The sequence below is a fragment of the Plutella xylostella genome, chromosome 11, assembly GCF_932276165.1.
Source record: "Plutella xylostella chromosome 11, ilPluXylo3.1, whole genome shotgun sequence".
Classification (NCBI taxonomy): domain Eukaryota; kingdom Metazoa; phylum Arthropoda; class Insecta; order Lepidoptera; family Plutellidae; genus Plutella; species Plutella xylostella.
Window position 1 is genome coordinate 5,122,606 of NC_063991.1, and position 63,830 is coordinate 5,186,435.

A 63,830-nucleotide genomic window follows, 5' to 3' on the forward strand; every position below is an offset into this window, starting at 1 on the left:
AAGATAATTACATAATAGATAAAAACCAAAGAATTCGCAAGGTGTCGAATGGAGATCACGAAATGTCTAAAACATCGTGACAAAAAGCTGCGGTCGCCATCATTTGTAATCACATTTATAAGGCGCAAGGAATGTCAGATTACGGGTTAAAACTAGGTAAAATGCCGATGTAGATAGGTACATCACTATAGTGAATGAGGTAAAGAAAATATTATTATACTGTCGCAAAAGCAATGATTTGATGATTTCAAAGGAAGGATAGGCTTGTTAAAATATTTCGCCTAAAGAAAATGTCAATCGCGCGATGGCCCCTACCTACCCTATTCAAATTATGACAGATATGAGATTTTGGGGCCAACGCGAAGGTGCCATTTTCTCGAGTGGGCCTGTCCTTACGCTAGTAATAAGCGTAAGTCAAAGGCCAAAAGCGGCGAGAACCTTTATAGTAATTTGCTCATTTACAAAAGTTGTAGACCAAACTAAACAGGGGTGCAACAATGCACCATTGCCTACCTTGCAAGACATGAGTGAGAGGTAAAACGCATAACTTTAGGTAGGTACTAAAATCCCGTTACTAAGTAGGTATCTCATGATAGGTCGTTGTCTTGTGCCCGTCTAAGTAGGACAAAGTATCTTATTTGGCAACTGTAATGTTACTTGTTGATGTGATGTGAATATGTTATGTTTAAATACTGTTATTTAAAAGCCGTTTAACGGTTCCAAAACGGATACTGAAGTATAAGGCCAAAGTGGTGGTAATTACCTAATTATACAGGATGCTCCAAAAGAGTAAGGTATTGTAAGTCGAAAAAGGATAGAAAATCCTAGGGGAAGTTATAGTGTCTGTCAATAAAGAAATGATAAGAAAATGACGGTCAAACACATACTATCTCGATCTAATCTCAATAACCCCCTTTCTATTATGGGCCTTACCACAAAAATATAGATACTGTAATACCACAAAAAACTTTAAACACTGTTTAACAAGTGTTTAAAACAAAATTTGTCATATTTTGTAGGCGTTTGACAGCGCTAAACACCTTTCAAATACTGTCTAAGTTTTTGTGGTAAGGCCCATAGTATTTAAATGACAATGGGCAGATTGGGACCACCCTCCAATAGCATTAAGACTAACATCGTTGGATAGGTCTTGTCAATAGGAATAACTTTTTCTTTAACAGCTTTGTTGTCACAGTTGTCCGTTCAGAGATATATGACATATAAGTTCCGATAGGATAAAATGTAGTTTTATAATTAATGGCGGAGGAGTGTTGTGTTTGTGGTCATCGTATATGGTGAGTAAAGCTGTCAAAGCAAAAGTTATTCCTATTGACAAGACCTATCCAACGACATTAGTCTTACTGCTATGGGAGGGTGGTCCAGCCTCCAATAGCAGTAAGATGAACTGACGAGTATCGTAACTTATAAGTCAAATATCTCTGAACGGACAACTGTGACAACAAAGCTGTCAAAGCAAAAGTTATTCCTATTGACAAGACCTATCCAACGATGTTAGTCTTATTGCTATTGGAGGGTGGTCCCAGCTCCCATATATTTTTGCCCATCCTCTTTTAACAGATGTTTAGCGCTGTAAAACGCCAAATCAACCTGTCGAATTTCGTGTTAAACACTTGTTAAACAATGTTTAACGATTTTTGTGGTAATACAGTAAACTACCAATTTAAAGAGTTTTTGATACAGTAAGACACAAATAAGTAGGTATAGGGATAAATACATAGAGCAAATTATGCGTTTAAATGCAATTTTATTAAAATATCATCACTAAATCTACATTACAATCTAATCACTGTTTCCATATAATTAACTAACTCCTATAGCCGACATAGTAGTTTTATAGTAATACCTACATAGGTAATGGAAGCAAATTTCTTTCTTTTTACAATTATGCAATGACTTATCATATTGCAATAGCCTCAAAACCTATAGTTTTTCTAACAAGCTATATTATTATAATGTTTTAAGAGTGTATTAATAAATACATACCTATTTTTAATGAAATAAATGTACTTATAGGAATTTATTAAAATTGTCAAGCATTATCACATTTTGACAAATCGTATTACTACAGCTTAATTAATTATATATCTATCAGATTTCGACCAATTTATTTATCCGTCTGACCAACAAGGCAAAAGTGACTCGCACCAATATCATTATTCAATCCAAATACTTATCTTTACACAGGCTATTTAAAATTATAGCTTCCTTAAGATCCGAAACGTCTATTCACATATTCACATTCACAATATACAACACTAAACTAATAGAAGTCCACAAATCCACAATCACAAACACAACACTCGTCTTATCCAATCAAAATCGTCGGCACCAGCCTCTATTCTGCGCGTACGAGCGTCACGAACCGCGATTGGCCGACGTGGCGGGCCGAGCTCGCTGATTGGTCGGTCTGGCGCCCGTGGCTGTATACCTGGATAGATAGATATAACGTTAATTTTTTCCACTTTCTTATACAGGTTGTTGCAAAATTCGTATACTAAGCCGAAACCTACATGTGCAGCATGGTATATCTAAGCGCGAATCTGAAATCAGAATTTGGAAATTCGCGAAAAAAAAAATTATTTTCCCATAGTAAAAAGTCACGTGACCAACAAAGTTTCTATGGAAAATGAATTTTTTTTTTCGCCCTTTTGCAACACCCTGTATACACAACAAAACCCTATTACAGAAGATATACTTATAACTAGGTAGTAACACATAACAATTACATAACGCCTTCAAAAGTTTTCCCGTAGGAATTCCGAGATAAAAAGTAGCCTATAAAGATAAAATACACTTTATTGCACACAAAACGAAATAGTATCACAAACATAGAAAAGAAAAATGGTACAATTGGCGGCCTTATTACTAAAAGTAATCTCTTCCAGACAACCACATTGAAAGGAAATATAAAGTATAAAGAAAGGGGTAACGTGTGACAAGACAAGAGAAAATACAACATAATTACTATGAACAATGTGTAAATACCTACATACAATAATACTTAAATATATTATGAACATATATAAATACTTTAAACCTACATAGCTATTAATAATTATATACCTAGACCTTATATGTAATAATACAATACATACATAAATAAATATCTATATATATATATATATATATATTATGCTGGTTTATTCTAATCTGGATAAGCTAAATTTAAGTAGTGCTGTCTGAGCTTGTTTTTGAAGGATGGTAGAGAGGGTGCGAGTCTGATTTCCATGGGCAGATCGTTCCATAATTTAACAGCCTGAAAAGTGAAGGAACCCTCATAAAACACCGTGGTGCAAGAGGGAACATGAAGGCGAAAGGCCTATGTTCTTTCTCAGGGACTAGACCATCTAATACAGATTCTGTATACCAAATTTGACAAATTTCATTCAAATCTGTTTAGTAGTTTTGGCGTGAAAGATTAAGGCAGAGTTACTTTCGCGTTATAATATTAATATTATACAGGGTGTTGCAAAAAGATTTTCTTTTCGCGATTTTCCAAAACTCGTAGAACAAAAGTTGTTCAGAATGACCCCATGACTCACCCCCTTTCGGCTTAGTATACCCTTTTTGTAACACCCTGCCCCTGTAGCACGCGGCGCTATTAAGACGTGACAAAAGTTCTCCGTCGCTCTCGCTCTTGATGCTGCGCGATTTGAGTGAGCGCTATGCAAAACTTTTGTCATCCCTTAAATGCGCCCTGTGCTAGCCCTTCTGTATATAATATTTAGCTCTCTCCAGTCGTGTCGGTCAATCCGTCCCATTGGGCTATGGGAGTGATGGAACAGAGAGTGCTCCTGTGTACTGCGCACACACTTGGGCACTATAATCTACTCCTGCGTAGATGGCTGATCTCAATAGAGATTGAGGACATTAAAAAAATATAATAATAAGTATATTCACCTCGACCCGGACGGGCGGCGGGTCTCACGGCGCGGGGCGCGCGCTCCAGCCGGCGTCGCCGTTGTCTGTGAGCGTGTACTCGCGGTTGTCTTCGACTACGACTTGTTCCGACATGTCCTCTTTTATGTTTTCCTGGGGGGAGACAAAGGGATCGTTAAGAAATGTGTGATAAGATTATTCTTTATTTGTACGTAAAACACTGACACAATTACAAAAAACTTAATCTAAAGCATATGTACAAACGGCGGTCTTATCGCTAAAGCGATTTCTTCAAGACAACCATTGGGAGGAAGGATATTTCTATGAAACGGGTTAAGTGTAAGAAAAGCTTCTGATTTCGGTTAAAACATATTTTAGAGGTAGAGATTTAACCAGCAAACTGCTTTGATTCTTTGTTTAGGATGAAAAAAATGCGTCAACATAAAATAGGAACAAAATGCATGTCATGTAATTTTGAAATTATTTTCACTGTTTAGTAAACCAGTATACCTAGCACGGGCCGCAAGACGCGCAAAACCATAAGTGACAAAAGTTTTTCTCGCGCTCTTTCGTTATTCCTAGTTCTGTGAGAGAGCGCAACACAAATCTTTTATCACGTCTTGTCGTGCGTGTCTTGCGCCCCGTGCTAGGCCTGCTGTACGTACCTCCTCCACGTACTCCACCTCCTCGGCCTCGTACTGCAGCAGCTCCGCGCCCTCCTCCACTATCACCTGACAAATACAATAAGCAAAATTAATGGATTTGTAAATGTAATCACATAAGAACATTGACTGTTATATTACTAGGGTAAGGACGAAGGACACGGCCAACCGCTCAAGAAAATGCCACCGTCGCGCTGGCCCCAAAATTTTATAATGACAGTGACATTTTCTTTATTAAAAATGATCTGACGGGCGCATGCATCCATTTGAAATCATTGCTTACTATAGCAAGCCCTTTTTAGCACCCTGTATGATATCGTTTATCTATTTAATATGTATCTATCAATGTATTTTGTAGCTATATCAGCTGTCCGACACCCATATCACAGGTTCTGCCTAGTTTGGGGTCGGATTGCCGTGTGTGAGATGTCCCCACTTATTTATTAATATTACTAAAGGTCGTCGAATGGCGTAGTGGTTAGTGACCCTGACTACTGAGCCGATGGTCCCGGGTTCGATTCCCGGCTGGGGCAGATATTTGTTTAAACACAGATATTTGTTCTCGGGTCTTGGATGTGCCCGTGAAATGGCAATAGGCCCGCCCCCTATTACATTGGGACTAACATACACTCTGGCGAAAAGTGGGCGCAGCAATGCACCTCTGCCTACCCCGCAAGGGAGTACATTAGTACAAGGCGTGAGTGCGTGTTTTTTTTTAGTTTTTTTTTTTTTTTTACTAAAGGTCGTCGTGCGTACCTGCTGCGCCTGCCTCAGCTCCTCCTCGTCATCAGCGGACCCCGCCTCCACCAGCAGCTGCTGAGAGTTGATCATGCCGATCAGCTCCTGGTACTTCGTTCTAGAGTAGAGAAGAGAATGTTGCAGTATGCGTTGCCAATGGTGAGCAGATCTTTACAGCCGGACAGGGTAATGTTAAGATTCAATTGGAAAAAGTAAAGACTATCAGCGATGTTCTGTATGTACCTAAACTGACAGCCAACTTGTTATCTGTCAGTGCTATAACTAAAAAGGGTTATAGGGTTATTTTTGATGATAAAAGTTGTAAAATATATGATGATGGTGAGGTTATTGCCACAGCCAGTCATGTAAATGGTATGTATCAGTTGAATGATGGAACATCAGGTAGGGAGCAGGGCAACTGTTTTGTTTGTCCACAGATTGAATCAGATTTAAGCAGTGAGTCTGCTGTTCCTGAGGAGAAGGAGTTATCCATGGCGGCTAAATCTGGTAACAAAACTACCCAGGATACTTGGCATCGCCGGTTGGGTCATCTGAATTCCAGAAGCATGCATCTTCTGAAAAATGGTATGTGTGATGGTGTTGATTATGACGTAGGTAAATTTGAAGCATGTGTTGCTTGTGTCAAAGGTAAACAGAGTCATTTGCCATTTCCGAAGGCATCAAAGAGCAGAGCCACAGATGTGTTAGGGCTTGTACATACGGATCTGTGTGGTCCGATGCCTGTGCAATCTTTCAGTGGTGCTAAGTATGTATTGACGTTTATCGATGATTACAGTAGAAAGACGTTTGTTTATTTTCTAAGAAATAAAAGTGAAGTTTTCGAAAACTTCAAATATTTCAAGGCAATGGTGGAGAATCAAACAAACAAGAAAATCAAGGAGCTTCGTAGCGACAATGGAGGTGAGTATGTTAGTTCTCAGTTCCGGGAATTCCTCAAGAAGCATGGCATCCGACATCAAACTACTATCCCGCATTCGCCGCAGCAAAATGGAGTGGCAGAGCGGGCAAACCGCACGATCGTCGAGAAGGCCAGATGTATGCTACAGGACGCTGGACTAGACCAGAGGGTATGGGCAGAGGCTGTTAATACGGCTGTATATTTAAAAAACAGAAGCCCAAGCCGTGCTGTGCCTGGAGCTACCCCTGAACAGAGATGGACCAATCAAAAGGTAAATCTAAGCCATTTACGTACTTTTGGTTGTGTAGTGTATGCTCTTACCGAGAATCGAACAAAACTAGATTCCAAATGCAAAGAGTACATATTCGTCGGTTACTGTGAGGACAGTAAGGGCTACAGACTGCTAGATCCTTGTAATCCAAGTAAGTGTATAAAAGCTAGAAATGTCACATTCTTCGAAAATAAGTTTTTCAAGAAAGTTAGTAATGACGGTGACATGTTCTACATGGTGGAGTTGGACTGTTCGGCAAATAGCAGCGAGGAAAGGATGCCATCTGATGGTTCCGCTGCTAGTGCAGGTCCTTCTCCAAGTCAGCAGGTTGTCCCTACAGAGAGGCGAAGCGTGGTGTCAAGGGCATCAAGTTCTGAGTTGTCATTGTCAGACGATGAAACGTCAGGTTCTGATCCCACCTATGTACCAGGAGACTCTACGCTGGATTCCGTGGACTCCAACTTTTGCGTGAGTACTCAGGATGAACCGCTCGAGTCAGCCCATACGGTGATGCTGAGCCATGGTTGCGACGAGCCGATGACGGTGTCTGAAGCACTGAACGGGCCAGAAGCCAAACACTGGCTTACAGCGATGCAAGATGAGTATCAGTCCTTTTTAGATAATAAATGCTGGAATCTTGCTGAACCTATTGAAGGTCAGAAGCCTGTGCGCTGTAAATGGGTCTTTAAGAAGAAGTATGGATTAGATGGGAAACTATTAAGATATAAAGCTCGCCTTGTTGCGAAAGGCTACACACAAAAATATGGCCTTGATTATGATGAAACATTTTCACCTGTAATCAGGCATTCCACTCTGAGATCACTATTTGCTGTAGCAGCTGAATTTGAAATGGACATTAACCATCTAGACGTTAAAACTGCATTTCTAAATGGAGATCTCAAAGAAAATGTGTATATGGAACAGCCTGAAGGATTCCAGGTGAAGGGCAGTGAAGGTAAGGTTTACAAGCTCAATAAGGCCATATACGGTTTGAAACAAGCCTCAAGGTCGTGGTATGAAAAAATCACAGATGTATTACTGAACAAACTGAAGTTCTGCAGACTATCATCCGAACCTTGTGTCTTTTTTCAAAAGAATGATGATGAATTGATGATTTTAGCTCTGTATGTCGATGATATACTGTTATTTACTGTGCCAAATTCGAAACAGAAAATAAAAATCAAGCAGCAGCTAATGAACGAATTCGAAATGAAGGATTTGGGTGAAGTTCATCAATTTCTTGGTATGAGAGTTGCTAAAAATAGTGAAGGTATATTTTTAGATCAAACAATGTACATAGAGAAGATCCTTGAGCGATTTGGCATGCAAGACTGCAAGCCAGCGGTAACACCTATGGAGACCAAACATAAGCTTGAAAAAGCTACGATTTCTGATGCTAATTTAGAGTATAGAAATTTGGTAGGGTGTTTGATGTATCTCTCAGTTTGTACGAGGCCTGATATAACGCATGCCGTCAGTGTCTTGAGCCAATTCAACGACTGTTACAATTTGTCTCACTGGAAAGCGGCAAAGCGTGTGCTACGATATCTTAAAGGTACGTTAAACTATAAACTAAAGTTCACAAAGAGCGGCCTAGATGTAAAAGGTTACGTTGATGCAGATTGGGCCAGCTGCGAGATTGACCGTAGGTCATATACAGGGTACGTATTTAAATTAGGTAACTCTGTTATTTCATGGGAGAGCCGTAAACAACGAACAGTTGCCCTCTCCAGTACCGAAGCTGAATATATGGCAATATCAGATTCATGCAAAGAGGCGTTATTTATCCGTACTTTGCTATATGAATTGTTAGGAAAATTTTCTAAGATATTGATCCATAATGACAGTCAATCAGCTCAAAAGTTATGTAAAAACATGATGTTTCATGCTAGGACCAAACATATCGATGTAAGGCATCACTTTATCAGAGATGTAATAGCTAGAAATATTATAAACTTGTGTTTTTTGCCAACGAATGATATGCCAGCTGATTTCATGACAAAGCCAGTAACTAGAGAGAAACATAATTACTTTGTTCAAATATTAGGTTTGATCTAAGTAGGTATCATAGTTATTATGTAAGTACTTTGATTTATAAGTTGATAGGTACTTATGTGTTTTATAGGGTAAATGCTCCTGTTGTTGTACCTACTTATATTTTTATAGGGTAAAAGCCCCTATTGTTGTGTTACTGTTTTGTTGTTATTTGAATGTTTTATTAAGGGCCACTATTTTATGGAGACTGATTTTATTTTGAAATGATTTTGGTTTCTGTTATAAGTACTTTTGTTTTTGTAACTTAAGTTTGTGAATTAGTTTCAAGTTTAAGGAGTAAGGTCACAGTACATATTATTATACTAGTTTAAGGGCCACTGTTAGAATAATGATATAAACTAGTACAACCTTATTGTGTGATTGTATTCTATTTAAGAAAAGCAATGTGCTCTATGTACAACTGACATCTTCCTCTTTATCGTCTTACCTGTCTAACCGTGTACATCCAAATAAAAATCCAAATTACAAAAAGCAATCTAGCTGTTTTCACTTACGCCTACCCAATAGAGAATGTTTATTTACTTGGTTATTTTTTGCACAAATATTGCATACATCTTGCTTTTGCAGAACGAGAGTGTTTACTTGATTATTTACTGCAGGAATGTTACATACGTCTTCAGAACGAAGGTAAGTCACGTAAAAAAACAACATCACTATTGGTTTCTAACTTGTTTCTACGTTTTTTCTACATATTTATGTGATTCATTCAGCGCTTAGCATCATTTATTTATTTTATTTTATTTGATACTTTGCACTTTGCAGTGCACAAATATTGACGCAATACGTCGTCTACTACCAAATAGCGCCTTTAAAAAATGCTTTCACCTATCAGCATTGTACCTACGTATCAGACCAAATGAATTCTCATAAATTTATGGAGAAACAGCTTCGGAAAAGCCGATGAAGTGGACGCAAATGTGTGAATATACAAAGAATACTGAATCCGATGAGTCCGTTGCGTACGATGCCGAGAATTGTACACTTACTTTTACGGTACAAATCTAGAACCTAGAATCTAGATATAACATCAACAAAATACTCACTTCTGATCCTCAGTCATATTCGCCTCATTATGGTGCTTCAAATGATAATTCAAATGGCTGCTCTGCTTAAATCTCTTCTCGCAGATAACACACTGGAACGGCGACACATTCGTATGAGTCCTCATGTGTTGCTTCAAGTGCACGGACTGTATAAATGTTTTCCCGCAGATAACACACCGGTATGGCTTCACTTTGGTGTGTGTTCGTAAGTGTTGGTCGAGGCCTGACTTTTGTGTGAAGGACTTCTGGCAATAGGAGCAGGGGAAGGGGCGGTCGCCTGAAAAAAACAGATTAAATGTTAATTATAATAATAACAATATAATAATAAACACTCACACCTTGTACTAATGTACTCCCTTGCGGGTTAGACAGAGGTGCATTGCTGCACCCACTTTTCGCCAGAGTGTTATGTTAGTCCCAATGTAATAGGGGGCGGGCCTGTTGCCATTTAACGGGCACATCCAAGACCCGAGAACAAATATCTGCACCAGCCGGGAATCGAACCCGGGACCTTCGGCTCAGTAGTCAGCGTTGCTAACCGCTGCGCCATCCGTTCGTCTTCTCTTCATAATTACAGAGTTGTAATTGGTGGAACGAGTTTATCGACGTCAATAACGGAAAAGCAAAAAAAATACGTGATCAACGTGAATCCTATATTACACATAACACACTCGTCTTCAAACTAATCCGAGTGCATGCGATCAAGTGTCAAAAATCAAAATTTCTATACAAATGTCGGCACGATGGTTTTTATAGAAATTAGTGCATTTGTGGCACCTATAGGTACTCTGTCCATTATATTATTGGTTTTTTGACATTCGAAATCCCATACGTATTTGACGACTGCAAAGGAAAACCAACATTTAATTACCAGACATAAGGAAACGTCAAAAATACAATAACATAGTGGAAGCCCTATAGTCATGTTTGTCTATGCTCGCGACACGATTTGCTCCGTAAATCCATTATTACACATAACGCACTCGTCTTCAAACTAACCCGTGTGCATGCGCATGTGCTGCAGCACGCCGCCCTGCTGCGTGAATCTCTTGTGGCAGATAGCGCACTCGAACGGCTTCAGTTTGACGTGCACTGTGTTCATGTGGGTGGTTAGGTCGGCGTTGTTCTGGAATCCTGAGCCGCACACCTGGCAAAGTCAAAAATCTAGTTGTATTTATTTTAAGATTTATGTCGATTGTAAAGTGAGGAATTTCAGATTTTGATAGTGTAAATTTTGTTTTGGTGCCTTCAGAATGGCTTACATTGTTACCAAAGGGGTAAAACCTGCTTATGAGGGTGATGATTTAGCTGCAGAAACATAGTATGCTACACGTATGTGTCGCTCAGAATCTGGAAAGAGTTATGGTCTGTCTTTTTATCATCAACCATTAACCAACTTCTTTGCATATGGCTCTCCCAACTACCTATAGGTAATCTGTCCTCGACAATCTGAGGCCGTCGGTCGAGCGGACTGAGGGCGTCCCACGCTTGCCTGTCTGTGGTCCTCACCCCTTTTATCATATTAATGGTCTTTACCTCAATTTTATAAGCTCATAAAAAACTAATTAAAATATTGAACTCACGTGGCACGGATAAGGCGAAGTCGCCTCTTCGCCGATGGATGAAGCCAGCACTTTCTCGCAAACCTGAAACAGACACCAACAATTAAAATATCGATCAAGTCTTATTATGTATTGTACAAATCTTTTACATAAAGTACAGAGTGTTACTAAAGTGGTATATAAATCCGAAAGCGTTTGTTCCATGACATTTGAAAATTCGTGAAAAACTGTAGGGTGAAACCTCACGTGACCAAAGTTTCTACGGAAAGCAAATTTGGAGACCAGAAGTTGTAGACCTTCTATGGAGATTGAACCCATAAACCCGTGGACATAGCCCTCACCTGGCACTTCACGGCCTTGCGTCTCCTCGTATGTTCATCTCTAAAGTGTATGGAGTAGTCGCAGCACGAGAAGAAGATCTGGTGGCACGCGCCGTCGGGGCCCACCGTGGAGGGCTGGAGGCACTGAGGCACATAGCGCTCTTACCACATTCCTACCTACATACTGAGAGATGGGATCAATGGAGTTCGGACCCATACAAATGGAAACTGTGGAGGCAGGACCCGTATGATGATATTACTCGACTAATGGAAATTGAACCCATGGAGATAGGACCAACCAAGTAAGACACCTATCCATGGAAATCAAACTTATGGAGATAGGACCCGTAGCTGCAAGACACTACTCATGGAGATAGGACCAGCAGAGATAGGACCGATCTAATGGAGATAGGACCTATGGATATTGACCCTGTGGAGATAGGACTTATCTAATGGAGATAGGACATCTGGTCATAGGACCAATCCAATGGAGATAGGCCCCATGGAGATAGGACCCATGGAGATAGGACCCATAGCATTAAAACCCAAAAACAGTAGACCCTTCTTTTGGAGCCTCAATGGCGATATACCCTATAGACACTTATGGAGATAGCCCTCACCTGGCATTTCACAGCCTTGCATCGCCACGTGTGTTCATCTCTGAAGTGTATGGAGTAGTCGCAGCACGAGAAGAAGATCTGGTGGCACACGCCGTCGGGGCCCACCGTGGAGGGCTGGAGACACTGAGGCACATAGCGCTCTTACCACACACCTACCTACATACTGAGAGATAAGATCAATGGAGTTGGACCCATGGAATTCGACCTTGTGGAGATACGAACCATGGAGATAGGACCCGTATGGATAAGACACTACTCACAGAGATAGGACCTTTGGAGATAGGACCCGTGGATATAGGACTCATAAGGTAGCCGTAGAACCTATGGAAAATGGAGATAGGACCCGTGCATTCAGTACCCATACCCATGGAGATAGGACCTATGGAGATAGGATATATGAAATAGTACCTATCCAATGGAGATAGGACCTATGGAGATAGGACCCATAGCATTACAACATTTACAACCCAAAAACAGTAGACCCATCTTTTGGAGACAGGCTCAATGGCGATAGGCCCTATAGACACTTAGGTATGGAGATAGCCCTCACCTGGCATTTCACAGCCTTGCGTCTCCTCGTATGTTCATCTCTGAAGTGTATGGAGTAGTCGCAGCACGAGAAGAAGATCTGGTGGCACGCGCCGTCGGGGCCGACTGTGGAGGGCTGGAGACACTCGAAGGGACCGCTGGAATAAAACCAATTAAGTATTTATATATGTAAGTCTTTATTGCATAAGTATAAGAAATAAATGTACAAAAGTTGGGCTTAATAAAAAGCATTTTCTACTCGGCAACCTGCATGAGGTGCAAGAAAACTAGGAAAAAGGAGTGCAAAAAAGAAAAAAAGTATGAAAGACAGAACTCAAAATGTGGTTATCTACAAGGTGTTGCAAAAAGGGCATAGCTGAGAAGGGGTGACGCAAGGGGTCATTCTGAATTCTGAACAACATTTGTTCAACAAGTTTTGGAAACTCGCAAAAAAAGTATCTTTTTCCATAGTAAAAAAGTCACGTGACCCGCAAAGTTGGAGGGTTGGAGACTCTCGTAGGGACCGCTGGGAGTGGATAAATAGATGGGCTTGATATAGGAGAAACGTACTATTAGTGTAGGCGCACACTAAAGCCTGTTTTTTTTACTCAGATACTAAATTGATAGTTGTTTTTTTTACTCAGATACTAAATTGATAATAGTCGATTGTCCCGCGATTAAGTGACGTATCATTCTATTGGAGGAACAATCGACCGTTGATCAACCGTTCAGAATCTGTCAATTTAGTATCTGAGATAAAAAAACAGACTTTAGTGTGTCGGTGGTGGTACGGCAGCAATTCTACTCACGATATCGGCACCACCTCTCGCTCCCTCTCCCTCTTGTTCTTCCTCCTCGGGCTGTCTTCATCCTCCGAGCTTCTCTTCTGTCTTCTGTTCTTGTTGGTCTCTTCTAGGTTCAGTTTACCGTCCTCGGCCTGGTGAGTGTGATTTGTGGTGGTTAGGATTTAGTAAAATGTATACAAGTACCACAGGTTGCAAAAATGGTATGTTACGCTAGCTAGAGGGGTGACTGGGGTGGTTATTCAGAAAAACTTTTGTTTTTAAAGTTATAAAAATTCAAGAAGAAAAAAACGTTGGTCTTGTTTTTCAACTTTTATGCCCGAATTCCTTTCAACAGGAATACCTTTTATGACTAAGCAAGGCTAGCGGACAACAGCTAGTGTTTAATAAAATATCTATCAGAAAAAGATTGTCTGCTAGAGATTGCTTTAAGAAATAATAGCGTCTTTTTATACTATTTTATTTACAAGTCGTTATTTTGCACAAAATCATTTCATGGTCCAAAATAAAGAGTAAGTTCATTTGTCCACCGCCGCCGTCACCGTTACGTCACGAGAATGAGGATAATTTCAGGCTGAGTTTATTATACTCGGCGCCGTCATCTCGTTCTCGTGTCGTGACGGCGTGCGGTGGACAAATTGCTTTAAGGATTGTATTCTATTATAATAGGTACCTGACGACCGAATGGCGTAGTGGTTAGTGACCCTGACTACTGAGCCGATGGTCCCGGGTTCGATTCCCGGCTGGGGCAGATAATTGTTTAAACACAGATATTTGTTCTCAGGTCTTGGATGTGCCCGTAAAATGGCAATAGGCCCGCCCCCTATTACATTGGGACTAACATACACTCTGGCGAAAAGTGGGTGCAGCAATGCACCTCTGCCTACCCCGAAAGGGAGTACATTAGTACAAGGCGTGAGTGCGTGTGTTTTTTTATAATAGGTACCTTTATAATGATATAGCTGACGTCCTGGCTGGCCAGACTCATGATGTCAGTCGGCTGCATGGACTGCACGAGAGCGGCGGTGCGGCGCGCGATGACCCGGCGCCCCGCTTCCGACTTCAGCTCGGCTTTGAGCTTCTTCTGGGGTGGTGTGGTCTGTGGGTGGGGAGAGGTAAGGTATTAGTTTAGATTATAATTATATGAAGATGAAATGTCAGAAGATCAAACGTCTCGATAAATAACACACTACTACTACCACCTGTTGAATGTTGATGATTCTATTGTATTCTGTGTGGGGGTGTAAGTAACTGCACCTGGCTCTCTCGAATGGAACTTTTGTGCATATCCCATAAGTCTAAACTGATTAACTAAGCTTGGACCATTTCCACCACGGTTAATGGTCCATGTGGATTCTCAATATGCTAAATCTAGATATGCAATTTCCTCACTATGATATCCTTCACCATACAAACTCATTGGTACAGCTCAGCGCCGGAATTTGAACCTGTATCTCTGGCATGACAAGTGGGCGCCAACTGAGCTACCACCACACTTAACTGATTGATATTAATATCTACACTCACCGGAACAGTCCCGGGCTTCTTCATCATAGCATCAGTAACCCAGGTGTCAAGATCCACCTCCTCGCCCGAGTGCTCCATGCGCAGGTGGTTGCGCACCGCCACCTCGTTGGCAAACGCCTTGGAGCAGAGACGGCACTCTATGTTGAGGTCCTCTTCGTCTGGTGGCTCCACCTGTGACGGAAGTAAAGAATTGTGAGCACAAATGTATACTACATTCATTCTACTTTGCACAAAAGGTAAACCATCATTGTGTGTCTTTTCCGACGACCGAATGGCGTAGTGGTTGGTGACCCTGACTACTGAGCCGAAGGTCCCGGGTTCGATTCCCGGCTGGGGCAGATATTTGTTTAAACACAGATATTGTACTCGGGTCTTGGGTGTTGATATTTATATTTAGTATCTATCTATCTATGTATTTGTGTAGATATATCAGCTGTCCGACACCCATAACACAGGTTCTGCCTAGCTTGGGGTCGGATGGCCGTGAGTGAGATGTCCCCACATATATATATATTTTTTTTTTATTTAACTCGACAAAGTGTACAGTGAAAAGGGGTGGCTTGCTTGTGAGTCATCTCTGAGTACTCTGGGGTTATATTCGGGAGCATGTGTCTTTGGGAAAACATCAATTCTCTCCTTAAGGTTATTCTTAAAGCCCACTTCATATTCTCTATGAGAGGTTTAGTCTTGGGTCTCGACAAAATACTGGTAGCTGCTACTGCTACTACTGCTAGGCCCTCTAGTATTTGCTGCATCTTGTAAAATAAAATAAAATAAAATTGTGTAGTTTTGTTAAGAGCCTGGACTTAAGTTTGGACTATTTCCCACCACGCTGGTCCTCTGGGGGTTGGTGGCTTAACATTTATCTAGATTTAATGATGGGTCAGAAGTTTCTTGCCGCCATTGTTCATCATTTGAGAACAAAGGGCGCTTTCTAAAGTTAAGTTGGTAAATTATTAATGTTCATCATAAAATATTCTTATTTTTGTTTATTTATAGTGATAAATTTAACATACGATTTTGACGAAAACCTTACCTTGACTTTTACAGGTGACTTCAGAACCTTTATGAACCTGATTTGCTTCGGAAGAGACATGATTCCTGCAAAGGAAAGCACAAAAACTTCATTAGTGGCTTTCAAAACATGGCACAGACGCGAACTTTTGCGGATAAGCTAGAGTTAAAATAACTACGGTATCTTTGGCAGCATTACACTTTACTACACTATAGGGCTATAAATAGGTCGTGGTGAGCAACATTCAATAGCTAACTACGCTATTTAAAATTGTGAAAATTTAAATTACAGTAATTTTTGTTTGATATCGCGGGCTTTAGGCTAGTAAACATTGTCAAAATATTAACTTTTTAAAAATTCTTGTAAAAAAAGTAAGAGACAGAGCAATGGTTGAATGGATGAGATGCGTAAGATATTTTTAACCAAACCTTTGGGACGTCTGATGATTTCAGTAATTTCCACAAGTAATTATTACCTTTTACAAAAACGTAAAACAAATAATAATTCAAAGTTTTCCTTGAATATTTTTGAAGTTTTGTCCAAATTCGAAACAGAATGACGATTGTTTTTTTTTTAATTAAAAAAAAGAAATCGAAAAGAATAAAATGTTTTTAAAAAAATAAGCCTTTTAAAAAAAAGAAAGTGTCAAAACACGGCTGGTACCTTTTTGGTCAAATTTGATCCAAAATTAAACAAAAAGCTCTTTTATTTCACAGAAATACTCCGAATTCACAAAGGCGTGGTTTCTAGAACGCCAAGAAAGCAAGCGACGCCATTTTATGACTTCGTTTCGTAAAATTCCGATGATGAATTGATGACGCATACCTAGTGGTGTTCCAGTTGTTTGTGATGCCAAAATTTATCTAAATAAGTTGTCTATTGACAAAAATCTAAATTTATTTATAATGTTTCATTTAAATAATAAAGTTACTTTATTTCGACTAATTTCTATCATATTTAGTATTTTGTAAGTAGCCATTACTATTCCGAGGTTATTTGTGTCTTGGCAAGTGGTTCAAAACTTGGCATTTAATTTAGTGGAACACAAACAAGATGAGATAGATCTCAGAATAATAACGGCGCGGGAAAGATAATAATAATAATATATTATTGTAGGGTATTTAGTGTGTACTCAGGGTTCCGCTCATCTGGCATAATCTTTATTGAACAAAACTCATTTCGCATAATTCGTATGGTCTAAACTTTTTTAGACGATGATGGAAACCTGATATCGGACAGAGATACTATCATGACCTGCTGGCGCGACTATTTCCAGCAACTGCTCAACTGCCAACCACTCGAGGAACAAGTACCCCGCTCTATGGAACACAATAGCGAAATCGTGGAACCCCCGACCTTTGATGAAGTCCGTGAAGCCATAATGAGACTCAAAAACCACAAAGCACCGGGCATTGACGATCTACCCTCCGAATTGTGGAAATACGGCGGGGGTCGAGTACAGTCGGAACTATTCCAGTTACTGTGCAAGACCTGGGAAGAGGAAAAGCAGCCAAAGGAATGGAACCTAGGAGTGATCTGCCCCGTACACAAAAAAGGGTCCAAAAAGAAGTGTACCAACTATCGTGGCATTGCGTTGCTCCCGACAGCGTATAAGGTCCTGTCCTACGTGTTGCTCAAGCGATTGGAGCCATACACGGAAAAAATCCTTGGTGATTATCAGTGTGGCTTTAGACGCAACCGTAGTACAGTCGATCAGATCTTCCTCCCAGTGGCGGATTTACCTATAGGCCAAAAAGGCCAGTGCCTAGGGCGGCAGATTTAGAGGGGCGGCAAATTTAGCAAATTTTTTATTTTACAGATTTTTTTAATATAAATTTACGTGTACACAATCTACATATAAATAAACGCACTGTCATATAATCAATATGTACCTATATTCTTTGAATTTAGTGGCAACTGTGGCTGCTGAATCAGGCTCGGGCTAGTACGGGGCGCATTTAAGTCGTGTCGTGACAAAAGCTCTACGTCTTCGCGCTCGCTCTTGAGGCTGCGCGATGTGAGTGAGCGCGATGCATAACTTATGTCACGTCTTAGGCCCGGGTATCCAATTACGCGCCGTAGATCGCGTCCAGCGTCACGCCGTAGGCCCCGTCACGATGCTCACTACGTCTACGCGCCAACGTCGGCGTGTGAGGGAGACCGCATCAGTACATTTCTATAGTGAGCATCGTGACGCGGCCTACGGAGCGACGCTTGACGCGACCTACAGCGATAATAGGAGACCCAGGCCTTAAACTAGCCAAGATTGACGCTTTTTCATGCTGCTTCACGAATTTTTTTTTGTAAACTCGACAAAACGCTGGCTTAAATAAATGAGTGAAATCGGGAAAGGCAAAACCCGGAATAGAGTGAATTTGAGACGATGGTTAGCCAGAAAAGAAGCATGTAATAGTTAAAGAGATTCTTGGCATGCATATTCTTTGAAATCAATCAAATATGATATTACTAAAAAGCCTGTAACGCGACAAGAAGCGGCGGGAATACTTTCGAATTTGGAGAAACTGGAAACGGCTGTAATGGTAGTTATATGTGGATAATGTGGAATTTTGTCATATGTATTAAGTACATCAGTGATATTTTTGGACCAAACAGTCACTTGAGTCTACCAAGAATTCGCAGTTTCAAGCTTAATATTTCGCAAACCAGTCACTGAATAAAAAAATGGTTTGAGAAGACCTTTGATATTTTTGAAAGACCTGTACAATACCTTACACCAACGAAAAAAATCATCCCCATTTTACATGTATGGAAATGTACATTTTTGTTAACATTTTTTTTTTTCATTAATTTATTTTACCAGTTTGTCGATGCCGTACATGTGTACAAGGTGGATCAAAAGAAGTCATCCTATCTTGATTGGCTCAAATTTTTTTCTAAATGAAAAACTTCGATTGTGTTTTTTTTAACTATGTTTATTTGAACATTTAAAATTTTATTGGTAAAGTCTAGAAGATGATATTGGCCAAATGGGCGTCGTCACAATTGATTGCCCTATGGGCTCCTTTTATGGAATTTCTTATCAATTCAGCGAGACCTTCGGGCGAGAGATTCTCGCACTCGTGTCGAATGTTGTCCTTAAGGGCTTCCAGAGACACGGGCTTATTCATATTAACACGGGTTCTGAAAAAACACCCACAAAAACTGTCTGAGACGGTTAAATCGGGCGATATTGCGGGGAAAAATTACATATAAAACGAAAAAAAGGCGACCCGAAAACTGAATATACAAAATTATTTGGCGTTCTTGGGAAGTGTGGCTTCCATGGCTTGCCAACTTGTATTCTGCATTTGTCTAGTCCACCAATATCAAAACAAATTTGAAATTGGCGGCCATTTGTACAAATGAGAGCAATTTCCAATAGGGTGATTACTTTTGGCCCACCTTGTATATCTTTACGAAATGTCAGCTTTGATATTTTTACCCGTTTCTGAGAAAAAGACAGCCGGACAACAAAGTGATCCTATAAGGGTTCCTTTTTTCCTTTTGAGGTACGGAACCTTAAATAAGATTTGATGAAACATTTGAAGTTGGTGACAGATAGACATAGAAATATCCACATTATTTAGTTCACAATCATACTAATAACGGGATTAAACTAACAAATTGAATTTCAGAAGTCAGTAGGGGCGGCAAAAATTGAATGGCCTACGGGCGGCAAATTTGTAAATCCGCCACTGCTTCCTCCTGAAGCAGCTTATGGAGAAGAAATGGGAATACGCGCAGAGCATCCATTCACTTTTCGTGGACTTTACTAAGGCGTACGACAGCATTGATCGAGAAGCGCTGTTCACTATCCTACGCAACTTTAAAATACCGGCAAAAATAGTGAGCATGGTTGAGGTTGCCACAAAGGAGAGTAGGATGAAGGTTCGTGTTGGAGGAGAACTGACGGATGAGTTCGCGGTGGTCACCGGTCTAAAGCAGGGGGATGCCCTATCGCCTATGCTTTTCAACCTAGCCCTGGAGCATGTTCTCAGAGGAGTTTTAGAACTTGACTTCGGGCTACAACTCACGGTGCTGGGCAAAACAGCTGAAGAGGTTCGGAAAGCTGCGAAACTCCTTGATACAGAAGCCGGAAAAATTGGTTTAAGAATAAACCGCGGAAAATCCGAATATCTCCACATGAAGCGCTACAAGGACAAGTCCGTTCGCAGACAAGACCTGCATGTTGGAGATGTGACGTACAAAGGGGTCTCCCGGTTTAAATACCTAGGTTGCACTGTCACGGATACGAACACTCGCGACGAGGAAATCGATACCCGCATCCAAAGCTTCCTGCGCTGCAGTGCCGCTTTGCATAAAGTGTTGACGTCTAGGCTTCTGAGCAGAAACACCAAACTCAGAATTTACAAAACGGTAATAAGACCGATACTGATGTACGGGTGTGAGGCCTGGACGTTAACGCAGAAAGAAGAGAGCAAACTGCTGGTGGCGGAACGGAAGGTCCTAAGGAAGATCTTTGGCCCAAGACAGAGACCCGATGGAAGCTGGAGAGTCCTGAAAAACGCCGAACTGGAAGATCTGATGGCGGGGGCTAACATAGTGGGAGAAACAAAAGCCCACAGACTTCGCTGGCTAGGCCATCTCCAGAGAATGGGAGAAGATCGTAGCGCAAAAAGAGCCTACATGGGCCGTCCGACGGGGCGCCGACCGGTGGGCCGGCCCAGGTACCGCTGGAGTGACGCGGTGGAGGCGGACCTGCGCGAGCTACAAGTCGTTGACTGGCGGGAGACTGCACTGGACCGTCAGAAGTGGCGATCTCTTGTATCGGAGGCCAAGACTCACTTTGGGTCGCTGAGCCAGCGGAGTAAGTAAGTAAGTAAACTTTTTTGGCCGAACCATCACTTTGCCAAGACTTATGTGGCATAAGGCTCGTTTCGTCTAAAACTCTTTAGGCACAATCTTTAAACACCTAAGTTTCGTTTGCTCAAATTTATGTTCGTCTATACCATTGGTACTCAACCTTTTTACATAAGGGCCACAAACACGTTTAAGTCATGGTGTCGCGGGCCGCAAGCAATTTTTTTTACTATTAAAAAGCCATATAAACTATCGAATATTAATATAAAAAACACATGCATATACTCTGTGTAAAAAGTATCGGGATTAGATCAATAAAACAAAAAATGATTATTATTCATCCAAATTTATTTTATCACAACATTTTTTTTGTTTTTTAGAGTTGTGTTTAGTACTCGCGGCGAATTTTCTTTTTTGTCTTCTATCGATTGTTAGTCAGAGTCATGTTGACTGTTTTCTTTGACTATCGTGGTGTTGTGCACTCGGAATTCTTGCCAGAAAGTCAAACGGTAGGAAAATAATATTATTTGCGGGTTATGTAGAATTTAATACAGCAAATTCGACGAAGAAGGCCAGATTTGTGGAAAAAAATTCGAGAAAAGATTTTTCACCACGATATCGCGCCTTTCGCACAAGGATCATCATTGTGAATGAATTTTTGAGCAAACACTCAACAAATACCATCGAATTAACCAGATATGGCTGCAACTCACGGCTCTAGCTTCTTTTTTTCCTAAGGTCAAATTACCACTTCGAGGCACTGTTTTCAATCGATAGAAGACAATAAGGAAATATCACCGCGAGTACTAAACACAACTCTGAAAACAGCGTTTAAATAAATGTTGTGATGATTGGATAATTCGTTGGCGTAAGTTTATCGTTTCTAAAGGAGCAAACTTTGAAGGTGATAAAATAAATTTGTATGAATAGTAATATTTTTTATTTTATGGATATAATCCCGGAATGTATATTCTCTATTATCTCTCATGGCACGCGGGCCACTGAGAAAGGCCCGGCGGGCCACATGCGGCCCGCGGGCCGCAGTTTGAGTATAGCTGGTCTATACCTATGTATAATCTTGTTTCTCCTAATGTTATCTTAATAAATAATATATTAAGTATGTAGTAAATGTACAAATTGTGGTATTTTTCTCCTACATCCCGAAAATCACGATATTGTATGATCAAAAAATCGAAAGTTAACGACCAATATAATTATTACAAACCCCATGAGATCGAAACCTAAAAATAGGTGCGACGACGAGCAAAGCGAGGAGGAGCGTGTTAGGTGCACATGTTCATCAAAACCAAAGCGGAGCGTTTTCCAAACAGCGGAAACAATACAAGGCAACAGTTTGCGCTATGTAGGGAGACGCTCCGTCAAAGTTAAAGCCAAACGAATATTATTACTTTGTATAAACCTATGCCATAGCATTATTAGGCTATTCAAGTTTTGGCCATACCATTATTAGGCTAAACAATGTTATGCGAAATAACTTTTTACTAAACGAGATTTATGCCATACGATTTTCGGCGTAACGAGACTTTGACCAAACGTTACTATGCAATACGAGATTAGGCAAAAAAATCTTATACCAAAAAAGGTAGAACCGTGTACTCAACCTGAGTATTATAAACCGTATGAGAGAAATTACTTTACTTCCCTGAAACTCAAACGCTTGCTAGTGAAAAACAAGTGTTAAATCGATGACCTAGGTTGCTAAGCTATTTTGTTGGTACCTACAAGCAAAATGGCTACAAAGGCGACAACAATAAAAGAGGCAATAAAGAAATGGGAAGACAAGACCGGGCTACAGGCGGCGACCGCCACGGATGTGTCCTTGATATTCCAATTTCCACCCATTGAGAAAATGGACAACACTTTGTCTTGCTTAGCAAACTGCGAGTAAGTGGTAGAGATAAACTGAAGCGTGAACGTTATAAAAGGGTACCTAGCTGGTTAGGTCAGTTGTCAGACGCTAACCGCCCAAAGTGCGGTGAGAGCTAACAAGTAGCTTGGGAAGGCACCTTTCCCGTACCTAGGTACTCTAAAAAGTTAAAGTACAGTGAAACTATAAAGTCCTGAAATTAATGTTTGAGGAACTAAAATTTTCAGGAGCCTGGCACCATTAGAAAAGAAACATAAAAGTCATAACAATTGTTTATGTCAATAGGCGGTTGGCTGTTTTTTTGAATTTTCTTATTAATTATAAGGTTAATGTAGATAAAAGCAACAATTTACGCTTGGTTGCAATTAGGAAGATGTAGAAAAATATTCGTAGTCAAGCTAGTGAAGTTATTTATCGAGTTTTTATACAATGTTTAGCGGAACATCAAGCTGGACACATTTTGTCGAATTTGGAGGATGTTTACGCTCGTACAGCGTGTATGACGGGTATGTAGCATTGTACAAATTGTAATAACTCATTTTTTATTAGTACCAACGCTTCATTTATCGATAAACCTAGGTTTAGAGCCTAAGTCGAACATTGTTTACATACCACTGATTGTAGGTTTCATCTGGTTTCAGTTGAGTCAAACCTTAACATTTTGATACTTGAAGATATATTTTTTGTTTACTTACTAAATTCACATTGTGTGAATTTGGGGGGCATTGTGTAACTCAAAAAGATTTTTTTATTTTATTTTATAGTTATATCGGACCAGCGTGCCAAAGAGGGCAAAATATGGAATATTTCTAACTCCTGGAAGAAACAGAACTGGCCGTCCAAAAAGAGAAATTGATGTCTTTACTATGTGTGCCCTTCGTCAACAAATCCAGTTTTTTTATACAGTTGTAATAACGTTATCTAAATAAATATTTATTGGTTTCACTATTATAGCCTTCATATAAACACCTTCTAGCTTGTATAAGAGCTTTTTTTGTGGATGGTAAGTTGTTTTTAAAATACATAAATAGGTAGGAAGTTAACAGGCAAAATTTCAAGTATCAAAGTCAGTTATGTTTCGCTATATAGGGTTGCTGCATGAAAGATAGCAGTGCCCTCATTTAATTTCAGGACTTTATAGTTTCACTGTAGTTAAATGTCAAAAAGTCCCAGAATAATAACAGCCTTGCTTGAAGAAAAGTTGTTATGGGAATGCCTCTTCCATGTTACCTCCGGTTTTTAGATTTTCCGGTTCCGGAACATAAGGATGCTTCGTGAAAATGTATAAAACACAAATAAAATACCAAAAATACATAATTTTCCAGGAAACTAAGCTTATCTACGAATATGATTGAGAAGGTCACAGGACTGAATAGTTTTAAAAAGTTACGCATTTTGTCCCTTGGAAGAAATTACATCAAGTCTTTTGCTGGTATGGTAAGTTTACTGCCTCTAAGGTCCCGTTCGTATGTAAGGTATGGGTAAGTATACTGAAGTACCGTGCGATAGTCAGGCCTGATAGGATGGCGTCCCACGCTACGCTAACCTGTTCGTGGTCTCCACTCGAGAACTCATTTTTCACCAGTGATCAGTTCTTCGATGTATGGCCTGCCCATCTTCAATGCGCGTTTAACCAATCACAGCACCTTATTAGTTAACTATTTATAGCGAATCGAGACATAGTGACGTTTACCTACGTCGATAACGGTCCCGTGCAGCGAGAACAGATATTACATATTAGAGCCTAACTATTATAGGATGCCTCATTATTTATTAATTTCTCATAACAAGTAACTTTATTATAGTAAACTGGTATTTTTTTCCTTCAGGAGTGTGTCGGAGAAACGTTAGAGGAACTGTGGGTCTCGTACAATTTGATTGAGAAGTTGAAAGGGATCAATGTTCTACGGAATCTGAGGGTCCTCTATATGAGCAACAACCTTGTCAAAGAGTGGAGCGAATTCAATAAGCTACAGGTAAAACTGTTCGGTTCAAATAACTTGGTAGTTTTGAAGTTGGCAGCGAATGCACTTTTGTAGGTACCTTGTCAAACTAACTACTACTTAAGGTCAACTGGGGCAATTGCGTGGTAGTTTTCGATCACTAAAAGTTATCGGCATATTGAGAGCGAATGTATGGAAATATCTAACTTAGAGAAACTTGATTTCTTTGCTGGAATCTTAGAAATGTTTTTGAAAAATGTAATTAATGTTTTAAAAAAAATGGATACTGTAGGTAAGTACCTAAACATATATAAGTATTATTTGAATACCCTCAGGAGCTGCCGCACCTAGAAGACCTCCTCTTCGTGGGGAACCCGCTCTACGACGCGTGTGAGCTGGACACGTGGCGCTCCGAGGCGGCGCGGAGGCTCCCCAACCTGAAGAAACTAGACGGGGAAACCGTGCTGCGCAGTGACGACCCGCCACTCACTGTTGCTGATATGCAGGTTATTATTATAACTATTAGAAACAAAATTCATATAAGATTTAAAAATGGATAGAAAAAATATTATTCTGAGGTATTAAGTTTAATAACCTACGCAACAAAGCGATAGGAAGTTATTATTCTGAAGTTTTAACTTGTATCTGGTTTTCCTAAGCAACAAGGCTTTTGATTGAAAGGGAAATAAAACCTCTATGGTTTTTTGGCGCCTAAAAGTTTTGTAGGTTGTAGGAAAAGAAATTAAGAAAATAGATAAATGTGTGGAGAAATAGAAAATTATTTAATCATTTTGTTTTTATTTCAGCCTGATGATACCGGCGATGGAGTGGAAACGCTGGTCAGTGCAGAAACCAATGACTAAACTTCTCAAGGCGGTTAAAAATAAAACAAAAAGTGACTGTAAAACTAAAATATTTTATTTACACTTTATTATTAGGTAACCTACCTATGATTCGTACGTTAAACCTATAGGCTACATTATTGTATATCTTCACAGAAGGCGATTTTAATATTGTGCTGTGCAAAAGGTCACTCAATTGTTACTGATCTCTTTTCGTAAGATAATAGCGTATAACATCAGCACTGTATATATACCTACAGGGTGTTAAAAAAATTATATCGTAGACGGTAGGTAAAAGGTGACTAACTCAGCTATTCGTTCAGAAATTAGAGTGAAAAAGACAAGCAAAGTTGTTCAAAATTAACACCTATTTTTGGCTTTCCAATATAGTTTTTGTAACACCCTTATATCCTAACCTAACCTTAAATGCTAATTATTATTGTAATTTTTCATCGCTGACATACAATCATGAAACATTCTAACTAATTGAACACTTTAATCAAAAATAAATAAGTTTTAAGAAGGGTACAGATTATTATTTTACATATAAGAAAAGAAATGAAACAAACACGATAATCGTTAAGAAAAAAAACTTTCCATTCAAATATAATCAGACTTTATCATACTTACTTACTAACTGTTATTGTTGAGCTAACAATGCTAAATAACTCTCATGCACTGCCTTTCGAGGTAGGCAGAAGGTGCATTGATGCACTATCTTTTCGTTTTAATTATTTTTTTGTACCAATTTAATAGAAAAGATACCTATGGGAACATACTTCAGGTCATTCAAAGACCCCAGAGCAAGATATTTGCTTTTTATTTTGCCACAAGGCCACAACCTCTATTTTCATTGCTTTCTTCACAAAAAAATCAACTCAAAATGTGATGTTTCCAACAGTTGAAAACAAATTCTCATTTTGTAGCCGTATAACCTAGAAACCATTTGACCAATCAACAGAAGATACTTTCTAGGTCCCCCCAGAAGTGCGGGGTGAGGCGCGGAGGATGTGTCAAAACCGCGCGACGCCATTGGCCCACGCTATGCCGCTCGCCCGCTATTGGTCTATAGCTCGACGCGCTCCGAATCCTCTCTTATCATTGGTTCTTGAATGCAACATGCAGCGCCATTACAATTTTCTCTGAATTAGTTACATAATCACATGCAAAGTGTAAATTATACAGTATCTTCACATGTAGATTCTTCTTAGATGTTGTGTGGTCGTGATGGCGTTACATTGAGGGCATATCTTCTTCGCTTTCAGTGATTCTAGCCAGCATATCTGAGGGAGAAAGAAAAACATCTGTGTTACCGCAAAACATCGTGGTGAAAAGTTATAAGCTAGTCAGATCAGCATCACTGGTGCTGTTTAGTTGCTTGATAGTTGAATGACTAGAAGTTACTCAAATACTAAGGGCCTTTGTCTAGATAGATAGATAGATAGAATATTCTTTATTTGTACACACACACACATAGAAGAAACTTACAAAACTTAAATACTAACAAATATGTACAAAAATGGCGGTCTTATCGCTTAAAGCGATTTATTCAAGACAACCTTAGGGTGGAAGGATATTTTGATTAAAGAGGGGTCAAGTGTAGTGTCTAATGTATGGATAATACATCACTCAGAAGGGGCTTGCACAGGGCGCAATTAAGACAAAACTTGAGGCTGCGCTATGTGAGTGAGCGCGATGCAAAACTTTTGTCACGTCTTAATTGCGCCCCGTGCTAGCCCTTTAGGAAGACTTCTTTCAGACACCCTTAGGGCCAGTAATCCATAATAATGTTTATGTTATATTGTATTTACCTCGCAGTAGACATGCCAACACTGTATGGAGACGGCAGGAGAGGTGTACGGGCCGAGGCATATCAGACATTTGGCCTGAAACACACAAATAATATCAGTCAATAAAGAGTAGAAGAATAGAGTTGAAGTAAAAAATATATGATATTCCTCCAGACTATAAATACGATTTTAAATTAAGGACCTTTTTCACAATGTCTGGTTAGTGGCTACCTGTGAGGTAAAATACATGCTGTCCCTCTCTGTTATTATTTTTTTGACAGTGACAGCATGTATTTTACCTTACACTAGTTACTAACCATACATTATGAAACAAGGCCTAAAAAAACGTTCCTACAACTGGTAGAGGCATGGTCTGGTAGATTTATAGTAGGTAATCGTGATGATGATAAAATTGTGATATTTACCTCCACGCCACCATTTTGTCTCGCCTCCAATTCCTTTATTCTACATTTCAATGCGTGGATCCGAGTCTGAAAAGTAGACAAAATACAAATTAATTATATATTTACATAGGTACTAACAATAGTCTAAGACACTATACCATGAAGAGGTAGGTAGGAAGTAAACAGGTGTGGTGTGGCATACTTCTGAAAGATTTTCATACAATGTTGTTTAGAAATTCACTGAGTTTAGTGTAGTTTTTTAGGTACACGGGTGTAAGTTTAGTTTCATAATCTGCTGTACATATAATAATATGTGGAGACATCCACACACGGCCACCCGGCCCACACTAGGCAGAGCCTGTAATATAGGTTTTTGACATCTCATACACAAATATACATATTAACACCGAGGACCCGAGAACAATATCTGTCTTTAAACAAATATCTGCCCCTGCCGGGGATCGAACCCGGGACCTTCGGCAAAGCAGTCAGGGTCACTAACCACTACACCATCTGTTATAATTTTACATAGTATCTCACTTCAGCACTAGGCAAGTCTCTACTAGGCTCCATTGACTGTTTGCGCTCGGGTGACAACGTATCTCTTTAGCTAACTATACATTATAATCACTATCTCACCTCAGCGCTAGGCACAATAAGTCTGCTGTCTCACGAGCTCAGTTCACTCTTTGCGCTGGCGAGGCCTATGTATCTCTTCAGCTAACTCACCTCTGCGCTAGGCAAGACCACGCCGTTCTGTTTATACGTCTGTTCATCCTCCGCCTCGCTCGCTCGCCTCATCGGTGTATCTGCTGTTTCGCTCGCTCCGTTCATTGGTTGTGGTTCGGGGTCTGATTGGGGGGCTGAGTCGTCCTGGAAAAGGTATGGGTGAATTTTATAAACGACAGGGTGTTAAATAATGGTATGGCATATGGGAAGCCGAAAGAAGGTGATTTTGGGACGTTTAAACAAGTTTAGTTCTACGGCTTTTGCAAGTAACGAAAAGTTTAATTTGTTTCTAACTTTGTTGGTCACCTGAATTTGGTACATAAATACCTATGTTGAACTTTATTTTCAAAAATTTATAAAATTCATAGAATATAAGTTCTTCAGAATGACTCTTTTAGACAAGACCTTTTTTACTTTATACAGAAAGCCAATATATGAAAATGGCTACAGCCATCGTTGTCCAATGGAGTAGCGATTTTAATTTCTTTCAAATATTATTTTTTATATAAAATGCTTTACAGTATAAGTACAAGTTCACTACTTACGTCTGGCATTATCCTAGAGGGCGAGTACTGCGGGGGACCGTACAGCTCTGTGTCCTCATCACCGTCCACCACCTGGAAACCAAGATGAGGGACAATTTAGTCAGTGTTAAACAATGTGTCAGCATCTTTACTTTCCCCTTTTCTTGTATAAGTTCTGTCCTCCGAGGTAGTCTGGAAGGAATTACTCTTAGTAATTACTATGTTGTGCATTTACTTTTGTAATTTCTGTTAGTGTGCAATAAATAATTATCTACATATATGTATCAGTTACTCTCTTCCTATGTATGCCTAGCAATCCTGGGAGTCCTATCTCCACTACTCACCAGCGCCGCATCGCACTCCTTGTGCGTGTGTCTGTGGCGCGGCGCGTCCGTGTCCGTGTTGAGCGCGGAGGCACGGACGCGCTCCTCGCCGCACCACGTGTAGGTCGCGCCGAATGTGCCGCCGGAGGGGGAGTCGTTCTGTGGGGGGAGGGGGGTTTTAGGAAGAAGCTTTTATATAACATAGGCATTTCAATATCAAGTCGATTTACGTATCACTAAGATATTATGGCCAAAACAACCAGAAAACGCGGAGAAAACTCAATAGGGGTTTCCATACTAAAGTCAACAGGACTGAAAACAATCACACTTTTTACCTTTAAATTGGGCTAATCTTGTTAGATTTCCTGTTGAATTTTGTCCGTCTGTGCTGGTTGTTTTGGCCATATCTTGGTGATACCTAAATCGATTTGATATTGAAATATCTTATAATTTATTTAAGTTAATTTTTTTAAGTTGCACAATGATACAGAAAATGTCACATGATATTCTTTTTTAATTTAACTTATATTTTTTTACGTTTTGAATATATTTTAAAATTAATTATTTTGAGGTATTGTGTATAATTTAAGTCAAATAATGCACATTTGATTATTTTAATTAGTTTAAAAAGGTGTCACTTGTGCAAAACAACAAAAAAAATGAAATATAGCTAGTTTTTTTTATTTATTTTCGGTTTTAAGCATAACATTTTGTCAATTAAAAAAAACTTAAATATTAAATATCTTAGAAATGGTTAAGTTTCGGATTATGCATTATAGGGTTCAATCGACTGGAAATGTTCAGGTCAACTCCTGAAATGATCTATATGAGGTCTACTTGCAAATAATCCTGTATACTGTCAAAGTACCCTTTTTGTTTGTTTATCTAAAGTTTCATTTCCCAAAGTAAATAAATAATACCAAATGATAAAGTAAGACTGGAAATGTGATTTAGAGGGTAACTAGAAATAAAAAAGTTATATACCAATGGATTTAGATTTTGTTAACCTACCATTATCTTTAAATAGTTTTTGTTAATAAGTACTGATATTCGCAAAACATTCGCACAAAATCTTGCGAATGCGAATGCGAATATCCAAATACATGCAAATATTCGCGAATGCGAATATTCGTTACATCACTAATGCATATTACTCATCTTCTTTTTAGCATGTCAGTGACAAAATGGAGACACTAGAGACCATTTAGGGATTGACTCCATGGTGAATGCATCATCTTTCGAAAACAGGTAACATGCCACTTGGACCCATAAACCCTGCCTTTATAACGTAAACTTTTAGTACAAACATACAGAAAACTTTAGCAACCTCACCTCAACATCAATGCTGCCCTCTTCGCTACTCGAAACATCCTCATCCACGTCAGCCCCCGTGCGCTTCAAACAACGGAGCGCATGCTTCTGCAGCTTGGACACGGGGACGGAGGCCTCGCAGACGGGACACTGGCCCGTGGCGGCCGGGGAGCGCCGCGAGCGCGTGCGGAGGCGCCGGAGACGGTTGTTGTGGACCCTCTGGCGGAGATAAAAGGTGATGGGTATGAAAATTTTTGTGTAGGAATTTATTATGAATTTTGTTTTGTATGAAGGGAAGGTTAGTGAGGTCATGACCTGATAAAAAATTAGTGACAATCTGAGGAATTAATAATAGATGCTAAAAAAACACTTATTTATTTGTGTTTTATGGATTGAATAAAGTACAAAAGCAGTTTTCAATTTTAATGGTAAAATTACTTGCAGAACTGAACACACACACAACAACAGTAACACACACAATAGTAACAGTTATTCACATTGTTTGTTTATGTTGTTAACCTTCGGAGTCCATAGAAAAAAAAAAACACAAAGCCAGGTGAAGAAACATAAAATAACAGTAAACATTAACTTTGTTTTACTCAACTTTTATTTAAGACTTTAGCTAGCTCTAAAATACATTATTACATAGCTATAACTAAGATGAATGTATCTTAACTGTATAACTAAAGTAAACTTAAGTATGTAAACAATAAGGCCACCTTTTTGTACTGTTTTTATTTTTAAGTGTTATTTTTGTATTTTTTCTGTATTGGTGCAAATAAAGAGGATTGTATTGTTAACTTACCTGGTAAACATCACCCCCCAAACACCCACTGACATCTATATCCTGTTCATCAGCCACCTCTGTGGCTACCCCTGAGCTGGACCCCGGCACAGCCAAGCCAGAACTCGAAGACGTGCTACTCAGCTTCCTCTTAGTCCCACCAGTGGACAATTTGGTCAATCTCTCCACTTCCAAAGCCATATGAGTCTCCAGTTCTCCTTGGCGTATTGTGCAACTGCATACTGGACAGTTGGGCAACTCTTGGACTTTTTTACGACTTCTCACCGAGTTTAATATCACGTTATCGTCTAAAGCGAAGCCGAATGAGGAGTTGTTGCCGTTGTTGTGCTGATTTGAACTCCCCTCCATGTTATTGTAGAGCAAAACAGGTAGCATTGCCGTTTGTTTTGGTTGGAGCACTGTTATAAATCTGTTTTCATCGCAGCGTCGGCTGGATTAAACGACTTGTTTTGTGTTTCCGCCGGTAGATGCAACTTCGATGGACATCGGGGAAATTATCTTGTTAGTGTTCTTTTACAATTTAAGCGGTAATTACATAATTAATTCTATTGACTATCAACAAACAGTATCATTTTTGATACGGCTTTTCAAAAGCGAATGACTTTTTTTTTCTTCCGGTCCATTCAACAAAATTCGTGTAAGCGTTTCGTTTACTACGATTGTTCTTAATTTTATTCTATTGTTAATTTTCATATTTTAAATATATGTATTGAACAGCTTATGTATTCTTCAAACGTTAATAAATAATTTAATTTACAAATCAAAGCATTTCCATACTTTTTGAAAAAAAATAGAGCACAAAACATCGAAACATCAAGGCGCAACGAGAAGGTGGGTGCTCGTAACGGAACGTGTAGGAATTTGCATCCAAAATCACAGAGCAAAGTTTTTTTTTAATAAAAAAAAACATTTAAACAAAATGGAAAGCCGTGAAAGGATTGTTTGGAAAACTAAAAGCAGTTTCTATACATAAATTACGTAGTTTTCAGTGTTTTTGCTGTGATAATACCTAAACAGGACCACTATTGTTATATGGAACATAAGTCTCGCACCATTGCACGATAATATGCATCAAAATCAACCCTCAAACACAGATGGTGTAATGTAAACGATTCAACACAGGTAAGTCATGTCTACAACCTATAGCATCCCTTCCGTTTTACCCTTTTCCTTCATCTTTTATGTTATTACTAGCTGTTCCCGCGCGCTTCGCTTCGCCTTAAAAAGTTTTCCCGTGGGAATTCCGGGATAAAAAGTAGCCTATGTTCTTTCCCAGGGTCTAGACCGTATGTATACCAAATTTCATTCAAATCCGTTTATTAGTTTTGGCGTGAAAGAGTAACAGACAGACAGACAGACACAGTTACTTTCGCATTTATAATATTAGTTAGGATACTACCGCAAGAGTGTTTAATTATCATCACTACTACTTATGCTAAGTCTACAGGGCTTTTTTTTAGCGAGTACCGTACTACTAAATTATTGTACTTGCCCTAAGTTTTGTATGTACACATTGATTTTGAATAAACTTATTATTGTTATTCGTCAACATAGCCCACAGCCTACACAAGAGGTAACTCCTCAACTGTCTTCAACTTTCCTCCAACCAATATAGGCTATACCTAAACATTTATGATTTATGTTGATAGCAACATGTATATTACACTCACCTGTCACATATTCATGTCCTCTGCCCAGGGAGTACATGCGTTAGAAAGTAGCCAAACAGTTTCACTGGCATTAAGCCATTCAGCACAAGCTTGCTTGAGTTGGGGCCACCAACCCGCACTAGGCCAGCGTGGTGGGCTAGGCCTAAACCCTTCCTTCATTGGAAGGAGACCCGTGACCCAGTAGTGGGGATGTGATGGGTGTGATAATGATGACTCTATTCCAAACTAGGTCTTTCTTTGCAAGCTTTGCATTGCCACTAAGTTGCTTCCCGCGGGAATTTAGGGATTAAATTGTTGTTGTGGTTGTTGTTTTTAAGGAAAAACCAATCAGGCATAAGGATCTGTCAATCAATATCATAGGGTTTATGCTATATTCTACAAGGTATTAGTTTTGGAACATCTCCTAATGTGACTGCCCAATCCTTTCACCACAGTGACAAACCCCAGGCTCTTGCATTTGTCACCCACATGCATGTATTGTTGCATGTGTGATATAATGATAACACTGATCTGCTTATGTTAACTATGCAACAGAAACAAGTGCCAAAACCTCAATAGTATTAATTACTTATTAGGGCGACACACTCTTGCAAAGTTAGCATTGCTCTAGGTTGCAGGAGCATCAAGTTGTTGTATATTTTTACAGTTTTTAACTCCTATTAGTCTATTTTCATCTTTATGCACAACTATGCCCGTAAAATGGCAATAGGCCCGCCCCCTATTACATTGGGACTAATATAACACTCTGGCGAAAAGTGGGTGCAGCAATGCACCTCTGCCTATCCCGCAAGGGAGTACATTAGTACAAGGCGTGATTGCGTGTGTGCACAACTGTATTTGTAATTAGGGGCAGCCCATTAATCAAGTGAGGCTCAATTGGTACGGAAAACCTTATGAAACATCACGAGGGGGGAGGGGGGGGTAAAAAAATTTGAAAAACAACCTCACGTGATTAATGGACGGCCCCTTATTCGGTAATGCATTCAGTGTTGAATTCATGTCTAAAACTAAATCAACAAAAGAAACACCCTCTAATGTTTGAGAGAACACACAGGAGAAGATCAAATCATCATCATAATGATCATTTAAGGGCTCCCACACACGGGCCACCGGCTACAACCACAAAACGCCGCCACTGGCATATTTCCTGTAATTTTCGTACATTTTATATGGACTCACTGTTTCTCTACAAAAGCTTCTCATGGCGGCGTTTCTGGCTGTGGCCGGTGGCCCGTGTGCGGCGACACTAAAACACTGTAATGAAACTTCATAGACTATCATATTAATGCATTTTCTAAAGTTGTAGTGATTTTTTGTTCCTTCCTGAATTGATACAATTGTCTCTGTTTCTATGTGGTAATAATAGAGCTATAATAATTATAGTAGACAGGTAAACTTGATTACTTCAGTACTTAAATAAACTTACTTAGTTATATTTTAATCTTTCTCTCCTCTTCCTCTACCTATCATTCTGTTTATTTCTATTTTTATATTTATCTGTACTTTTCGGTATTGTTACAGAAATCCGAATCTGCTGAACACATCATGTTACCAGATGGAATTAATCCTTCATATTAAATCCATGAAGGTTCATCAAATCAAGTATGACTATGAAGTAAATCCAACCACAAAGATTTGTGCGAACCATCACTACATGCAACACCAGAATCTATACTAACTGTGATGTAATAGCACTTTCCAAAATGGCGCAGCACGCAGCAGACTTTATCTGTGACTACTGCGACCGCGGTTTCACCAGGAAATACAACTTACGGATCCACATAGAGAACTGTCACCTAAACACCGTCACCTCTTGCGGGGTCTGCAACCAATCCTTCGGCAGCACCAGCGGCCTCCAACAACACCTGAACCGGGGCCACAATAGAAACCATCAGGGCTTCCCCGAATGCGACCTTTGTGGACGCATCTTCAAAAGGAAACAAAACATCGTTTCCCATATGATAACAATCCATTTACAAGGGTCGGAAATAAGATGTCTCATCTGCCTGAAAACGTTTACCACGCAACGCAATCTAAAAAGGCATATCAATCAGTTACACAATCCGGATTTCGAGTATTTAGAGTGTGACGACTGCAGCAAGATCTTCAAGGGGAAACATTCGCTGATAAACCACATTCAGGCGATGCATAACCCGGCTAATAAACAGAACTGTACGTGCCATGTTTGTGATAGGACTTACACGAACACGCGCAATCTGAAGCGTCATATCGAGACGTGTCATGGGGAAAGGGGGGAGTATAAGTGCTGCTTCTGCACCAAGGTATACACGTCCAATCAAAGCCTGCGTCGACATCAGAGGATCAGACACAATCCGAAGATAACCAACGTGAAATCAATCCCTTTGGAAGTCCTCAACGGGGTCTATGACGAAGACGTGGTAAAGAATCATAACAATGGCTACCAGTGCAGGAAATGTAAGAAGACTTTTTACAGCGAACCGGTGTTGCGGCAACACATGAAGCTAGCGCATTCTTTCAGCTCCTTCTATAAATACTGCAGGTCTGTGTTACTCAAACAGGAAACTCTGAAGCTAGAAACTCAAGTGAACAAGTTTTACAACTGCGAGTTCTGCAACTATGTCTTCAGTAACGTTTACGAGTTGAAGAACCATATGCACTCGAATCACGATGTAGAATACTGCCTGTCGACTTGCAATGTGTGTTTCAATAAGTTCTACAGCAAAGAGACGGCTTGCGAACACAAGAAGATCTGTCTTCCGCCCGCCGACGCCAATGCTTGCAGTCATTGTGACAAACTCTTCACTGATGTATCCAGTCTTCAGTTCCACGCCAGGATCTTCCATCCACAATCCCAGATAACTGACCAGGACGTCACATCGACCAATACTGAGGACGTGGCAGAGAGCTCGGTGTACAACTGCCCGCATTGCCAGCGCGTGTACTACAGCGATCGATCGCTGAAGCATCACATGAAGCTAAAGCATTCGGAAGGCGAAGCCGTTGAGTGTCCCATTTGCGGGAAAATCTGTAGTAACAAGTACTATCTGGCATCGCACACTAAGCTAGTTCACGAAGAGCAATTGTTCTCGAAATGCGAGTATTGCGACAAACAGTTTAAATCGAGGAGGAACGTGCGCAGACATATTGAGTTCACGCATTTAGGGATGCAAAGATACAAGTGCATTGAGTGTGAAACTCTTTTCAAAGAGAAGCGAAGTCTCCGAAAGCATGTTAGGACGAAGCATTCGGATTCTAAATCGTTCCCTCAGTGCCATATCTGCGAGAAAAGATTCGAGTCGGCCAAGTCTTGTAAGATCCATCTGAAGTTGGTACATTCCTTCAATTTGAACACGCATCCGTGTCACAAATGCTCGGTCTCTTTCACGTCTTACGAGTCTCTCAGAGTCCACCTGCAAACCAACCATTTGGCGGAAGAGGAAATTTACAAGTGTGAGGAATGCAACCTAGTGTTCGAAGGCCACGAGAAGTTTGAGAACCACAACGAATTGTATCACGTGAGCCTTGTCTCCAAGATTAAACAGAAGATTTTGCCGCGCTGCATACTGTGTATGAAGGATTTCAGCACAAGGAAGACGTTGAAACGGCACATAAAGAAATTCCACACGGAGTTTGACCCAGACGAGCTGGCTACCTTCGGCTCTAGACGACGAATCTTCACCGTCGATTGCGAGCATTGCGTGAAGAAATTCACTGACGACTCATACGTCAGTCTCTACCAGAAGCTGAGGCGCGTTAACTCGAGAGACTCGCCGGTCTTCAAATGCGAGTTTTGTGGCTGTTCGTACAGCGTTCTAGAGTTTTCCATCCAGAACTACCGTTTGCAAAGCGCCGATGGCGTCACTAAGACGATTCTGAGTGAACTCTGCACTACGGAGATGAGTGAGGGAGAGAGTGAGGATAGAAAGGGAGGGTTTAGGTTGCTAGATGATAGCATGATGGAACCAGAGAGCACAACGACTGAAATCAAGAAGGAAGTCATAGACAACTATTCTGATATGATGAGTATTAAAATGGAACCTGTTTCACCATGAGTGCCAAATGCAGAACCCTTTTGATGGCACTTTGGTCTTTCTTTATAATAGGTACTGAATATCAGTAGCATGATTTGTATATGGTAACTTATTATTATTATTGCAAAGTCCCTTCAAAAAAAGGTTTCGACACCTGAGGATCACTTTAGCTTACGAAAAACTATGTTTATGAGCACTGCTGAGCTACCCACGACTCTATCGCGTTGTATTTAACGTTCCGATTGTATGACAGCTCTCGATAGTTTGTTTTTTGTCGAGCTAGAGTAATTCTCTTGGACTTTAAGCGCCCCGCCCACTGATAGAGTCGAGGCGGAATCGTGTCGGCTTTAAGGCGCAGGGAATTATGTCTCATTTACTATGTCAAGTTCTCGCCTCGCCTGCACCTCGCCCGCGCCGCGACTCCGCCTCGACTTCTTCAGTAAGTGTCGACCAGGCCCTGTAGCACAGGGCGCTATTAAGACGTGACAAAGGTTTACTGTCGCGCTCGCTCTTGAGGCTGCGCGATGTGAGTGAGCGCGATGCAAAACTCTTGTCACGTCTTAAATGCGCCCCCCTTCTAGCCCTTCTGGCCGATGTAGCAAATATAGAGAAGGGGTGCCTCTGGGTCGCCGCCTCGACTCTCGTCAGCGGAGCCCCTAAGGGTGGGTTTCGCATGGCAATAAGACTGAGTGTCAATCTGGCTATGAAATTAAAGCAGTGTTTCACAATGTCTGGTTAGTGGCTACCTGTGATATAAAATACATGCTGTCACTGTCAAAAAAATAATAAAAACAGAGTGTGACAGCATCTACTTTATCTTATAGGTAGCCACTAACCAGACATTGTGAAACAGGGCCAAGTGTATTTTAACCTCAGATACTAAATTGACAGATTAATACGGTTCATCAACAGCAACAGTCGATTGTCCCGCGATTAAGTGACGTATAGTTCTATTGGCGGGACAATCGACTGTTCATGAATCAATTTAGGATCTGAGATTAAAAAACAGACTATAGTCCTTCCTCTTTGAAGATGTGCGTATGTATTGTAAGAATTAAATCTTTAATCGCGATAATGTTCTAAGTTATTTTGTATGTTTTGAAGTAGGTATTAAATATTAATGATTGCAATAATTAGAGGAGGCACAAAGCTGATTCTATCTGCTAAATATGTAGGTTTTAAGTACCTAAGTAAGAATGAGATTCCTACAATTAAATATAGATTATAGAATCTCGCTAAATACACTCACGGGCAATGAAAAAGTTCCATTCGCAAAATTCCGACACCAAACAACCCCAATTTTTACATTTAATCCTAACTAATATTATAAATGCGAAAGTAACTGTGTCTGTCTGTCTGTCTGTTACTCTTACACGCCAAAACTACTGAACGGATTTGAATGAAATTTGGTATATATACGGTTTAGAGTTTTAGACCCTGGGAAAGAACATAGGCTACTTTTTATCCCGGAATTCCCACGGGAAAACTCTTTAAGGCGAAGCGAAGCGCGCGGGAACAGCTAGTTTAAAATATTACCGTTTTTAGTTGGTAACATCCTGATGCTTTCTTAAATGTACCTACTTCAATGTTGCAGAAGGAGCTATTACCTAAGCTATCCTTTTCCTTTTAGGAGTAATTTGGTGCTTTTCTCAGTGGAACCTTTTCATTGCCCGTGAGTGTAATAAATTTTTAACCTGCTCAAAGCGCAGGCGAATCTCTCCTCTCACCTATTTATTTACATACTTCAGTGTGCTAATCAAGAGTATTTTCGATTCAAGTCGATAGCCATTTGTTTGACATCTTGATCAGCGCCCCTGTCGGCAACGTTAGAAACTAATAAAACGCGTACAAATTCCAGTGACTTGACTATCGAATTACTATCGAATTAAGTCGAGAATAATCATGATACACACACAGTTCACACCGCTCGCTAGATGGCGCTGTATGTAACGTACGCTTTAGCTCATGCTGCCACTGAACGGGTTCTTTATCGACGTAGATAAACGTCACTTTATCCCAATTCGCCATTAAACTAGTTTATAGACATTGATATCGAGCCCGTGTGGGTGCCGCTGTTGTAATAGGTGTCTTATTATAAGAAATAATAATCCTTGTATTAAAAATTATGTAAAACATGTATTTAACCATATATTTTTACAGAGTCTTACAAACTCATAACTTAAGTCATGACGTGTAGTTATCGCCTTATAAAAAGCAATAGAAACTATTTTTCTGATGTATAGTTTATAATTTATAAGCATTTTATACATTAAATTATTGCCTTTATGATTAATATTATAAACATAATTAAAGTGTACTCAACAACATTAACAGTATTTTTATTTATTTTTTAAGTTTCAAAATAAGATCTAAGGATATAACATTTTATTTTTTAACTAGTTAGAAGAAACATATTTTATCTTTTTACTTATATAACAACTTCTGATTCAAAGTTTTCTACAATAAAAGAATAATTTTTGGACACTTTCTTGCCCCTCCTCCTCTTACTAACACCGGAACTTAGCGTCTCTAAACCTAGTTGTTTTGCACATTTCTCATAAACTACACATAAACTTTTGTAAAAAGTCAACACTGTGTTGGCACCTTTCAACCAATTCGCCACAAACGTGGTGGGATCATTCTGATTTTCCAGTTTAGTTGCAACATTATACACAAAAGTTCCATTATAAAATTTGGAATAGCGGGTCTTTTCGTAGTATTCACCACTTAAGATGCTTAAAAAGTTAAGCTGTTGCAGGCAGCACTGGAATTGAGCGAACTTGTGAACTTTTCTGACATCATAACTTTTTGGTTTCTTTTTTATTTCGTTGCTTATTTCAAAGTGTTGAAGAAGCATGCTGGCTGCTAACAAACAGTCTTCATATTCGACTTTATTCTTGTTTAGAAGCAACTCATCTTTGTCTATGCTTTCCTTTGGTTTTGTTTTTAATGCTTCTAATTTCTTTGAGTGCTTCGTATTGAAGAAGTGGTGGCCTCTAAATGTGCCAGTCTTTTCATCTATCACCTCTAGCATGATGTAAGATAGGAACAGGCTGTGTAGGTATCCTGTAGGTACTTGGCAGTTGGCAACCCAGAATAGTATTGACAAAAACGCCAACCGGAAGTTGGACGGCAAGGGATCCAGTTCTGCCAGATTCAAACCAGGAAGTTTCACCTCTATGAAATGCCTGAAATATATGTTCAGGTCTTTTACTTCCATATCACCATAATTCGTTTCCACTGGTCTAGGGATGGCATAATCAGTGCCGATCCAAACTCTTTTGTATTCGCTATCCTTTTCTCTGCTTACATACAAAAAGTTTTCTTCAGTGAAATCTGTTAGGATGTCAAATGCGTATCTCAAAACACTTAATACACATAGGAACGAATCTTCGTCATTATAGTCTTCGGCTTGTGGAAACATGAAATAGAGATGCAAAGTGTAGAGACAGATATATGGTTTGGGCACCACATTGGTTCTAATGCGGTCAGCCAGCCACGCAGGGAGTCTGGATACTGGATCCTCTGGAGTAATAGTAACAATTTCATCAACTTCTGATACATGCGCCTCCACCTCTTCGTCTTCAGCCTCATTTTCAGAGCTATTGTTTTCATCATCAGACCCAGAGCTATCATTCTCTTCAGCAGACTCGGTTTCTACACATTCAACTACATCAGGTATGTTGAGTTCTTCTTCAGTGTTATTATCAGATACTATATTAAAGAATTGTAGAGATCTACACTGTCTGTAGTTGTACGCACTCATGTTTTTCTTTATCAGGTAAAGAATTCTTTGTTTTTTCTTCTTTTTTATCCTGCCAATGATTTTCTCAATAGCAGACTCCAGAGTCTCATTTTGAAGCCATTTGAATAGACCGTGGATTGACCTTTGTAAATCGTTGTTCTTGTTTCTGCCTTTCCCCAATTTCATTTGGGAAAAAAAGTTTTTAAACACCTTTTTCTGTATGTAGTCATTGCCCATTAACGTAGCAAACAGTGGCAACAATTCCTCCTTAAGCCCACCTAGACTCTGGACTAAATATTCCACCTTATACATCTTGCATTCTAACCCGTAGAACGTTTTGCCATCATCCTCGAAACATTCGGGTTTCATCTCCAGAGTATTAAACGGGATGTACATGACGTTGTAAATGAAGAAGTCCGAGTCGTAGCTCAGCACGGGACACTGAAGCTGCCGGGCTACAGCTGCTATTTCATCGTCAGCTTCGAATTCGCAAACTGTATACAGAATCTGCATCTCGGTCATTATTTCTTTCATTACGTCTCTTAGAAACAGCGGGAAGATTGACAGGCTGCTCTGAGTGACAGGGTCCAAGTGTGAGGCACCTTTTATCTTAGACCTGAGGCGGCCATAGGCGGTCTTCAGCTTCCTTGTCTCGTAACTTCCATCGAACAGAACGTAGCATTCTATTTTGCATTTGCGCAAATTCTTAAAGAACCTCTTTACATAGGCTGCGTACTGGTCGTAGTTGCCCCCGAAGGCCGGGAAGCCGTTTAGTTTCCGATACAGCTGAGCGCAGAGACTGTGGCCATCCACCACTAGTTTTGTATCGTGTAAAATGTGGTATTTTAGGAACAAGTTTTGGTTGTAATTCACGTACGTCGTCAGGCCTCGCACGCCCATGGTGAAAGTTTTTTGGTTGTGATTGAATAATTCATACGATTTCTGCTATTTCTACCATTTTATTGATATTGGATACTGGATAAAAAACTATAATCTCGGGTGAAAACAATTTTGAGGTTATGTTTATTTATGTGTCAGAAATAACCAACACTGCTATCTATCATTTTATAATTTGTCTGATCTGTGTGTGTGTGTCATGGAGTAAGTACTATTCTATGGTGTGTCTGAGGTGTGTGTTCAATAATCTGTATCTATCTGACAGTTGACAGCCTGAATAGAAACTAATGTAAACATAACCTAACTTTCTAAATCTTGGCTCGTTTCACGCGTGTGCATATCAAAACAAAACAAATTCACATTAAAACATGAAATTACGAATAGACGAAGTGGTCCCGAAAGGCGACACGTGCCCTGTGCTCGTCAACTTTCTGAACGGAACCGTTACAGAGAACTTTACCACTGCCAAATGCTACACCTTCCAAGACGAAAACACTGGCAAGAAAACAATTGCAACTGAGATAGATAAAATAGTTTACTATGGCGAAGAAGAAGATGACGGGCTGGAGCAAACCTTCCTCGTGGCGAGAAACAAAAAGACCGGGAAAGTGAGATTAATAGAAGCCGGCGCGGTTAACATAAAACCTTACTTTCATAGAGAAAAACCATCAGAGCTACTGGACACCTCAGCTATAGAGCTCAGCAGGAAGTTCGGCTCCAAAAAGAGCAAGCAGAAGATGGAGCACAAGGAACGACTCAAAGTGGACACAAAGACTGTCACCGAACAGATGGAGAAAGTCACAAAAACCATCACCGCGGAAAAAGCTGATCTCACAGCGTACCTCGTAGAGAATTCCGATGAGTTTTACGTGCCACCTATTAATAAAGACGCCGTGGAAGTGCATGATGTGTACGACTTGGACCAGATCCTCAGCCCGGAGCAACTCGAGAAGGTTCTGTCAGAAATAGAGGGAAAAGACTATGCAACGGAATACCATCCATTTATAAAGGACATTGTATCGGACAGAACGTTAGATAGCAAAGAGATAGCTCTCGGTTTATATGCTAGTGCTCTGTTTAATATATACTCAATGAACAGCCGCGATATAGCCAAGAAGTCTTTCAGTATTAGCGCAATTTCACCGACGCTGAATGAAATAGTTCTAATGAACTTTTGCCAGCAGGCTCCTGGGAAACCGCGGGCTCGCCCAGCCATGTACAGAGACAAGACTATATGCCATGCAATAGTCTTGTGTTTGTTACTGAACAAGTTTAAGCTTGATTTGGAGATGTTAGCAACAAAGATGAAAATATCACCGACCACGGTTGTAGCTAAAGCACGGGCCTGTCTCGCGACTGTCACCGTGTCTGGACAGAAGAAAGTGGCTGTTCTCAAACTTCCACTGCCGTCTAACAAAGCATTTAGGAGAAAAAGTGCCAAGTTCTAGAGCAGGCTAACAAACTTATACAGGGTGTTTGTGTTACTATGGATCAAATAAAACTTTTGTTCAGTATAATTTAACTATTTCGCAGATTTAGGTTGGCTTGCACAAGACATTTAAACGCATTTAAATCTATTGCGCGCTTGCTTAGTCAGTATACTGACTGAGCAGGACAGCAAGACTTAAATGCATTTAAAATGTTTGATCCGTACTTAGAAACACCTGTATTTTGCTCTAAGGAATGGATTGTTAATTTAGTTTGTAAGAAATGTAATATACCAATGAAAATACATGTTTCTTGTTTTATTTTAAATATATTATATATTTGTGAAGTTTTAATACATAAAAGTATAATATTGACATCATGATGATTAAACAATAGTACTTTTGGGATCTATAGGTATTGTATGCCGACATTGCTAAATCTAGGTAGGTATATTGTATGTACAGAAATGAAGGCAGTTGTAGGGTACTCACACCAGAGACAAGTATATAACAGTAATAATGATGAAATTTAAACATAAACATTACATGTAAAGGTGGATCACTATCAAAGCTCTATTTGGTATACAAACACTAAATTTCACCATAGAAAAAATATTACAATACCAAAAAAATATTTAGGAGAACATTAGAAAATCCAATTTTAAGAAAAAAAAAATAAAGCTAGAATTAAGATTGTAGCTGACCAATAGCGTTGCGCGGTTGTTAACCGACTTCGGAAAAACGAAGAGGTTCTCAATTCGTCTGTATGTATTTTTTACCCGACTGCCGAAGGAGGAGGGTAATGTTTTTTTCTGTGAATGTTGGCCAAGTTTCGTGGTTACTAGTGCACATTATTTTGGCTTCTTAGATGCATTGTAATATTTCATCTACGGTTTCTACTGTTTTTGTTGTAAACATGAGAGTTGAATACTGCACGTGTGTATATCTGAACTTTTTACATAATTTATGTATTAATTCTATATTAGGTTTTGACAACCTCAATACACATTATAGTGCCACAAACTTATCTGTTCCGGTGAGAGCGAACTAAATTGGTCCATACCTCATTACTTACTAATGAATTTCATATTGACATGACATAGATTATATGGACCAATTTAGTTCGCTCTCACCGGAACAGATAAGTTTGTGGCACTATACCTATGTACATTGTACGTAAATGACTAATTATAATTGGGCTAGGTAGGTAGGTATTTAAGAATGGTCCAATCCAAACTATATAGGGTGTAATTTGATAAATGAACTTTCCGAAGGCATATGGAACAATATAACTAACAAATTTTTTACTTTTAGGCCCTGTTTCACAATGTCTGGTTAGTGGCTACTTGTGAGATAAAATACATGCTGTCACTGTCAAAAAAATTATAACAGAAAGTGACAGTATGCATTTTATCTCAAAGGTAGCCACTAACCAGACATTGTGAAACAGGCCCTTAATGTCATTACAAAATAAACTTGCATTACGTATTTATTGTTAGGGAATTTGAACTATTGATTTTATTAATTTTTCAATTAATCATCGCTAAAGACCAGTTCAAACGATTTGCCTTTTCATAATAATTGACACAAGACATTAATTTCATATTCACAGAGCAAAAATAATTGAAAATGACCAACACTTCCATGATTCTTTACAGGCTGTTACAAAAGTGGCGGAGAAAGCCGGAAAGGGGGTGACTCAAAGGTCATTCTGCCGTGCTAGGGCTAAGGCCCGGGTCTCCTATTTACGCAGTAGGTCGCGTCCAGCGTCACGCCGTAGGCCGCGTCACCTTGCTCACTATAGAAATGTACTGATGCGGTCTCCCTCACACGCCGACGTTGGCGCGTAGACGCCGCAGGTAGGCCGTAGGACGTTGATCGAAACGTTTACGTCAAAGTCGGACGCCGCATATAGCATAAAATAGGAGACCCAGGCCTAAAGTTTCGCATCGCGCTCACTCACATCGCGCGGCCTCAAGAGCGAGGGTGACAGAGAACTTTTTCACGTCTCGACGTAAGCGTCTTGCGTCCCTTGCAACGCTAAGGCCTGGGTCTCCTATTTACTCCGTAGGTCGCGTCAAGTGTCACCGCCGTAGGCCGCGTCACGATACTCAGGCCTTGGTCTCCTATTTACGCCGTAGGTCGCGTCCAGCGTCACGCCGTAGGCCGCGTCACGATGCTCACTATAGAAATGTACTGATGCGGTCTCCCTCACACGTCGACGTTTGGCGCGTAGATGTATGAGCATCGCGACGCGGCCTACGGCGGTGACACTTGACGCGACCTACGGAGTAAATAGGAGACCCGGGCCTCACTACGTCTACGCGCCAACGTCGGCGTGTGAGGGAGACCGCATTAGTACATTTCTATAGTGAGCATCGTGACGCGGCCTACGGCTTGACGCCGGAAGCGACCTGCGGCGTAAGTAGGAGACCCGGGCCTAAAGTTTTGCATCGCGCTCACTCACATCGCGCGGCCTCAAGAGCGAGCGTGACGGAGAACTTTCTTCACGTCTCGACGTAAGCGTCTTGCGTCCCTTGCAACGCTAACTGAAAAACTTTTGAAAGATTGCTATTTGTTTTGCTTCTCCACAGTCTTTGTTGGTCACGTGATTTTTACCATGAATAAGCAATAAAAAGCGTAGAATCAAAAGTTGTTCAGAATGACCTCTACCCCACCATAAACATAGGTCACTGCTTAAATACCTAGGCTTCTCCCGAGTTAAGGCTAGAACTATAAAAATATCTAGGGTACTTATAGTTTCACACTAAATACATTAACTGTTGTTTTTCGCAAGTACAATCAGACGTATGTGATCAAATCACTATAATACAGGATGTTACAAAAAGGGTATTCTATGCCGAATCCTACCATGTGCAGCATGGTAGGTAAGGTATATCTAAACCCGAAACTGAAAACAGAATTTGAAAATTCGCGAAAATAAAACATTTTCTATAGAAACTTTGTTGGTCACGTGACTATTTTACTATTGAGAATGTTTTTTTTCGTCAATTTTGCAGTTCTGATTTCAGATTCGGGTTTACATATAACATGCTGCACATGCTGGTTTCGGCTTAGTATACCCTTTTTGCAAAACCCTGTATACCTTCAGCATACATAAAGCTGCGTACACACCGGGCCAACGAAGGCCAACGAACGGGTTACGTTGGCCTTTGTTGCTGCAATCTGCCCTGTATTATGTATGATAAATATCCATCGTTGGGATAACCGTTGGCGTTCGTTGGGCGTTCGTTGGCCCGGTGTGTACGCAGCTTAAGACAATGTGTGTATGCTGAACAAGACATTCAAATGCGAAAAACTCCAGCCATTTTCATTTACAATGAAAATTTACAATAGCTAAGAAGTAAAATCGGTATTAGAACAACTTTTAACACGAAAAATACGTAAACGCGTAAGGTTTTGAGGGTGTCAGCCCATTATCTAATATCTACCCTTTTAAAGCCATCCACATCCCCTCCCTGTATTCAGCCTAGGTCTTAGGGTGCTAACATAGAGAAGAGTCTGGGTTCCCTATCCCGTACCGGTAACCTGCTGTTTATGTTTCTTCTCGATCATTTCTCGGATTTAAATCTCTCAGTGACGCATACTTAATCAAGTTACCGGTGCGGGTAGATACAGGGAACCCGATTCTTTATGTAAGCACCCATAGAAACGACACTTAGGGTGACTTGCACAAGACATTTAAACGTATTTAAATCTATTGCTGGCTTGCTTTGACAGTATAGTGTCTCTGTCACCAGCCAGCAATATATTTAAATACGTTTAAAGGTCTTGTGCAAGTCACACTGAAAGAGTCCGACAGTGCAAACTTTGCAACTGTGGTATATTAGTTAGCTTACAGTGGTACAATATTATATTATATTAAAACCCATGTCGGGTAGTCTGTTAACAGACAATATTTTTCAACATCGCTCACCCAATGCAGTAAAAAAAAAAAACTACGTTATTTTTGCCCTTGACTCTAGAACTCTAGAGTCTAGAGCAAATATAATTTTCTTACCGTCGCGTCGTATTAAATGATAGGCTCACACCCACTTGCATATTCTATTATTTATACAAAACTAAATAGAAACAAAACAAATTTATATCCATTCAACATACAAGTAATCACTTAAAACAAAACGTATTCATAAAAATCAATTGAAAAAAAGGAAAACAATTCAACAGTCCTCTTTTAATTTTACGTGTCTTTGAAAGGATAAAATATACTAAAAAACATAATAAATCTACCAACTACCTTTTGTGGTAGAAACTTTTTACCTTCGAGGTAAAATTTCTACCACGCACTCACGTTACCGTCAAAACCCTAAAATCTGTCTTTGTAACCTAAAAATACATAGTCGCGCTAAAATATTTCTAAAGTAACTAAAAATATAGTAATAATTCGTAACACTTTTTTTTTCAATATACTTGCATATTTTTTTCTCTTCGTTTAGCAAATGTACACGAGAAATATTTTTCTTTAAATTTCACATTAAAAACTAGGAAAAAACCGGCAGCCTTATGTAACTAAAATCTAATAATTACAATCGTTTTTTTATTAGTATCAAAGTATTCGCTAGGGTATTCACATAAAAATTAATCATACAACATTAGGACCTTTTTACACTATATTTTTTTTTATTAATTTTCTCAAATGCAAATTGTGGAAATATCACATTAAAACTATTTTTAATATTTATTTAACAGTTACAGAACCAAGGACTATATACTTTACAATCTAGATAAAACGCAAAAAAAAACTTTATTTTACAAAATGGCCGATTGTCTGTCCCACGCAACACGCCCCGTCATTTTTTTTGTACAATTTATACCTAATTTTGTCGGCCTAACGACTGTTGACAGTCAATTACTGTTACCGAATCGGTCAGTGACAGGTGGGTTTTTTTATCTATTAAAATCTTCTGTCAAAGATACCTAAACTAACCTGCGCCCGCGACCTATAATCTTATTCGACCTAACGACCTCGCTCTTTAGGTCCCAAATTCCCAAACCTATTACCTCTCATCATTTATCATCTGTACTGCTGTTAGTGGTAATGGTAAATAAATACAACCTAATCATATCAGAGTTCCTTTTTTACAGCTTTTTCGTGTTTGCAAACAGGATAACATGGTTTAATATGGGCGCGGCCTAACAGTTTTCACTTCCCGAGACGATAGAATAATATTTTTGTTACTATTAGGCCCTGTTCCACAATGTCTGGTTAGTGGCTACCTGTCAGATAAAAAACATGCTGTCACTCTCTGTTATTATTTTTTTGACAGTGACAGCATGTATTTTATCCTACAGGTAGCCACTAACCGGACATTGTGGAACAGGGCCTTACTATTCTTGTTTTGTGTGACACTTATACTGTGCGTGACTAGCACAGTAAATTCCGCCAATATCATGTGTTGAAATAGGAAACAGTAGAGCAAGTTAAAATGTACGGTGGTATTTATGACTCTACATTCAAAACAATCGCGTACCTTAGCTTGATGAAGTTTTTAACACAGACGAACTTTGTGTTTGACAGAAGATGTTATAGCGTTCACAGATTATACCTTTTCCTTTACACGGGCATAGTTCCACTAATCAACTTACTTCGTCGAGTTCTTCCTAACTTTGTCTGTGGCCTTCGACTTCTCCTTGGTCTGTGGTTTGTCGACGCTCTTGACTGTCTTGGTTTCGGTGGGTTTGACGGGTTTGGGTTCGGTTTTGGCGGGCGCGGGCGGCGCGGCGGGTTTCTCTGCTACTGGAGGTGTGGAGGCCTGAAAATTAGAGATTATGCAGGCTTTTAAAATACAATCTCTAGATAAAGTACTGTTAATTGATATTACCTGTCAGTGGATCATAAAGTTTAAGTATTTGCACTGCGGTGGTATGTGTACATATCTCTTTAGCTGACTGTACTTGCATCTGTCTATCAAAGCCTTGACTAGCCGGGTGTATATGTTTTATAATAAACTTCATATTGACCTTTGTTATGTAGTAAATGAAAGGGGATGAACAATTTTAAGGTTTTGATAACATTCCATATTGCATGGTATTATTGAAATTTTATCCTATTCATCTATCGACTTAATATATTGGATACAACTTCCAATGAAATTTAATATAGTTTTGAAATAGTAATTTTATTTGCAAGATTGAAACTGACACAGGAATCATCGTAGTTGAAAGAACTATTGTTATATTCTCACCTTCTTCGGTTTATTCGCCTTGGCGGCGGCGGCGTAGTTGATGGGCTTGGGCCCGCTCGGCGCCGGCTCCTCCACTGGGGCACCCTGTATACAACACGAGCACCAGATTAAGGACTATACAGGGTGGAACATTAACACGGGAGCAGCAGCTTCTGTTTATGTTAATGTTAAGCGAATGGCTGTTTACGCGCCTAGTCACAGCCTAGCGAGCCCAGTGTGGGAATGGTGTAGAACGACTAGTCACAGCAAAGTGAGCCCAGTGTGGGAATGGTGTAGAACGACTAGTCACAGCAAAGTGAGCCCAGTGTGGGAATGGTGTAGAACGACTAGTCACAGCAAAGTGAGCCCAGTGTGGGAATGGTGTAGAACGACTAGTCACAGCAAAGTGAGCCCAGTGTGGGAATGGTGTAGAACGACTAGTCACAGCAAAGTGAGCCCAGTGTGGAAATGGTGTGGAACGACTAGTCACAGCAAAGTGAGCCCAGTGTGAGAATGGTGTAGAACGACTAGTCACAGCAAAGTGAGCCCAGTGTGGAAATGGTGTGGAACGACTAGTCACAACCCATACACTACCAAAGTGTGGAACGACTAGTCACAACCTAGACACTACCATTAATATATCTTAAGTGCCAATTTCTCCATAGTGGGTTAGAGCATAACCAGGGATTATTGCTTGACTTTTGACACTTCTGTCAAAAATTTATATGAAGATGACGTATAATTGATGAACCATTTCCTGGTCGGTTAGATAACCGACTATGGAGAAATTGGGACTAAGGATAACAAATCGGAATAACAGAATTTAGCAAACGCATATAAAGGTGGTGGTTATTGCCAATAAGCTTATACGCCCCACTTTTTACGTGGGGGGTAAAAAGTTAAGTCAAAAAAAGGGTATCGGACAGCTGATATATCTACACAGATATGTACGTCAGCTACATAAGTAGCTACATTTATTCCTTGTCAAACTCACAAATTACCTATTCATAATCATTCAAACATTGACGTTTTGTTTAGTAGGTAGTTTGACAAGGTGCAAAAGTGTATAGCTATTTACGCAGCTGACTGACACCCAAGACCCAAGTACAAATATCTGTCATACAAATATCAGTACCGGCCGGGGATCGAACCCGGCATCTTCGTCATAGCAGTCAGGGTCACTAACCACTACACCATTCGGTCGTATTGATGATGATGTAATTACCTTGACAGGTTCTAGCGCAGGGAAGGCCGATTCTTCCATAACCTCAATCTCTGCGGGTTCCACTTTCGTTTCACTTTTACTGGACTTTACTTCTTTCTTCGCCTCCTTCTTGGCAGGTACCTGGAATAGATAGATAGATACATCATTTATTTATTACAGTCGTCGAAATGTAATAGGCCCGTTTGGACAGCTCGAAAATGTATGGGAAGACAGCTGGTGTCAAATCTAAATCATAAAAAATCTAAACAATAAGTAACTTTTGGTGCTTTAAAAGTTATTTTTTCTTTCAGCCGTTAAAAAATTAGTTAGATTATGTGTCTTTTTATGTATTTCATCAACAGGGTGTCCACTCAGAATGCTCCAAAAAATTCCCTGACTTTTCCCTGACTTTCCCTGACCGCGTCAGAAAATTTCCCTGACCAAAGATTACAATATAAACCTAATTTAAGTAATTTGAAGACAAAAGCTTGATTTTATAGTTTTGCGTTCATTTGTTTGACACTTATTAAAACTTGACTGCGTAAAATATTTATAGAGGGTTCGCAAAAATGGTATAGGTCCAACCATCCAATCTCCATGATATTTTAGGATATTAATACAGTAAAGTAACAACACAATAAATTACTATTTTTATAGTTTTTTTTTCTTTTCTCTAAATTTGCTATAGATTCAAACTTATATAGGCACCTCAAGTAACGCAATTTTCGTGATAAATACTGTGCCGAATCACGCCGTTGTTGAATAAAAACAATGTCATCATCATCGTCAGCCAATAATCATCCACTACTGGACATAGGCCTCTTCCAAGGAGTGTCACAACACTCGGTCCTCGGCCTTCCTTATCCAACAACTACCGGCTACCTGCGTACATGTATTTTTTCAAAACCATGTATTTTTTTTAAAGCGAAACCTACAATCCTAGAGTACATGCTGAAGTGATTGACATCAAAATCAAAAATATTTGTTGATAAATATCAAACTTGGTGAATAACGATTTCTCCCGAAATTTAATCAAGAAAAGTACCTATGTCAGTCATGAGCTGCATTTATCTCTATAGCACCCGAGCCCCGGGGCATGAGTGCACAAGCGATAACAAATGTTTTCCTAAATACCTATTTCTCGAGATTCCCTCTTAAGCCTTAGAAACAACTTTTGTTGCGCGAGTGTTAAAAAATTCCGAAAAAAAACCCATCCGCTTTGCAGTTTCCTTAGTCCAAGTTGCTATATTGCCTAGTTTAAATAGTCTGACCAAAATAAGGCTGATAACCATCTAATTAGAAATTGAAATAGAAAAAGAAACAGAACCATTTTTTTTTGTATGGCACTACTCTCCTACCTGACAAAGTTGTTAGTTGTGTATTTTTTTATGAAATTTTATTAAACATGCAGTACAAAATAGAATAAAGTTTGTTTTGCTTTGCTAAATTAGTAAAAAATAAGTTATTGATTAATAGATGCAGCGCGGAGGCAGCGTACGCGGTCTCGCTGACGTATAAAATAATTAGCAAATTGAGAACCTCCTCCTTTTTTCAAAGCCACAACCCGCACCAACAAAAACACGTAATTTTTTATCACGAAAATAAATTTGTTATGAATGGTCAGATGAGTCACCCTCTTTTGCATCATCCTGTATATACGGGACATAATTTTACCAGCTGAGTCTGGGATTCAGCTAATCTTTTAGAATTCCTACTATATTTTTTTTCCATCTGCCATATGTTATTCAAACTCCCGTAGAGTTAAAAAACTTAATCGTATCATTATTATGTAATAGTAAGGATCAGTCAAAAATATTAACTAAACGACATTTTATTTTATGACTTATGTATTTCACGTAAAAAACAAGTATTACTAGTAAAGAAAGTACAAAAAAATATGCTAGAAAAAGGTCATTTTTCCCTGACTTTCCAGGTGGCCCATCAATTTCACTGACTTTCCCTGACCACCTAGAGCTTCCCTGACTTTTCCCTGACTTTCCCTGACTTTCCAGATAGTGGACACCCTGATCAAGTAAATCAAGAGTAAATAGCAAATTTGTGTAGCTGTCCAAACGGGCCATTATATTTCGACGAATGTACGTTTAAACAAAAGGAAGAGATAAATATATATAGAATAATAGGTCTTGACCATACACAAAAGGTGGTACAAGTGGTTACAAGGATTGCGAATTTATAAAAATCGTAGAAAAAATACTGAGTAGATTGATCCCTGCGGTTCTAGTACCTTTCGGCTTAATATACCAATTTTGCAATATACTGTAGAAAGCCTAAGGGTAACTAAACGAGTTTCTAAATAGAATCATATATTTTTAATATATTGTGGAATACATATAAATACGCCTTCAATTTAGCAGAGCGGCCACAATTTGCGGCGAATTTGAAAGCCCCTAAGTCTTTCATTATCACCCCAAGTCACCCCCTTTCTGCTTACTTGGGCCTTTTTGCAACACCCTGTATAATAGAATACACATTACCTTGCTATCACTCTTGGCGGGCCTGACTTCTGGTTTCTTCTTGTCTGTTCGTTTGTCTTTCCCCTTCGTCTGTTCTTTCGCCTTCGACACCGCTTGTGCACCGTCTGTCGCGTCCGCTGACACTTCTGAAAGCAAACAGACTACTAGTAAGTACACTTACAGTTTAGCACAAGAAATAACTAAATTGGTCTCGGTAGTAGGCCGGCCTCTCTTATGTTATAATATAATTTATAATAGCTAATATCCGCGAGCTAAGCTTCGCCTGAAAAGTTTTTTCACGAAAGGACTCTCCTCCCATTTATTTTTCTCAGCTTCCCTATCCATCCAACCCCTTTCCCGCCCTTCTGTTTCTGTGCCATTCGCTCCCATTTCCGAATCAATAGACTCCTTTTCGCACTACTTCCCCGCCTTTTTTGTTTTTCCCTCAGAAGTGGCCTCGGTAAACGATTCAAACTGATTACACGATGTAGATGAATTTATTTATTTAATGACTGGTATCAAGTATTATTTTAGGTATCAATAAATACTTATTTTATTTATTTAATACGTTATTGCAGAAATATGAGATATAAGTGTACAAATAATATTTTATTCTGTATTATTACAATGTTGTTAGTTACCTGTAACTGCCTCGTCCGTCCGGTCCGAAGGCTTGTCCGACGCCGCCTCCATCGCCGCCGCCGCCGGCTCTTTACTCACTTCTGCAACTGAAACACAACGGCTATTAGCAAAGTTGTAACTCATGTGAGTTAGAGGGATAGGGACCTAAAGGGGATATGTATCTGTATCTTTTAAACTGATTTAAACACTTAACCATGTTTATTTTAGTTAAAACATCTTTTAAAACAATTTATGTTTGAGCACTTTTGAGAGAAAAACTTCCTTTTTCCTAGACAATAGTAGTTGCTTTCACACACTCTGTTCAGACAAATAATATTAAATGATAATGTTCCATTCCTACATGTATGTGGGTTTACATTCAAGGCAAATAACAGGTTTTTAGAATCAACACACGTGTTTTTCCCTTCGAGGCGTATTATGTTCAGTATTTCAGTTTTATTGTTGGTTAATAATGATACAGAGTCGCCCGCGGGGAGGGGAAGTGAAAGACGCCATCGATGATTGTGTGTTGAATGTCGCAATGGACTGGCAGTTTTCTAACCTATTTTTATAATATATTTAGTTAGAAAACAAGCGCTGCGGACCCGACATACCTGTGTCTGCGGTTGGTGCGGGGGTGAATGTGGGCACAAACTCCGCAGCCAGCGGGTTGAGTGTGGACCGGGCCAGACGCTCCTCTAGGGATAGTTGGGGACCGTTGCTTGTACTGGAATGGGAAGGGAAATACAGGTGAGATCAGTGGCTCCCTTTGGGAAAATGTTCAAAAGCAAAGTGAAGAACTGTCTTAGTAACAAAACATAAACTGTGTGCAATGTCTGAAGGTGTAAAAGCAGTTAAGGCCCGGGTCTCCTATTTACGCCGTAAGTCGCGTCCAGTGTCACGCCGTAGGCCGCGTCACGATGCTCATTATGTCTACGCGCCAACGTCGGCGTGTGAGGGAGACCGCATCAGTACATTTCTATTGTGAGCATCGTGACGCGGCCTACGGCGTGACGCTGGTCGCGACCCACGGCGTAAATAGGAGACCCAGGCCTAAATGCGGAACAGCGCGGGCGACTATTCGTAATAACACCTTCTAACATGCCACAGTTTATAATGTCTTTATATTAAAAGTGCTCTTAGCCTCGCTTCTTTTTCAATGTAGATTGGCCATTTTGCCCGCAAGATTACAAAATAGTTACAGTTATAAATCGTTAATTACACTGATACCCAAATAATGACGAAACCCTCTTACTTAAAGTGTTGCTAGTCGAATTTTATCGGGAAGTGGTCAGTTTATAAAGAGGCGTTTGCCCAACAGTGGGACACTTAACAAGAGAGAAACTGCTCCAGTTTTCGAAGTCGGTTAAATACTCAATATTTTATTGCATCCATAAATAAGTTTTACAAGTGTTCAATACATTACTCTCTGATTTTTAATTGGAAAGAATTCTGACATTTTATAAGTGATGCTACTAAAAAAGTTCTTTACCGAAAAAATGAAAAATTGCGATCCATTTCTGGGCAATAATTTTTTCTTAATATTTTTATACAAAAAGATAAATCTAAATATTTACTTGCTCAAGTAAACTAATACAAAAATAACAAATATTTCAATATAATAGCTGTTCCCGCGAGCTTCGCTTCGCCTTAATAAGTTTTCCCGTGGGAATTCCGCGATAAAAAGTAACATATGTGTTAATCCAGGGTGTTAGCTAACTTCATTCCAAATTTCATTAAAATCGGTTCAGCCGTTTTGACGTGAAGAAATAACAAACATACACACATACATACATACATACATACACATATACACTTACAAACTTTCGCATTTATAATATGAAGTAGGATCACGACTCACGACCCATGTATCTAATTAATTTTAATTGCTTTATTTATTCTTTAGCATGGCATCACTTCCTACTAAATTCAGGGATAATAAACCTTTTTAATCAATTTCAAAAAAAGATTGTCTATTCGGTAAGTACGTACGTACATATAATATGTTCGGTATGTATGTAAGATTATTGGAACTGCACCATATTGACATATGACAATATACGAGTATTAGGGCTAATAAACAAATATTCAAAATTTTATAAATGTTTATGTAGGGGAACCCGGGGTAAGACGGGGTCGCTAAGGGAAAATTAAAAAAACAACAGCTATTTATAACCACAACGTTATCAATTATTTATGGCTCATTAGGTACTTAATGACGAACACTTTGGCACAGCTTTTGCCAAAAAAGTAGTAATTACAATTGACTTATTTTAAGAAATGTAAAAAATGGGAAATAAACCATCTTGCCCCATGTACGGGGTAAGATGGGGTAAGTATACTATGTGGGGCACAAAACAGACAAACAACACTTCTTCTGTGATTTTATCGTCAACACCAGCACCTGCAGTGTGAGCCCAACGCCTGCACCTTTGAAATCCGACCCACTTTTCCTTAGATTTAAAGTAGGACTGTTGATATCCTCACAGTAGAGGTAGACACAGTCATCTTCGTTGTTATTCTTCTTCGTAGGCAGTATCTGCTTTGTCCTTTTAGCCAACTTCCCTGTAGCCCTTTTAGAGCCCTTCTACAATTTCAAATATCGGGTTGGAGAAAAAAAAAACTTAACCAAGCTAGATCCGTACCCTATCTTGCCCCTCCAAAATTACCCCGTCTTGCCCCACGTTATATTTTTATAAAAATAATTCATAAAAAAAATATATTTTCAATGTTAAAGTGATTTTGCACATTTTCAAACAAAGCGTACTAAACCTTAAATAAAAAGACACAATTACCAAATATGCCACTGTTTTACTTACTGTGTTGTGACGTTGTTTCTACCGGTCAAAAATAACATGGACACTACGCAAAAACAAACAATTGAGCTTACACAAAAATCGCACGCGCTCACACCTGCTGTCACTGGCGCACTAAAGGTCAATCATTTAAGCCTTTCTATTGGATCATTACTCAGACTCCTAAGATGTATATATAGTTTTGCATATATGTGGGGGGTCCCGTCTTACCCCGCGACCCCATCTTACCCCGGGTTCCCCTACCTATGTACGTTTATATGCTTGTTGGTATGTATGTTTGTCCACGCATATCTCCGAAACGATTGATCCGATTGTCACTATTCTTTTTGAGGGTTCCGTACCTCAAAAGGAAAAAAAGGAACCCTTATAAGATCACACTTTGTTGTCACCACCTTTTTTCTCGGAAACAGGTAAAGATATCAAGCTGATATTTCGTATAGATGTACATAATTATGATGAAATTAAAAGGAAAACTACCTCAGGTAATTAAGTATACTTGTACGGAACACTCAATGCGCGAGTCCAACTGGCTCAGTCGGGCAAGCGCCCGCTTCTCAAGCAAGAGATGCGGGTTCGAATCTCGGCGCTGACATGTAGGTAACAATGAGTTCTTTGAATTTAAGTACAATGTATACCATCGCTCTTACGGAGAAGGAAAACATCTGTGATGAAGATACTGATGATGATGATGATAATAGTGATGATTAGGTAGAGATTTTAATAAACAAATCCATCATCATCCATCCATCGTCATACCTATAGCAGTTCACTGCTGGACGTATTCCCTCCCAAAGCACGCCACTGGATGCGATTTTACAGACTCTGCAGCTGGGTAGAAATAACTTCCAATCAGAGGTCAATAGAAGAATACAATTGGGCTGGGCAGCATTTGGCAAACTTCGTCAAGTCTTCTCGTCGCCCATACCACAAAGTCTCAAGACGAAAGTCTTTGATCAGTGTGTCCTACCGGTTATGACCTATGGGGCTAAAACGTGGACACTTACTGTGGGACTGGTTCACAAACTGAAGGTCACTCAGCGAGCTATGGAAAGAGCTATGCTTGGAGTCTCTGTGAAAGATCGCATCCGGAACGAAGTAATCTGACAGAGAACTAAAGTCACCGACATAGCTCACCGAGTTAGTAAGCTTAAGTGGCAATGGGCTGGTCACATCTGTCGAAGAACCGATGACCGATGGAGTAAACGTGTTCTGCTGTCTTACTCCCAGCGATGAGTCGCTGACACAATTTCACCTGTATCGCTAATTTGGTACCACCACCGCACATTTTAGACTCACAGTTTGCTGTGACGACACGCAAGCCAGTCAGTGCACACAATACAATTTTATAGAGCGACATCTCTTTTTTTACCTCTATTCAAATACGAACGCAACATCGCCCTGACATCGGCGCGGCTACCGTTTCAAAAATAATTACTAGTTGTTTTTAGATATATTTTCTACGACAGCGATAATTATATAAGATAATTGAGATTATCTTTAATTGTATTTTTCACTGTTTGTAATATATTTAGGTAGGTACGGTAATTATTTCTCACCGTAGGTAAATCCCCTTTTAATTTGGAGCGCCGCACTTAATAAAATGGATACAGGGACTAAAAAAAATATATTATAGTCTCAGATGTCCAGACTCGTATTGAAAAAGTGCCCAGCCCAAAAAGGTTTGTGATCTCTGATTTGTCTAAAATTGATAACTGTCAGAATTCCGTAAGATTACTAATAACAGTGTAAATTAGGGAACTTTATGGACCCTGTCGGGCACAGCAAATTAAAACTAAAATAAAGGGTATGCAAATATCCTTAGTATCTAATAAATAAATGTACTCACGTAGCACACTCCCCGTTAGCCTTCCCCCTCCTCTCCCCCCGTCCCCCCCTGCCCCGCTGCTCCCCCCGCGCGCCGCGCTCGCGCTGCTCGTCCTCCAGCATCGCCTCGATGCACTGCTCCATCAGGGCTTCCTCTTCTAGTTGTTGCATTACCTGGGGAAGAGAGGATGGAAGTCAGAGGTTTGTGTATTTACTTGGGTTTTTCGCTAGCTGCTGCATTACCTGGGGATGGAGGGTGTGAGTGAGAGGGGGGGTTGGTTTTTTTACTTGGGTTTTTCGAATTTTTGCAATGATTGATGTAAAGGCGGGATCAGACGGTTCATTTAAGTGAATATTCGAGTGAACGGTCCATTTTGGTTCACAGGTATCATTTCGAGTGAAAGATGCCGTATGAAAGACAAATATGAACCGTCTGATTCCGCATTAAAGGCCAGTTGACAAGCACAGAGAAAATTGGACGTTTGTATCTACCAAAAATCACAGTCTCTCAGGGTTACTGTGCGAGGGTGAGGGCACCATTACTGTGCGACAGAGACAAATGTAAAAAGGACAAGCCCGTTTTTGACACGGACCAACTTGCTAATTTTATTATTCTTTTTTATGTCCAAATAAAGAGCATTCTATCTATCTAATAAATTACGTGGACCAATAGCAACGCAGTCAAACAATTTCAGTATTTGTTGTTAAAAAATATGTAGATTAATCTTAATCTCTTACTCTCTCCATCCAGGTTGTCTGGCAGAGATCGCTTTTAGTGATAAGACCTTTTGTACCCTAATTAAGTTGCAATTTCTTAATTTTATAATTTTTTGTTAGTGTACAAATAAAGTGTATTCTATCTATCTAGATTAGTATCACTGAGTTGCAGAAAGGATCTTTAAGTTAATGTCGGCATTAAATGTATAGTTGCCTTGCTTTGACAGAATACGGACAGAAAGAGACAGACATAGATTTAATGTCGACATTAGCTTAAAGTCCCTTTCTGCAACTCGGCATTAATCTCTTATTCCCCCCATCCAAAGGTTGTCTGGCAGAGATCGCTTTTAGCGATAAGACCGCCTTTTGTACCCTAATTAAATTGCAATTTGTTAATTTTATAATTCTTTGTTAGTGTACAAATAAAGTGTATTAGTTACTGTATCTATCTATCTACAGGGTGTTGCAAAAAGGGTATACTGATGTATATTAACATGCTGCACATGCTGATGGTTTCGGCTTAGTATACCCTTTTTGCAACACTTAGTATACTTTTTTTTGTATGTTAACTAACCTGCTTATCAAACTCATCCTCATTCTCCATCCACATGTAGTCGCTGAAGTCGTCGCCCGTGTGCGGCGGGTGCGGGGCGAGGGCGGGGTGCGGGGCGTGCCCGGGGTGGGGGGCGTAGCCGTGGTAGTACGGCGCCATCATGTAGCCTGCGGAGGAGACGAGAGATATTCTATAATTACACCTGAAGGGCTAGCACGGGGCGCCATTAAGACGTGACAAAAGTTCTCCGTCGCGCTCGCTCTTGAAGCTGCGCGATGTGAGTGAGCGCGATGCCAAACTTTTGTCACGTCTTAATGGCGCCCCGTGCTAGCTCTTCTGGACTAAACCAAGACTCTTTTAGAGGTGGCCTTTGGCAGTACATTATGTATTATGTACACCAATGTGTGTGTGCAGTGCACTGAATAAACGCTTTCTTTCTTTCTTTCTTTCAATAGAAAAGCCTGAAGTTTGGAGCCATAACTCTTGTTTAACCAATCGACAATGTTAGAAATATTGAATAAGGCTATCTCCGCTAGTGATGTAACGAATATTCGCATTCGCATTCGCATTCGCGAATATTCGCATGTTTTTGGATATTCGCATTCGCATTCGCATTCGCAAAATTTTGTGCGAATGTTTTGCGAATATCAGTACTTAGAAAAAAAACACTAAGTATTTGAAAATAATGGTAGGTTAACAATATCGAAATCCATTCATCTATAACCATTTTACTTAGGTATTACAAGTTACCCTCTTAATCATATTACAAGTCTTACTTTATCACTTGGTATTATTTATTTACTTTAGGAAACGAAACTTAAGCCTCGAATTCACTAGGGCACAAGTTCTGAGACTGTTACAGAACATCTACGGTGCGTGTTCTCAGAACATTTTGGTAACATGTCGTGATACAGAAGTCGCGCACGCGTCCACACTCTGTAACAGCGGTCGCTAGACCTAGTAAAAAAAATATACTCTATGCGTAAGACTGATGTCGCAGGAAGTTCTGTATCGCGAGCCAAAACACGGAACCTGTTCTGCGACACGTAGATGTCGCTGTATAGTCGCGTGCGACGTCGCAGAACAGAGCGCGACGTCGCGGCGACACGTAGACGACATGTGCCTAGACAGGTTCTGCGACAATTTGTCGCCTAGTGAATACGAGGCTTTAAGATATAGTGAAGGTGGGTTATTACGAAAGGTTTTTGGTCGAGTCCGCTACATGTTCGAATTTTGACACATTTTCAGAACTGGTTGGGTTATTGTTATTCATATAAGATCGCTTTGTATACTTGAATATACAACCTAAAACTATGTTTCATAGGATTCTGTAAATACCCTCGGAATTCGTAAATATTTAAGTTTCTAAAGTTGATATTTTTTTCATTGCTTAAGGGTGATTCCAAACATATACGGGTAATTCCGATTACTGTCCAGAAGAACATTTATGTGATATTTATAATTCAAAATTGCCCGATCCACAGAATGTCATATTAAAATGTTCCAACATTTGGAACTACGCTAGTCGTGAAATACAAAAAAAAAATGAGCTAGGGTTTTTAAACTCACAACTTAGTGAAAAAAAATGACAATCTTTTGTATAAAAAAACAATCCTTTAAGTAACTTAACTGATTTCTTAATTACCGATGTGCGAGTAATTCCGAAAATTCGAAAATGCCGAAATATGATTTTTTTTACTAATTTTACGTTTTAACACGCGCGTACGGTCCTTGCGCCCTGAGCCAACCCAAGCGAGGTTTTTAAGTTGCCATCAAGGTGAATGGTTCAACAGTTCAAAGTATGGCTGGGTTTGGAAGAAATCGCATATAATCGGAATCACCCGAAATTCGGCATTAGCCGACTTCAAATAGTTTCTGTAATTGGTCTGAAATAAATAAACTCTTTAATCAAATAAAAAGCGTATTTTTACAGTATAGTGCCAGAGCAAGATATCCATAGATTTAAATTTTTCGTGTAATTCGCCCTCAGAAACCGCACGCAGTCGCAATGTGTCGTAACAGTTACGGAGCTTAATAAAGTGTTAAATTTATTAAGCTACTTAAAAAACAAAACTGCGACTAGTATTGGCTAGTCTGATTCGGAATGCGCCTAGAACGGAACGTAGGTACCTCGTTCAGTACGAGACTGCCACCAAACTATACAAATGGCGCCAAATTTGAACACAAACTGAATATTCGCATTCGCATTCGCATTCGCGAATATCGATATCAGATATTCGCATTCGCATTCGCGAATGTCCAAAAACACATATTCGTTACATCACTAATCTCCGCACAAGCAGGATGTTTGCTTAGCGCCTAGCGAGTCAACAAACGAGTAGGTCAGTAAAACGAACGTTCCACAATCTTCGTGGACAGAGCTACCATCCTTCCTGGGCGTAGGGAGCCTAAAGAAGTGTTTTGTTATTTTGACAAAGTAAAAAAATAGCTCCAAACTTCTGACCTATCTACTTGTTTAAACCGAACTGTACATGTAGCATAAATTCTTACCAGGGTCAGTGTGCCCCCTCTGTGGCGGGTAGGGGGGGTGCCCCGCGTCCCCCGCGCCCACCACGCCGCCGCCGACGCCCACGTCCATTATCACTCCGTTCGGCTGTAAGAGAGAGACGGGAGAAGTGTTAGAAAGAGAGAAATAATAATAGTTTATTGCTAAAAAGCAGAAAATGTAATTTAATAAAAGACCTCTTCTATTGCTAAGCATAAGAATAAGCTAGTATGCAAAAAGTTGAATCTTTGGTCAGTTTTGTGAGTTGTAGTGTAATAGGAAACAGATGATGATGATAGTATAATGCTCTGGGACATTTTCACATGATTTGTTCAGGTGTTAGGACCTTTTTGATATAGAGCCCTAGTATTAATTCTTAAAATATCAACCACATAATTTGACCAAAATCTACACAATATTGCATTTGAACAAATGATAAGACAGCATTGGTCATGTTGGATTGTACTGTAACAAGAATAGTGCCAATATTTTTACCTGCCACTGTCCATTTTCTTCATTGCCATAATAAGCTCCAACATTAGGCGTCTCTGGTATTTTCATCCTGGCAACACTAAATTAAAAAGCCAAGTCCAACAAACAATTTATCCATAGACACTAGAAACCACTGTTTTCTTCACTACTTTGTGGTCGAAAATACGGGCCAAAATTATTTATTTCTTTTTCACACTGAAGTTAATTTAAGAAGGTTGTGTTAAAAAGTTTAACAGTCAAAGTTTTTGTCTTTTATATTTAGTTGCGTAGGCACTGGTATCATAAGGTTTATGTTGTATGAGTGTGTTTCAACTTCTATCATCATTTCTGGTAGTCTGTGCAGCTGAAATCAAAAAGAGAAAAATAATGTTAGCACTGAACTGAACTACACTTACTACTTCTTCTGCTATTGGAAGAGTCAAACTTCTTCTTCTTTTGTGTTAGTCAACATGCGAACTAAATTTGTCCAGACCAAAAACAACTTTGATAGCATTCTGGTTGGCCTGGAGTAAGTCTTCTTGAGTGCAGGTGGAAGGGCACAGGGGACAGGAGAGTAAATGCTCCATAGTCTGGGGGGCGGTACCACAGTCAAACTGACCTCTGACCTGGTTCTGATATGTAGACAGTCAGCTACTGTAAAGCCCAAGTCCTTTCACCATGGTGATAAACCCTAGTGTTTGTCGCTGACATGCTAATAAGAAGCGATTGGCCAATCTCCATATTTGTAATTTCAATATACCAATTTTAGCACATGTTGAAGATTTTGGGTACACACACACACGCACTCACGCCTTGTACTAATGTACTCCCTTGCAGGGTAGGCAGAGGTGCATTGCTGCACCCACTTTTCGCCAGAGTGTTATGTTAGTCCCAATGTAATAGGGTGCCGGCCTATTGCCATTATACGGGCACATCCAAGACCCGAGAACAAATATCTGTGTTTAAACAAATATCTGCCCCAGCCGGGAATCGAACCCGGGACTCTAACCACTACGCCATTCGGTCGTCTTTTGGGTACAATGACCTAATTTATGGTCATTCACTGATAAAAATCCACCTGTCCGACCTTGGATTATGATTAATGATGATTGGACAGTCATATCTTATAATAAAACTCCTTTGTTTGCAATAACTTTATCTGTTATGGAATTCTTTATCAACGTCTTGTTTACATTTTGAATGAAAATTCTCAGTTATTTATAAAATACATACTGCTGTTGCTGGCTTTTGGTTTTTTTAATTGTGTTGGTGATATAAAAGCTAGACTACGGTATGTTACCATGGGAAAGGATTCACCAGACAGATTAGAACCAGGAGGGTCCATCACAATCCATTACATCTCC

The 63,830-nt window shown here is 39.7% G+C and overlaps 7 protein-coding genes across 13 annotated transcripts in view; 3 read left to right on the forward strand and 4 right to left on the reverse strand.

Annotated features, from left to right (window-relative positions):
* Nucleotides 1–2,265: 2,265 nt before the first annotated feature.
* Nucleotides 2,266–16,765, reverse strand: LOC105391415 (zinc finger protein 84). Of its 5 annotated transcripts, XM_048624075.1 has the most exons (14): nt 16,627–16,765; nt 15,985–16,049; nt 14,949–15,119; nt 14,368–14,520; nt 13,428–13,555; nt 12,766–12,776; nt 11,492–11,616; nt 11,172–11,234; nt 10,588–10,735; nt 9,589–9,865; nt 5,319–5,418; nt 4,566–4,631; nt 3,922–4,053; nt 2,266–2,449 (listed from the first exon to the last, which is right to left on the reverse strand). In XM_048624075.1, exons 2-13 carry the CDS (start codon nt 16,042–16,044, stop codon nt 3,946–3,948), a joined length of 1,410 nt encoding a protein of 469 aa, XP_048480032.1. In that variant the 5' UTR covers nt 16,045–16,049; nt 16,627–16,765; the 3' UTR covers nt 2,266–2,449; nt 3,922–3,945. The 5 variants fall into 5 exon arrangements, with proteins under 5 accessions (XP_048480032.1, XP_048480028.1, XP_048480029.1 ...); XM_048624071.1 differs by lacking the exon at nt 11,492–11,616 and having other exon boundaries at nt 12,641–12,776; XM_048624072.1 differs by lacking the exons at nt 11,492–11,616; nt 16,627–16,765 and adding an exon at nt 16,392–16,534 and having other exon boundaries at nt 12,641–12,776.
* A 5,636-nt stretch (nt 16,766–22,401) lies between these two features.
* Nucleotides 22,402–25,634, forward strand: LOC105385597 (dynein axonemal light chain 1). The gene is made up of 5 exons (XM_011556005.3): nt 22,402–22,689; nt 23,998–24,109; nt 24,502–24,648; nt 24,951–25,121; nt 25,422–25,634. The coding sequence occupies exons 1-5, from the start codon at nt 22,535–22,537 to the stop codon at nt 25,476–25,478; spliced, it is 642 nt and encodes a 213-aa protein (XP_011554307.1). The 5' UTR covers nt 22,402–22,534; the 3' UTR covers nt 25,479–25,634.
* A 657-nt stretch (nt 25,635–26,291) lies between these two features.
* On the reverse strand, nt 26,292–31,969 carry LOC105385448 (E3 ubiquitin-protein ligase Rnf220). The gene is made up of 8 exons (XM_048624321.1): nt 31,344–31,969; nt 30,560–30,757; nt 29,249–29,386; nt 28,926–28,997; nt 28,377–28,524; nt 27,673–27,743; nt 27,269–27,343; nt 26,292–26,740 (listed from the first exon to the last, which is right to left on the reverse strand). The coding sequence occupies exons 1-8, from the start codon at nt 31,716–31,718 to the stop codon at nt 26,648–26,650; spliced, it is 1,170 nt and encodes a 389-aa protein (XP_048480278.1). The 5' UTR covers nt 31,719–31,969; the 3' UTR covers nt 26,292–26,647.
* A 2,736-nt stretch (nt 31,970–34,705) lies between these two features.
* LOC105391418 (PR domain zinc finger protein 5) lies at nt 34,706–38,339 on the forward strand. Its single transcript, XM_011562884.3, has one exon. It carries the CDS (start codon nt 34,717–34,719, stop codon nt 37,045–37,047), a length of 2,331 nt encoding a protein of 776 aa, XP_011561186.3. The 5' UTR covers nt 34,706–34,716; the 3' UTR covers nt 37,048–38,339.
* A 415-nt stretch (nt 38,340–38,754) lies between these two features.
* Nucleotides 38,755–41,872, reverse strand: LOC105391419 (protein asteroid). The gene has a single exon (XM_011562886.3). The coding sequence runs from the start codon at nt 41,669–41,671 to the stop codon at nt 39,455–39,457; it is 2,217 nt and encodes a 738-aa protein (XP_011561188.3). The 5' UTR covers nt 41,672–41,872; the 3' UTR covers nt 38,755–39,454.
* A 90-nt stretch (nt 41,873–41,962) lies between these two features.
* On the forward strand, nt 41,963–43,402 carry LOC105391425 (DNA-directed RNA polymerase I subunit rpa49). The gene has a single exon (XM_038116151.2). The coding sequence runs from the start codon at nt 42,037–42,039 to the stop codon at nt 43,114–43,116; it is 1,080 nt and encodes a 359-aa protein (XP_037972079.2). The 5' UTR covers nt 41,963–42,036; the 3' UTR covers nt 43,117–43,402.
* Nucleotides 43,403–48,647: 5,245 nt separating this feature from the next.
* LOC105391426 (nucleolar protein dao-5) overlaps nt 48,648–63,830 on the reverse strand; it is a 17,136-nt gene continuing 1,953 nt past the window's right edge. For all 3 annotated transcript variants that reach the window (XM_048623871.1, XM_048623869.1, XM_048623870.1), the window contains exons 2-11: nt 62,491–62,830; nt 62,001–62,103; nt 59,511–59,656; nt 58,242–58,393; nt 54,194–54,306; nt 53,600–53,686; nt 52,980–53,104; nt 50,506–50,625; nt 49,302–49,385; nt 48,648–48,869 (exon numbers count right to left, since the gene is read on the reverse strand). In XM_048623871.1, coding sequence (XP_048479828.1) covers nt 48,699–48,869; nt 49,302–49,385; nt 50,506–50,625; nt 52,980–53,104; nt 53,600–53,686; nt 54,194–54,306; nt 58,242–58,393; nt 59,511–59,656; nt 62,001–62,103; nt 62,491–62,556 — 1,167 coding nt within the window. In that variant the 5' untranslated portion in view covers nt 62,557–62,830 and the 3' untranslated portion in view covers nt 48,648–48,698. The remainder of the gene's footprint in view (nt 48,870–49,301; nt 49,386–50,505; nt 50,626–52,979; nt 53,105–53,599; nt 53,687–54,193; nt 54,307–58,241; nt 58,394–59,510; nt 59,657–62,000; nt 62,104–62,490; nt 62,831–63,830) is intronic.

Excerpts from the sequence above, each read along its gene's own strand:
- LOC105391419 (XM_011562886.3), bottom strand. The coding sequence starts at position 41,671 with ATGGGCGTGCGAGGCCTGACGACGTACGTGAATTACAACCAAAACTTG.
- LOC105391415 (XM_048624075.1), bottom strand. The coding sequence starts at position 16,044 with ATGTCTCTTCCGAAGCAAATCAGGTTCATAAAGGTTCTGAAGTCACCT. Across the intron at positions 10,736-11,171 it reads CTTCGCCTTATCCGTGCCAC|GTGTGCGGCTCAGGATTCCA; the intron begins GTGAGTTCAATA and ends TGACTTTGCCAG. Across the intron at positions 5,419-9,588 it reads AATATGACTGAGGATCAGAA|AACGAAGTACCAGGAGCTGA; the intron begins GTGAGTATTTTG and ends TCTCTACTCTAG.
- LOC105391425 (XM_038116151.2), top strand. The coding sequence starts at position 42,037 with ATGAAATTACGAATAGACGAAGTGGTCCCGAAAGGCGACACGTGCCCT.
- LOC105391418 (XM_011562884.3), top strand. The coding sequence starts at position 34,717 with ATGGCGCAGCACGCAGCAGACTTTATCTGTGACTACTGCGACCGCGGT.
- LOC105385597 (XM_011556005.3), top strand. The coding sequence starts at position 22,535 with ATGGCTACAAAGGCGACAACAATAAAAGAGGCAATAAAGAAATGGGAA. Across the intron at positions 24,649-24,950 it reads GCGAATTCAATAAGCTACAG|GAGCTGCCGCACCTAGAAGA; the intron begins GTAAAACTGTTC and ends GAATACCCTCAG. Across the intron at positions 25,122-25,421 it reads TCACTGTTGCTGATATGCAG|CCTGATGATACCGGCGATGG; the intron begins GTTATTATTATA and ends TTTTTATTTCAG.
- LOC105385448 (XM_048624321.1), bottom strand. The coding sequence starts at position 31,718 with ATGCTACCTGTTTTGCTCTACAATAACATGGAGGGGAGTTCAAATCAG. Across the intron at positions 28,998-29,248 it reads AGGAGTGCGATGCGGCGCTG|GTGGTGGACGGTGATGAGGA; the intron begins GTGAGTAGTGGA and ends CTTGGTTTCCAG. Across the intron at positions 28,525-28,925 it reads CCTCTAGGATAATGCCAGAC|GACGACTCAGCCCCCCAATC; the intron begins GTAAGTAGTGAA and ends TACCTTTTCCAG.